The sequence below is a fragment of the Crocodylus siamensis genome, chromosome 4 (assembly GCF_052110815.1).
Source record: "Crocodylus siamensis isolate JL-2025a chromosome 4, ASM5211081v1, whole genome shotgun sequence".
NCBI classification, from domain to species: Eukaryota; Metazoa; Chordata; order Crocodylia; family Crocodylidae; genus Crocodylus; species Crocodylus siamensis.
Window position 1 is genome coordinate 67,730,753 of NC_143398.1, and position 70,530 is coordinate 67,801,282.

At 46.6% G+C, this 70,530-nt stretch overlaps 2 protein-coding genes and 1 long non-coding RNA gene across 3 annotated transcripts; 2 read left to right on the forward strand and 1 right to left on the reverse strand.

Moving 5' to 3' along the window:
- The first annotated feature begins 16,061 nt into the window (after nucleotides 1-16,061).
- Nucleotides 16,062-21,464, forward strand: LOC149865827 (lysozyme C-like). The gene is made up of 4 exons (XM_090042511.1): nucleotides 16,062-16,710; nucleotides 17,896-18,060; nucleotides 19,581-19,659; nucleotides 21,005-21,464. Exons 1-4 carry the CDS (start codon nucleotides 16,575-16,577, stop codon nucleotides 21,069-21,071), a joined length of 447 nt encoding a protein of 148 aa, XP_089898637.1. The 5' UTR covers nucleotides 16,062-16,574; the 3' UTR covers nucleotides 21,072-21,464.
- Nucleotides 21,465-48,175: 26,711 nt separating this feature from the next.
- On the reverse strand, nucleotides 48,176-49,049 carry LOC149865828 (uncharacterized). Its single transcript, XR_016441788.1, has 2 exons — nucleotides 48,951-49,049; nucleotides 48,176-48,852 (listed from the first exon to the last, which is right to left on the reverse strand). It is a non-coding gene; the product is annotated as an uncharacterized LOC149865828 (long non-coding RNA).
- A 34-nt stretch (nucleotides 49,050-49,083) lies between these two features.
- Nucleotides 49,084-57,290, forward strand: YEATS4 (YEATS domain containing 4). The gene is made up of 7 exons (XM_090042510.1): nucleotides 49,084-49,215; nucleotides 50,566-50,685; nucleotides 51,700-51,766; nucleotides 52,094-52,188; nucleotides 54,748-54,840; nucleotides 54,920-55,007; nucleotides 56,782-57,290. The coding sequence occupies exons 1-7, from the start codon at nucleotides 49,165-49,167 to the stop codon at nucleotides 56,949-56,951; spliced, it is 684 nt and encodes a 227-aa protein (XP_089898636.1). The 5' UTR covers nucleotides 49,084-49,164; the 3' UTR covers nucleotides 56,952-57,290.
- Nucleotides 57,291-70,530: the final 13,240 nt, after the last annotated feature.

A 70,530-nucleotide genomic window follows, 5' to 3' on the forward strand; every position in this document is an offset into this window, starting at 1 on the left:
GGGAATTCCATAACTTGTAACCATACTCGCATTCTGCGGAGGGCCTGTGTCTCTCCATGCAAGCATGCCACCTTTACTGGTCCCCCTTGATACTGGTAGCCTGGTGGGAGGAGCTCAGCCCTAATTAGCGACTGAGCGCACCCTGAATCTAATACTGCCAGAACCAGGCGACCCTCCGCTCGGGCCTTTACAATAGGCCGTGCCCATCGGGGTTCGCCCCCCCGTCCCAAAACTGCAATCCATAGGTTGTCCCGGGATCAGGTCTTTGGGGCCTTCCACCAGCCCACACGGGTATCCCTGGGGTTGCCATCTGTCCGTGCTTCATCCTGGACATTCTCGGGCGAAATGCCCTGTCTTGCCGCAATAAAAGCACACCATATCCCTAACTGGGGCCTTCGGGCCAGGTTTACGTCATTCCCCCTCTTTCATGATCACAGGCCCTGGCCCCCGCCTCTCGCATGGATAATGCCATTCGGCGGTCGTGAAAGATTCTGCCAACTTTACAGCTGCCTCGCAGGACTCAGGGGAATGCTGGCAAACCCATCTCTGTGTCCGCTCTTCCAAGTCATTTACAAATTGCTCCATTATAATCTTGTCCACTAGTGCGGCCATAGTGCATGTGGGTAGATTAACCCATTTTCCGAATAGGTCCCTGAGGCTTTGTAATAACAACCGGGACCATCGCTCTTCGGGTCCCTTCGTGGCCCGAAAGAGCTGGCGGTAGTATTCAGGGTTAATCTCAAGGTGATATAAGATGGCGGCTTTAACTGTATCATAGTCACGAGCCTCCTCTCGTGATAAGGCTCTATAGGCCTCCTGAGCCTTACCCACTACCAGCGACCCTAGCTGGCTCACCCAGTAGGCCCTTTCGAGTCCCAGTGTGATGGCCTGCCGCTCGAAAGCCTCCAGGAAGGCCTCCGGGTCATCTGCGATCGTCATTTTTGGCCTCCGGACCATCAGGGGACCCTGCTGTGCCATCATTCTTTGCTGGGCCCCTAATAGCTGGGTCACAGCCTGCAGCATCTGGGCCAGCAAGTCTGTTGTCGTCATCTCCGCTGACTGCATGTCGGCAGCCCTCACCCTGAAAGGGATGAGGTTTCCCGGCCAATGAACCACTTGTGACCGCCGGACTGGTGGGGGGGGGGGGTCCTCCCTGTGGGTAGTCGCCTGTGGAAGAAGGACCATCGCTGGTGCTGCTGGTTGGGCATAGGTGTTATGATGTCCATCCCCCGCCCTAGATCTCGCCCACCACAACTTGTTGTTTATGTTCAGTTAGGGCGGTTCCTGGTTACTCTGCAGCCCATGGTCCTCTCAGCGGTCACGTTGCGGGGCTCCATCACCCCTTTCACCCCGGCCTTATGCCTCCTCTGATGCTCCCTCCTAGTGTGCAACCCGGCTTCCTACGGACGGGCCAATCACCTCACCAGTCTCACCGACCCTAATCCAAGAGTTCCTTGTACCCTGGGTGACCCAGGGCTGGGTCACGGTCAAGGCGGGGGCTTCACTGTGGGGTCCTTAGCCTGAGCTCCCCGGCTATACCCCTCAGCTGGGGTATCCCTTTTAACAGAAAACAAACCTGAAAAACTGAAGTTAGGCCCTCACAGCCCTACTGGCTGGGCCTCTAACCCGGACCTTCCCGGGCCCCTTTGGGCAATCCCTATCCTAGTCTGTGGTCGGAGCCGGCTGGCATCACCCTCCACTTGACAGCACCTCCTTAGCGCTCTTCGGTGGCCTGGCCCTGCCTGGCAACGTCGCATTCCCGCACCGGCACCCCAACCCAGGACCTGCAAGTTCTGCTTGCCTTGGGTTCGCAGTCCCAAAATTCCCCGCCGCTTGATTCCTCGTCCTTGATGCTCATCGGCCGCTCCTTGCTCATCGTCCTGCAGCTGGCCGTGGCTGGTATCGTCCCCTCCGCCTGGGTACGCTGCGGCTCCCTGCTAGGGTTCCCGGTCCTTCCCTCTGGGGACCTTGCCGTTTGCTCCTCCCCGGAGTCCTCGGCTCCTCGAGCGGAGCGTTTGGCAGCTCATCCTGCCCAGGAGCTCCCTATCCCTCCTACTGGAGGGGTCCGTGGCCTGTTCTCCTCTAGGATCTTCTGCCTCGGCTGATGCAAGGCTCCCAGCTCGTTCTTCCCCCCCGTCCCATCTTGGCGGCCGCTTTTATCGCCGGCGTCCGTTTGCCGGCACTGGCACCGACTTCCAGTTGCGTTGGTGTAAACAAGTGGTGGATGTCCCTCTCGGGCTCCGCCACCGGCGTGGGTAAGTCCCGTCCTGGTTCCCTGGGACAGAGTCATAAATCCAATGTCTATATTTAGTCCATGGTTTTTAGTATCCAGGAGGCTGATGAAGTGGAGTTCATAGGCTCATCTCTGGGAAGTGTTTTGTAAGTTTCCTTTAAGGATCAGGACAGGGATTGGAGAGAGAGTGGTTTTCTTGTGAGAATGTGCCCCCACAGGTAATTGGGTAAATTGTGATATACAGTCAAGCCATCAGATACCACCAAATTTGCACTGAAGAAAAAACACCCGGGATTGCCACCTCACCAATCTTAACAAAGCTTTCACCCAACAATGCCACTCCTCCAGAGAGAGAGATTGCACGTTTGAAAGAGCTGTACAGAAAATCCTCAAACAATTGTAACCCATGCTAGAAAGAGACCCTACTCTTAAATAGATCTTCCAAGAGCCACCCATCCTAGCCTTCAAACAAGCACCAAACCTCGCTAACCTCATCACCAGAAGCAAACTTCCTCAAGCCCAGAACACACCAAAAGGATCCCGACCATGCCATGACAAGAAATGCAAAACCTGCCAACACATCTCCACCTCCACCACAATCACTACACTCCACAACAGAGCCATCAGCATTCCCTGATCTTATAGCTGCACCTCCAGAAATGTAATCTCTCTTATCCAATGCACCAAATGCCCTGATGGAAAATACATAGGAGAGACCAAAACAACAACTGCACACCAGAATGAATGCATACCAGATATCTATCAAAGACAGGAATACCCAATTACCTGTGGGGGCACATTTCTCACAAGAAAGCCATTCTCTCCAATCTCTGTCCTGATCCTCAAAGGAAACTTACAAAACACTTCCCGGAGATGAGCTTATAAACTCCACTTCATCAGCCTCCTGGATACTAAAAACCATGGACTAAATTTACCATGGACATTGGATTTATGACACCATTATAACCTGCCTGACATCTGACTCCCTAGGTATCTCTCCACTAGTCATCCCCCTTCTCTCTCTTCGCCCTGCTGTCTCTCACCCATTGACTCCTCAATCTACATTTTCACTGACTGCCTGTCTTGTATGCAGACCAGACCAGCCTCTGGCTCCTTTACTTGTCATTCCATCCAGGAAGAGCAACGCCAACTGCTGAAACTTCCTTAGGCTGACAAAAGGTTTTTGAACCTGAAAGCTTGCTTAATAATCGTTTTCCAACTATTTAAGTTGGTCTAATAAAAGATATCAGATTCACCCAAAGAACCTTGTCTGCCTATGTCCTTAGACCAGCATGGCTACAACCTATACCCCTTTATATGGTTAAGACTGACAAAGGGTAATAGTTCTCCCTCACCCTGGCCATCCCTTGGGGCTGGTGAAAAACTGATGCAAAATACCTGTTGAGCAGGTTGGCTTTTTCCTGAGTATTGGCTGTCAGTTGACCCATATAGTTTAGCAGGGGTCCAATGTTACCCTTGCTTTTCCTCTGGCTGCCCACATATCTAAAAAAGGACTTTTTATTGTCCTTGATATGTGTAGCCAGTTGGAGTTCAGTCACAGCCTTGGCTTTCCTGGTTCACTCCCTACAGGTCCAGACCAGTGCAGAGTACTCCTCCTTGGGGGTGGTTCCAGCCTTTATTCATTATAGGCCTTTCCTGTTAGATGCAGGAGCCAAGGAGGCTGCTGTGCCCTTTTGCTGCCTTTCCTCGGAGACGGGATAGACATTGCTTGTGCTTTCAGGATTGCTTCCTTGAGGAGCAACGACTCTCCTGAACTCCTCTCCCCTTTTGGGTCATGGTCCCTTAGGGCCTCGCCAACAAGCCTCCTGAGCTTGTCAAAGTCAGCTTCCTAAAGTCAAGGACTTCTTCTACTTTGCTGAGTGACTTGCCTGCTTTACAGTGGATGGTGAAGGTGACCAGCTCCTGGTTGCTGTCTCCCAGCTTCCCTTTGATCGTTAGGTCACTGATTAATTGAATGTGCTCCACAAGAGAGCTGACATGGACTGTACTGCACTTCTTGCAGTTTTATAACCAATGAAATGCGTGTCAGCATGCAGAAAATGGTGACGGTGAGCTTTGGAACTAAAGCACCTCCAATGTGTTTTGCTTCAAAAGCATGCCACCACCATTTTCTCAGCACTGACGCACATTTCGCCACTGTGGTGCTCACGTGTATAAAAATGTCCTATATGTCTAGCTGCTAGTTCACCATAGCAGCACACTCTCCCATTTTAGTGTGCTGCTACAGCAAAGTAGCAGTGAAAACTAACCGTGCGCATGGCACAGTACAGGTGGTTATTGTGCTGTGCTTTAGTACTTCCAAAAGTACTTTTTGGAAGTGCTAAAACAGATGTGTAGCTGTGCTCACTTGTGTAAAGATTTTTTCCCCAAACCGTTGTGCTAATAATGTTCACTATTTGTACTGTTACACACAGCATGGTTATCATTACAACTTGGGGGATGCAGTTGCACGCAGCATTTCCAGTCAGGCAGTGCAAAGGGAGTCATTTGACTTTATGGCTCATTATAATCTACCCGATCCCTTCTAAATCCTTTATTCCAAGGTGTTAAAACCCATTTTCTTTTTCCAATGGTCATGAAATTCCACCAGCCAAGTTCTCCTTTGTTCTGCAATTTTTCTGTTATGAATTTCATTACCAGGAGCAGCTATTTCACAGTCCTGAAGAATAGTTTTTAATTCATTCCAATGGACTTGTATTTGTTTTTGCTTTAATCTTAAATTGAATAATGGAGCCCTAGGCACCTAGTATATTAGTAAAGCTGTTGACCTGTGTGCTCAGGTCAACACTCAGGATCTCAATATCGCACTATTAGATAGCAGGGCATGGTGTACAATTGTACATACACAAATCAATTAGATGCACACATGCACACTCCAGGTGCATACACCCCCACCAGGTGCCCATGCACACACTACCAACTCGGGCACATACACATCCAAAATTACTAGCCCACACATGCACACCTATCACCAGTTCAAGCACCTACACACTATACACCAAAAGTTAGACAAAAATCAATTGTCAATACCTACACACCAATACACATACACGGATCACTAATTCATACATCATACACACAATGACGTGTATATTCAGCAGTTCATACACAAACAACTCGCCTACACATACAGTAGTTCCTAACTTGGATGGTACAGTATGTACATGGGTGTTTAGGGTACTTGGGATACCTGGGGGAAGGTTAAGGTGAGAGAGAAAGTGTAAAGAGTGAAAGTTGCCGGAACTGGGGTTAGAACCAGTAGACTGGAGAGAAGCTGGCTGAGGAACTGAGGCTTGGGGTTACTTAAGCTCAAGTGGCCCCAGGGTTACTCAAGGTCAGTGGTGCAAGGGAAAAAGCCCAGTGGCAAGGAGGAGACAGCCAGGAAAAAGGGAGAGGCAGACAGCTGGGACCTTGGGGCTGGAAACTGAGGCAGACAGCTGGGAGATCGGGGCAGATAAATGGTGGCAAGGAGAAAACAGTCAGGAAACAGACAAAAACCCAACTCAGGGTTTCAAAATAACAGGCTTATTAAACAGACAACACACTATACAGCCCCATGAAGTTATTGGTTCCCGCACACATACTCACACACATGCACACTCACAATGACAGCAGGACAAAGAGACTCAGTGGAGTCTCAGTTGGAGTGTAGGTAGGGAAGAGAAATGGAGTCCAAGTGCTTGGTTGAAGAGAGGGTGGGGGTGATAGCTACCTATCCAAGCTGGAAAGGGTCTTTGTCCAGCAGCTGTTGTCTGGGGGGGAAGGGGAAGGTTGCCGGCAGGGCCTCTGGGTGGATAGGTGGTGTGGCATGGTGCTGGTCCAGGTGGAGAAGGTGTCCCAAGGAGTCAGTCTTCACTACCCCTTTTTTATGGGGCAGACTACCTCTGATCTCCTATGGGGAGGGCATGTCCAGGCAATGTCAGACTATTTCAGAGGGTTCCAGGTGTTCTTACTGAGCATGTGCAGCCTTTGCACAATGGTGGGTTGCCTCATCTTTTGTTTCTTGAATGCTGAGGGTGGTTCCAATGGCTGGGTTGCTGGTCCAGGTATTGGTGTTGATGGTTTGGTCATTCAGAGGGAGCTATTTTTAGACCTACTGCCATTGTCTCTCAAGCACCCTCATTCATCCCCAGTCATTCAGGAACCAAGTTACATAGGAGGGGTAGGTATGAGTCATAGGTTACAACATACTTACACAACAGGGCATGGGGACAAGATGGAGACTTGACAAACAAAATGGAAACTTGACGTGACTTATGTCAACCCACATTGCAGGCCTAAATCATACAATGTTAATATGAAACAAAAATCAATGCACAAATGATAAGAACACAATAGAATACAATATAAAACAGTAAAATCAATACAAACATAACAGAACGCTATTTACAATATAAAAAGGGGGCTTATTGTAATAATAGTATACAAGAACTTAGCTTGGCTTACCTAGTACTAGTAATCATGTATAAGGGATAGAGAGGGCAGAGAGAAAGTCAAAAATGGTTAGGGGAAGGGGAGGGCATGTTGTGGGTTTTTTTTGTTTGTTTGGGATTTTTTTAAGAAACTAATTTAAAAAAAAAGGAAAACTGAGGGTTTTGCTACAAAGCTTTGAGTTTATTTTAACTGGAGAAAAAATGTTTCATATATGATAATGCACCTCATCTGCACCCCCTTTTCAGAAGCCTACACCTTCCCATTACTACAACAATACCAACAGTAATGAATCCTTATCTCTATTAGGTAGATAAGATGGAAGATGAAATTTTCACAACACGGTGTCACTAATGCACTTCTCAATCTCGTTTTGATAACAAAAAACAATTTTGTGTTTGTACATTGTATTTATTTTTCATTGTACGAATAATTTTCCACTCCATTAACGCCCTGTGTTGGCTGATTCATACCCTTTTTGTGGCAGCAGACTAGAATGACCTGGCTTGGGTCCAAGGTCAGTGCTAGCACCCGACTGCCTCCACCGCTTCCCTGCCACCCAACATTGGCATGGATGAACCTTCCTACTGCTAGGACATGGCATGCAGTGGGAGAAGCTCCCTGGGCTGATGGGCTCTAGGATGCTATCCCCTATCCAGTGTTGGTGAGTTAAAATGCTTCTGATGTTATATTAGCTGATACATTTCTGTACAGAATCTTGTTTGCTTTGTTTCCTCCTCCTCTGCTACTGAAAGTTCAGTGGCAGATATAAAACATCATTGGGAAAGAGCCTGTGAAATCTTAGATATCTCCAGATCCTGATCTTGCTCCATTATTAGAAATAATTTACTAAACAAACATTTCTCATTTTACAACATTGGCACTGAACTTTGTGAAAGAAGGGGAAGTTTATTTAATGCAGAAAGCAAAGAGAGAAGTTTCTTAAAAGCAGCAAGGAAAACCAAGTGGTAAGGCAGCTGGCTTTTTCTGGAGATGGAGTAAATACAGTTGCATTGTTGATGCTGTTGTTCAGGTGGCTGAATTGCAACAGGAAAGTATTGCAGCAAGTATTTTCTTTTTAAACTTTCTGAAGCTGACTTTGTGGTGAGACCAAAATGTGTCCAACAAGACACTGTCTTGTATGGCATTTCATAGAGAAGTAAGGCTGGAAGGGACTTCAAGCAATTATGTAATCCAACTGGGGATCTAACAAGATGGTAGCAAACCAGTAATGAAATGACATGATCCTTTCTGCTCCTTTTTCATATAAAATACAACTATTTTCAGGCATAATTACACTGGTCTAGATCTGGAATAAATGGTAGAATATGGCCAGTTGCATAATAATGAGTACACAAACAAAGCATGAATTTCTCCTAGTCATTAGAAGTATAAAGTCTCAGGCACATTCTTATGTGCAGTCCAGTTTTAATTCCATTTTGCATAAGGTAGTGCTACTGTGGTGAGTTTCTGCTACCTGCATTAAACATCAGTCCCAGTGCTTTGTGTAGGTTCAAAAGTGACACACTTCCTGGGTTTAACTTAATTGACAAACCCAAGGTAGGGAGTGAGGGGCCCAAAGTGAGTCTCAGGGGGCTCCTTACTCTCCTGTCCCTGGACTGCCTGCCTGCCTCCTCCCAGAACTGTGCACTCTCTAACTTGCCTGTAAAAGCAGCTGAAGATCTGGCTTTGGCAGTGGGGATGGGCAGAGAAGCAGCAGTGGTGCCTGGCTGGTGAGTCACTGCCTGGGGAAATATCATGTCCTTTTTTACTGCTAAGAACTGGTGGGTTTTTGGCCACTTGATATGTATGTTGGTGACAAAAAAAAAAAGGTGACATTCCCCAGCAGTCCCAAACCTCCAGCCACTGCAGTGTGCGTCATTGCTACCCAGGGAACAGTACAGGCCACTTATGTCTGAATGTGACTAACATACTCTTCATGAGCATCAAGCATAGCCAGGGGTTGGTGCTGTTTCAGGTTGTATATATGGCTTGGATAACTGTAGCTGTTATTTCAGGATTTTCTCCAGTGAGGTGTTCTTTTCCCTGGCCCAATGCACCAAGACTAAATTAAGTCAGTGGGCTGAAACCCCAGTTTGACATCAACAGTAAAAATCTTCACGGACTTCAGTAGAACCAGTTTTACTGTGTTGTTAATGGGACAAAACTCAACCTTAACCTGTGTGAAATAGTGACAATGTAAAAAAAATGCTTTAATTCAGGGCTGTCTACCATGTGTTTTCAGTTTTGCTGGAAAACTGGAAAAATAAAGCATTGGTAATTAAAAAAGGAGCAGAAAATATTAGCATTATCAAAGTAAGATACCTAACATAAATATATCTCCCTAAGAAATCCTTCTCTCTGATATTGATCTTTATATTTTTATTTCTCAGGTTATAATATATAAATAAAATACTCTGTTCATATTAATTATGATGCTTATTGTAATAGCATTGGGGAGATGTTGACAGGATTGTATTTCTCAAGTGCCATAACTAAAACTATGGTTGAATTTTCCAACCTTTTCCAACTGCAGGACGTTACTTAACACTGTTATAATGTAGGGAAATGTTGCCTAAAATTCAAGTGCATCTATTTAGATAATAAACTTTTTCTTAGCTTTTTTCACTTTACTTAATTTCAATTGATGTTCATTTTGTAGTATTTTTTATTTCTACTTTTTTGGGAATTATATTGAAATTACAAATCATGCGATGATGACAGTAGTTTTCTCTCCTTTTATTTAGAACAGAACTGATATTACTCTCAGATATATTTCAGATGAAAGAGAACCAGTCCTACTTGCTGTGATATTCTTCAGGATAAACTTTGGAGTATTTTTCTAGTTTGTTTGGATGGTTATCTTAAGCACCTTCTTTTTCATGTGTAGACAATCTCTCCCAGTTATGTATTTCAGAAATGTGTAGAAGAGTGTCTTTCCAGCAAAAATCATTGTAAAACCTATTGCAGGTGACCCTCAATGGCTGCCTGTACATCTTGTTGACTTTGTCTAACTAAATATATTCTTTGGGATTTTTTGCCTCTTGCAATGTACCATGATGATTCCTGTTACTACTTTGCATGTAATAGGTTTAACTTTCAAAATTTGTTAATGTGCTATTACAAGGTAAAGATGCTAGAGGGCACCACATAACTTTACCCTATTGACCTTCTACTACTAAATTGCAGTAGGGGACAGTATTGGAACATAATCTGTGACTGGTTTAGCTTTTGGTTGCTGCACCACATATGCCCCCCTGCACAGCAGCCAGCATATACCCCTACATTCAGCCCTCAGAGTGTGGGGGACTGCCACCCCATAGTCCCTATGGCATGCTTCCACTGTCCCAGTTTTCTGCCAATAGTGATTCATTTTCGGGTGCTCTCCCCAAGAAATGTACTGTCTTGGTCAATTTGAGGGGATAGGGAGGCTTGGGATGAGTCTGGTGTTGCTTTTGGTTGCTGTACCAAATATGCACCCCCTGCACAGTGGCCAGTATACACCCTGACAACCAGCCCTTGGGGTGGGGGGGGCTGGGACCCCATGGTCCCTGTGGCATGCTCCCACCACCCCAATTTTCTGCTGATCAGCAATACATTTTCAGGTGCTCTCCCCAAGAAATGTACTGGCTTAAGATACAACTGCACAGCAGCAATTTTACAACAGTCACTTTTTTGAGGGGGGGGGTGTTTTTTGTGTTTTTTTTTACTTGTTTGTCCAAGCCAGATCAAGTTTATTTTTGCTGTTTTGTTTTCTTTTTTACCTTTGTTTTTTGAGTGAACTGGCACTTTTGTCCACTTAGGGCTAGCATGTTTCTCCATTGTGTACATAGGAATGGTGATTTACCTTCCCCATTAGCATGATAACACACAAGTCACATCCCTGAATGGTAGCATTATAACACTCAGTCTAATGTTAACAGTCAAGTCATATCCTCTGCTACTGTGCTGCCCCCCCCCCGCCCCCTGCAAATTGCTAGTACCCACCCACCACCTCATCCCTGCAAACCCTCCATTTTTGTTTTTCCATATTCTATTATAAAATATAAACCCTGACCATATGCAGTCAACACCCCCTCTACCTCCTCCCCCTACACACACACTCAGATGCTCCAATACAGAAGTATTTAAATATTGGCTGTCTGCTACAGAGTGGTTTTAATAGAGGACAAATATTATTGCCTGAGAAATCTCAAGGTTTTTTTTTTTTAATGCAGTTACTATAAGGAACCATATACTGGAGGTGTTTTTAGAGGAGCTTTAACAGTGTGCATTTGGACATTTTATTTCATATTTAATGAACTGAAGTGAATGTTAGTTCCTTAACTTCTACCTTTATCATTTTCACTTTTATATGACCTTTTCCTCAAGATCACGCACATATTTTCCTTTGTTTTTCCTTTTCTGCTCCTTCATTAGCAGTTCTTATGTATACCTGTACATGCACACCTGTACATGCACACTGTCGCGTCCAAGGACCGGTGTACCCTTGAACTGCTAGCCTGGGTCGGCACGACCGGCTGGATGCGGGTACGATACGGTGGTCATACAGGTGGAAAAGCGAGAGGAGTCAGGTGGTTTAAATGTGTTTTGGTTAAAGATGTATTATTACTTATACTACAGAAGATTTGCAGCGTAGGAAGGAAGTCGTGGTTACACAGTGAGAAAGAAAAAGTTCAGTTCAGCTTGCAGATACTTTTCTGTTGCATGGATCATAAACTGCTTGGTGCAAATTTTCAGCAAAGCATACAGGTAACTTCAGTTCAAAGACGTTCGTGAGCTCTTGGTGAGAACGGACGAGTCGACAAAATCGGATACACCTGAAAATTTTTGCCGCAGGTGGGGAGGGGTCAGCGACTGGCCAGATCGCTGACTATGTCTCCTGGGCGTGTGTGGAGGTCTCCGCAGAAGGCAGAAATCTTTCCAAAATTATAGGTTTTCAGGTAGCCAATCACAACACACCAGGCTTGAATAATTACAGGACTGCCAATTATGACTGTGAACAGACTTTGCGTGTTTCCTACTTCTGCTCAGGTTTCATGCAAGAATGACTGTGCATGTATTTTACATTTAAGCTGGGGGAGGTTTTTGGATATGGAACTATGATGACAAAATACGTTATGTTAACTTTTTGACATTTTTGCCACCGGCAGCTGAAATCAAAGATTTTTCTTTGACGTGCCCCCTTGCCAATGGCAACTTTGGTAACATGCTTAGAATTGGTCGTCCTTCTCGTCAAGTTCATAAACAATTGGCAAGCGTGTATATACAAAAGCAGAAAGCGTGGTTATGCGTTTTTTGATTACACTAAAAAGGCAAGAAAAGATACATAATATTATTATAATAAAAATAAAAGCACTTAAAATAGGTATAAGTATGGGAAAAAACCATTTGAAGATGTCAAAGCTAAACCAATTGAATAGATTGTCTAACCAGCTTTCTTTATTTGTGGTCATTTCTTGAAGTTGGGCGGAAAGCGTTTCAAGACTATTTAAAACTTGGGTTAAATTACCTCCATCCTGGGGAATAAATTCAAGGCAACAATGTAAGTCGTTTTTAAACATGGCACATAAGCCACCATGCTCAAATAAAAGATAATCTAAGCCTAATCAATTATAATATACTGCTGCTTGAACTTTTTTGAATGACTCGTCAATATTTTGGAACCCTTTGGTAACTAGGTTGGTGAGGTTAGCAACAGTTTCAATTAAAAAGACAATTTTGAACGTATTCATTTTTGATCCATACGTCCAGGGAAAATAGATGCCTACTTTGTCCCAAGAATACATTAGAGTCCAGGCATAATCGACTTGTTTGTGTGTGAGGGAGGCTCGCTTCATACGAAAAAGACTGGACTTTGTATGAATAGCAGTGGTGGGTTTTTTCCGACCTACTTGGAGTCCTTTTAGGCTCCATAAGGAGGTTACTGGGGTTAGAGTTTCACCAAAAGTAACAACAGGGTATATACTGGTAGCATTGGTTTTGAGGTTAAACCAAACCCAACCGGGGGGTAAGTGTCCATTTGGCACAGGGTAATTACAAGAGGGTCAGTTTTCTATAACGGGCATTTTAATAAAGTTGTTGGAGTTTTTGAAGTCACTCCAAAGATAAGGGACGGCTAGGTCTATATAAAGGACTCCTGGCCGTGGGATGAGAAACGGGCAAGGTTTAGGTTTAAATTGCTTACATTCACTGTTACGGCGTTGAGCATACTTAAGGTAACTTGGTGTTATTAGCCAAACTGGGGTTGAACTGTTAGTCTTATGACAGTTAGGACGGTTCTTTTCTTTGGGATTTAGCGGGTCATAGGTAAGACATTGAGGCCACAATGCATGAAAAATACTACATAGCATGCGTATATTGTGTTGCATTTTCGGCTCTGTTAAAGAATGGTTTCGGCCAGCAGTCCAATTAACTCGAAAAACATAGATACAATCTGCAATTTGGGAAAGGGACCTATTAGTTAGGGTAACGTTGAGCGCCTCGAGAATTGTCATTCTGGGGGTAGAACAGTTAATGGTGTTGGCAGGACAACACGGTCCAATACAGACATATGGCCATTTAAGTATGGGGATAAACACAGAAACACTAATAGTAAACGGTAATCCCGAAACATCTGCTGAAGGGAGATTACAGCAAAAGAGATTAAGATAGTGAGATATGTTAAAACTAGAAGATGGTCGTCCAAGATGGGTGATAATGCCAGTGTCTGTTGCTGCTGTGAGTTTCGGGAAACAGAGTCGGTAGTCTATCGTTGAGTTTCGGTTTCTTCAAAGTTATGGCATTTGGTGGTAGAAACAGCCAACAGCGTTAAAAATGAGTTGTGTTGAAACATACATGAGACAGAATACACGACGCAGCATATGATGAGGGTCGCAATGGGTCTTATGGTGTTTACCTACAAAAGATAACAAAAACAGCAGTATCGAGAATATTACATAATTCATGTAACTTTTTGCTCAGCGTGCCTAGATAACCAATTGTGATGCGCTAAAAGGTGCGGGGGTCCTGTAGGGCCGTTGACATCTTTGATGACCCGATACGTATTCGAATACTGTCCAGAGCGAACAACTTGGCCTTGGTTTTCTAGGTAATGGTGGGGCCACGCTGTAGCTTGCTGTAATATTAAGTTCAAAGGATTCAGAATTGGATTCCATTGAGCATAGGATACTCCAATCACGGCATGGATCAAATGGACAGCATTAGGTTGTTTGGAACCGCCATCATGCCAGACATGCGTTTTTCTCATAATTGCATCCACTACCAAGGCTGGCGACGCTAGTGGCCAGTGGTCATTTGCTGTTATGGCTTGTGGATCTGTAACTATTCCTCTACTCCAGACTGTGTTTCGAACGAGGTAAATAGCTTCTTCTGCATCGATGAGTTTGTTTGCTGCTTCTATTACAAGGCGGCCCATCCAAACAATGGGGGTTTCATCAGGTTGGATTCCCATTTCCTTGCGAAGATCACTCATTTCTGCTCGAGTTCTGGTGTGGACTGTTATTGTGGCCTGGGGCTGTCCACCCCCTGTTGCAGTATACTTGACTACGCTGACAGGGAGAGCTGAAGTTTACAAGTTCCCTTTCATCAGCTTTACTTCTGCTTTTAATTAACTGCTTACCATCAGGTTCCTCTGGATACGGAGGGGGCGGTGCAGTTGCTAGGGTAGGCGGAGTAGGAGGACGACCTGGCCAAGGTGTAGGCATGATCACATCTGGTGACGTCAGATCGCTCTTCGTCAGTGAGGCGGTGACAGGAGGATAGCCCTGCCCAGAAGTAGGTGTGGCTTTATTCAATGACATCTCGTGGTTCGCCGTCAGTTCCTCCAGGCTTGGGTACAGCTTCTTCTTTGGCTCGGCACCAATTTCAGAGCGTGGCTGTTTACTGTCGACGCCATTTTCGGGCGTTGGCTTCTCCTTTTGTTCAGCGCCATTTTCTGGTTGTGCCTTCTGCTTTTGCTCGGCGCCATCTTTGGGCGGTGGTGAAGTGCTGCCTTTTATCACCATTTCCTCAGCATTTTTACTGGCTGTACTTAGTTGTGAATCAAAGTTTGCAACCTCATGCAACAAAATAGACACAGTACGGAACAAGACATTAATTATTTTCCCTTTGTCCTATTTGGGACCAGCCCACTTTGTCACCGTACGACCCTCTAATTCCAAGGTTTCATGAAGTTGCGTTAACAGTTCGTGTGTGCGTGAATCAGGTGACAAATTTGGACAGTTAAACTTATCAGGCGGGGTGACACACACAAACAGACACACCTGTGCACCCACATGCAAACATATACAGAGCCTCCTAATTCTTGGCTCCCTCCTGCCATGACCGACCAAGCAAACAAACTCCCCCTCTGTTGCTCTCCTACTGATTATTGTGCTAGTTTTTGTCCTTTATTGTTATTCTCTGAGAGTTCATTCTGGAGTATGGTGGCTGTTTAGTTTTACCCACATAGTTTCCATGAAGGCATTTAGTGCATTTAGTGAGGTATATCTCATTCTGTGATCATCACATATAATATCCATGGATTCTGATTGTGGAGTATATAGTAGTCACAGTAGAGATGTGTTGCAAAACCAGATCATAATATCTTGCACAAATTATCCATTTCAACCTCACCCACAGCACTTGCTGTTTAGGCAGGGTTCCTCTTTCGTTTTTTGTTGTTCAGTGGGGAGTTTGCTTCTAATGATGATTTGCATGAGGGTTGGAAGCTGTTTGAAAGCAAAGAGTGGGATGGGGTTTGAAGCAGGGTGGGGAAATGAGGGGCTGCAAACAGGCAAGATTTCTCTCAAGGTATACACTGTAATGGCTTGATGATCTACCTTGGAGTTTCCAGTGCGATGTGTGACAGCTAAAGGTGTGAGGTTTGTGGTGGTTATCTTCTTATTTTGTACAGGGTGCTGGTTTTTTCTCACATACCAAATGAACCTTTCCCCAAAAATAAAACCTCCAAAACTGGAGCGGCATGTCCTAAGTGCGGAAACTGATTTTTCATTGCTGGATTAGAAGCAGGGAGATGCTGTGCTCTAATAGTGACCAGAATTTCTGCCAGTCCTTTCTGGCTCAGCAAGTGGGAGAGGTGAGGTCTAGTGTTAAAGAATTTGCTGTAGCCTTTGGCTGAGCACCATAGCTTCTGCCTGAAAGAGCAGATGAGCTGGCATAGGGCAAGTGAGCTGCTGCATGCAGTATATAGTATCTTGATGAAGCATGTGGTATAGAAATGATAGGAAAACATATGAACTATTTATGTAAAGAAGTAACAGTCTTGCTACTGTCCTTGCAAAAAATATGGAGCCTAGTCTTGTTGCTGTCCTGCCACTCCTGGAAGTTCCTGCTGCTTCACACAGGTTGTCTCCTGAGATGCCACACACTCCCTAGGCCCTCTGCATTTTTAGGAGGACTTACTCCACGTCATATAATCAGCCATGACTAGAAATATGTTTTTTACACATTTCTGCCTTCCAAAAACAAGGTGTATGTCATATTTGGGAGCTGCAAAGGGGCTAGACTAGTGTTGGTGCTGGGTTCTGTGGAATTATGGATAATAATCCACAGGTACTGGACTGGGATCATTGACTCTATGGTCAAAGCCATCAGGTTGTTGTGATGTCTGGGCTTTAGGTTCTGAATCATATTTGAAGTAAGGCTCCAGGAATAAAAGGCTATATCTAGTTGTCAAATGACTGAACCAGCCAGTTCCCACCATAGTAAAATGATCTTAATGTACTGGCACTTACCCTATGTGTATTGGGAAATACCCAGAATATTTTGGTGGTCAATATCTACGTAGCTCCAGATTGGGGGAGGGCAGAAGATATTAAAAGAAGAGACAGATGCCGGTGAGCCGACAGTCTCACCACTTGGAGCTTGGGTGTGTGACACTGTTAACATGAAGGCTCTGATTTTTCTGGAGCTTTTTCTCCTGCCCCTGGCTGCTCATGGGAAGATCTATGAAAGGTGCGAGCTGGCTGCAGCCATGAAAAGGCTTGGGCTGGCTAACATTCCAGGATACACTTTGGGAGATTGTAAGTCTGCTGCCTTGTGATTTTAACATGGTTTATGGGTGGGAGGGTGATGTACCCTTTTCATAAATCCCAGGTAAGGTTATCTAGTCTCTCCCTCTCCCTTCCCCACTTAGCAGACCTAACTCAGTCTGGAAGCTTTTCCCTATACCAGTCTAAATGACTAGTTCTCCCAATTCCACCCCACCCTTCACACTCAGACCCTCTGTTCATCCCTCAGTCATTCCTCTCAAGGCTTGGTGTGCCTGAACCCTTCTCACTTCCTGCTGTATTATGAGCCTTGCTGTAGCAGGACTGAAAGATGGTTCCATAGGAGTAAATAGGACACAGAGTGCAGAGTGTGGCATGAGGCCATGGTGGGAGCCCTGTTAACAGTAGAAGGACAACCAGCAGTGGCTCAAAACCCTCATTTAGAATATGTGTGGTATAAAGAGTATCATTAGACAATGTGGGGTGGAGAAGGAGGTTCACTGGAGACACTAGGTTTGTAGAGAGCAAGAAATGAAGAATATTTGGAGAAAGGAAGCAAAAAGCACCAAAGAGCTGGGAGCATGGTGGGAGGTGGAGGGGAGGAGAACAAATCTAATGGCATTTGCAACGAGTTTGGGTTTCATAAAAGAGAAGGGCCTTTCTTCACTTATTATCAGCAGTGATAAGGAAATCATTAAGAAATCAGTTTTTAAGGGTGATAGATACATGTTCTGATACAGAATTCAAAGAGTTAAACTTGTTTGTTGTCCATACAGCTCTGCACATCTCAAACCCAAAACTACTTCTTATAACCAAACTAATTTAGATATATTTATGCTAAATGGCAAAGGAACTATTGACCCTGTCTGACAGGGAGGACTGACTATAATAAGCTTTGTGCCCATTAAGACAACACAGATAGATCCCAAATGTAGTTTCAGTGATATAGGTCCCACACTCTTCATATGACATTCACATTTTTGGATGTCTAAATTATAAAATGTTTTTTCTTACATTCCTATTTAATAAGATTATGAATTTGATCAGAGGAAAGAACAAACAACATGTGTACACATTCTGTATCAATTATTTGCATAATATAAGGAGAGGAGACACACATTTTTATCCTGGAATCGGCTGCATAACTTGGGAGGAGGTTTAATAAGGTAAATGTAGCAGTCTTTTTACTCATTTTTCTTTCAAATGGAACCTTGCCAGGGGTGTGTACAGCAAAATACGAGAGCAACTTTAACACAGATGCAGTAAACTATAACCCTGGTGACAGAAGCACGGATTATGGGATTTTGCAAATCAACAGCCACTGGTGGTGCGATGATGGCAAGACTCCAGGAGCCAAGAATGTATGCAGAATCCAGTGCAGAGGTGACACTATGAAGGGCATATTCCTTTCTTCTATACTGCGGTTGTCCCCAGGGTTGTAAATGTATAACTGAGGGACAGTTGTGGGAACCTAGCAGCCCTCCCTTAAACACAAAACTAAAACCCTTATTCTTCAGTCAAAAGGGAGGCATGGCAATTTATGGTCATGCACTGGGGCATAAAAAGGAGCACTCCTCAAGGATGTTTTCTATCAGGATTTGTGTTCAATGTTTTTTAGACTTTCTTTTAAGTATCTTTATTAAAAAACATTTGTGCCTCCCTTTCAGAGCAGCAAGGTTTTACTTACCAGGTAGCACTGGCTTGAGCAGAGTTAACTTTGCTCTCAAGAGGGTGAAATTCACTCGTCCACAGTAGTCTACTGCACGTTAAGCATCACACAAAAAGTGTGTAATCACACCAATGCACAGTAAGGCAGCTTACTGTACATTTACTTAGTACTTAACTATACAAGTACTAAATTTGATTCACAGTGGGCACTGTGCATTAATGAACATGTAGACATGTCCAGTTATGGAATAGTTGACTCATAAACTGAAGAGGATTTTGGAATTAGGACTAGATTATGCAACAAAGATGACATTTGCTACCATTATTTATTCTCTGGAGGCATGTCTTCACATGCTATTAATGCACTGTAAGCTGACTGCTCAGTAAAATAAGGTGCAGTTAGCTTCCTCAGGGGGGGCATATGCACGTGTGCCTGACGGAAGCATATTTGCTCACAATGAGAGTACTTCAGTGCAGAGCTACTCTTGCCCTGCTCTGTCTCCTACAGCAGCCAGGCAGAACTCCAGGGTCCCCCAGGTGCCATCCCCAGGCTGGCAAATGGCACAAGGGTCAGGCCTTGGCTCTAGAAGATGTCCCACCTCCAGGACAGCTGCCTCCCAGAACTGCTCACCAATTGGCCAATCTAGGTGTGGGACTGGGAAGCAGCTGCTCAGGGGAAGGGACAGTTTCCCAGCACAATGCCCTGATCAGCTGATTGTCCCCTGCTGCTTGTGCTGACCGGGAACTATTTGCTCCCAGTCAACTATCTACACATGTGCTACTGTGTAGTTAATCTACTACCAGTATCTACAGGTGGTAGCCATCTGTGCAGTAGACTAATTTACTGCACAGTAAAAGCTGTGCATGTGTAGACAGTGCCGCTTTACTGCACAGCCTATTAGTGTGCTGCACAGTAAAGGGTCTTATGTAGATGCACCCTGTGTGTGTTATACCCTTTTTCTCTACTCAGTGTCTGTCTGGTCTGTTTAAATTACAAGCATTCAGGACAAAAACTGTCTGCTACTCTTTCTGTATGGTCTACACCATAATGGGGCTCAAGGTGCAATTTGTCCTCAGATATTACTATAATAAACATAATTAATCAATATGAGCTAATTTGAGGATCATTTTTAAGATTACTGAATCAAAAATGATGGGAAAATGTTGATTTTTTTTTATTTTTATTTTTTATTTCTTCCTGCCACTGTTCTTATTTTGTATATTCATTTTCTTAGAGTTACTGCAACCAGATATTACAGTAGCTGTTAACTGTGCAAAGAGGATTGTCAGAGATCCACAGGGCATGAACGCATGGTATGTTTTCAATTATTGCAAGAACAACAGTTGCTTACAGTGATTGTCTTTGTACAATACAGGGCAGGGGTTGCTAATTAAAAGAATAAGATCTGGTTAGGGGCAAGTTGGGAGAGAAGCAACATGCAGATTTCAAAGATCTCAATGCTTATACTTTAACATTTGAATTCAGAACTTACACAGTTACTAAGAGTCAATATTGCAATAAATTAATGGGTGTGTAAGCGGTCACAGTTGTAACTACAACATACATTAAGACCATCTGAAACTTCAGAAGAGTAGAGAAAAACTCATCTTTCTGCTCCAAAAATCCCTAGTCCACAGAACAAAGAAAAATCTTTTAGTTACAATTTTGTTACACATAGGGTAGCAATACTGTGGTGAGTCTTTACCACCAGCTTTAAACATCAGTCCCAGTGCTGGTGTTCAAAAGCCACTTCCTAGGTTTGACTTCATTGACAAAGTAAGGGTCAGACAGCACAATATCTAGTCCAGTTCAGTCCTATCCAAGCCTGTTCTTTTGACAGATCCTAGATGATCCCACGCCCTAGGTGCTCTCTCCCTCCAATGCAAACTCTCTCTTTTTGGTTAACCCTGAAACTAGCATCCTCCCTTATAATTCCCTCCTGACTTTTTGGAGACAAGTGTTCTAGGATCAACTTCAGCTGCTATCTCCAGGACAGTCAATTGACTCTTCCCAGGTTCAGTGCAGTGTGTGTCCATTGCATCTCAGATACACACACTTCTATTTAGGTAACTAATTTTGGAGCATCTGAGATTCCTGCAGTTCAAATTCCAATGCAACAAATCTATAAACACCAAGAAGTTCAAGGCTGTTGTGATCCTACGTGCCAGAATCTCTTCATACTTCATGGTGGCATTGGGGATAAAACAAAAATATTTGTCCCATAGAAGTTTAGCCTGACTTCTTGAGCTAAAGGTGAACAGCCATTGCTACTTTTTAACAGTAAAGAACTTAAATACAAACAATTTTTATTCCATCTAATAGAGAGTAGTGATACGAAGAACCAAATTTTCTTTACTATGAAGAGCTGCTGGTCAGTGTGCAGGCAATCTTGGACAACTATGGCACAGTCTTTTCAGAGGTGTTGATAATCTCAACCTGTAGTTGACAGGCACAGCTCCAGAGTCCAATTGGCTTGTGCTTTAAGCAGTCTGTGTGCCATAGAGACCTGAAAAGCCAGGATTTGACTGGTGGCAAATGAGTTGTTCTATTAGTTTAGCCCTTGGCAGAACAGCGCTTGCATAAATTTTTCCCCCTTGGGGGCTTTTGACCAAGTGCTGAGTTTGCCATTATCAGTTAACATTATTTTTCCTTCCACAGGGTAGCATGGAAGAACCACTGCAAAGGAACAGATGTTTCCCGGTTCATCAGGGACTGCAAACTGTAGGGAAAAAAAGAGTTAGGGGTATAAGTGAGTTCAGTTATTCAAATAGGCAGCTTTTCACATAAACAAGATGCTCCCTCTCATTTGTTTCCCTTTCTATAATAAAATAAATAAGCAAAATAAAATCAAACGCATGAGAAAAGCTTTAAGATAATTTGAACTGAGTGGCAGAATGCAAGTACTTTACTCTCTGCTGGGAAGACTCTGAATATTTCCACATGACCAGCTGAAGAGACCTATTTTGTGTTCAACACCCTTCAAACGCTCTGATTCTGTCACCTGCACACACAATTTTTCAGCGAAGTTCTGCTTCAATATTATTTTGCTAACCAGTACCAATATATGTTTTGCTTTGACAGCTTAAATTCATTAATCAATAAAATTGCTTAATTTGCATATGGTTTTATGTCTTATTGTTAAATATGCACAAGAGCTTGAAGAGATTCTGAGACAGCACAATATAATAAAGAGTTCAAGAACAGCACTTCCTTAGTGAGCCTTAGATGCCATCTTTCTTGAGCATCTGGCAGTTTTATCTAACTTTGGTAGGCAGTTGTACACTCAGTTAGAAATAGCACAAAAACACAATGTGAGACACGTTAAAACTTATGACTGTGAAGTAAATATATGAATATTATTTTTCACACCATTTATGAAACCCATACATTTAAAAGCTAGAGAATGAACAGACTTCATATGCTTTATACTGCCTATATAATACATGTATGCATTAGTCCTTATTTCACAAAGTACTTATCATGTGAGTAGTTCCACTGAAGTCAATGAGGGAGCAGAGAAGACTGCATTGCACTTTGGCAGTCAATCCTCTGTTTCCAAATGGTCCTGCCGGGGTTTGGTAGCACCTGGTAGAGTTAAACTTCCTAGTGGACCTACGACATAAGAGGCAAGAGAAGCGGAGGGCTGTATTATTAGCAGAGATCCTAAAAAATGACAAATTCTCTGATAAAAATAAAATGAATCCCCACCTCCCAGCCCTGCTGGTGCCCCACACTCCCCTCCCACAGCCTCCCGGGCCTCCACATCCCCCTCACTTTTCTCCCATAGCCCCCCTTGGACTTGCTGGTGCCCCTCACCCCCCCACCCACAGCCCCTGCTCCCCTAGCCCTGCTGGAGGGGGGCCCCAACTACCAGGGCTATGGGGCCAGGGACCTGGGTCCACAGCCCTCTCCAGTCAGGAGGCAGCAGCTGCTGCAGCAGAGTGAAGCCTGGCTCCCAACCTGCAGCCTGCTAGGGGCTTGGGTGGGAGGTGGGGCCTGCTCCCAGGGGCTGCACGCACTCGCAGAGGGTAGGGAGGCTCATGCCCCCCAGATCTGTGCACAGAGTGGAGGCGAGCTGCCCACTGTGGGCTCAGACTCCTGTCTTGCTGCCCTCCCCGAGGCCCTTCGCAGCCCAGAGAGCGTAACCTGGCACTACAGGGCAGATCGGGGCTGCACAGGAAAGCTGCTTGCTGCTGCAAGCTCCACATTACAATGGCAGCACATCCCCTGCAAGCGTGGCTGCAGCAGAGGCAATGGCACAGGGTTGTGCCCCTCACTGCTGCCAGGTAGGCAGGCAGGGGGCACCTCACCAAGGCAGCACAGAGCTTGTAGTGGCAAGCAGCTTTCCTGTGCGGCTCCATTCTGCCCTGCAGCACTGGGTCACATCTGCCGGTGCGGAGGCCCCAGGGGAGGGCAGCGGGTTGGGGAACCTAAGCCCGCAGCAGGCAGCCCACCCCACCCCCACCCCACGTACAGATCTAAGAGGCACAGACCCTCCCCCTACCCTCCCAGGAGTGCACAGCAACAAGGAACAGCTGGGCTGCCTGCAGCCCTGTCCCACTCCCCGCCAAAGCCCTGTGTCCATGCATTGTGGCCCCCAGTCCCACATACCACCCAGCTGGGCAGCAGCTGATCTGCGTAATGGAACCATTGGTGACCGTGCCCAACTCAGCTCTGTTGCCAGGACCAGGCACTCCCATCTGTTGAGTGCCAGTTCTTAGGACTGGACAGCTTGGCTTCTGCTCACTCTTGCTCATAGGGCACACCCTCTGTCTTGCCTTCCACCTCTTGATTTTATTAATAGAAGGGGAGGATCTTTTGGCTGCTTGAGTTCTCCCTCATGAATATCTTGGGTCACTGGTCCTCCAGATCCACCTTGCCTTACACTCTATCCATACACCAAACACATCTTATAGACTAGCCAGGCTGCTGACCATCTGATGGAAGAATGGCACAGTCAGCAGACCACTGAATTAGCTGGGCTTGTGTCCAGCTAGCAGTCTCAATCAGTTAAAGAGTCTTTCCCAACTTTGTCTTGGGTCACTACCCTGCAACCACATGGGTTTCTGTCAACCATGGGTGTCCAAATCCATCATCACTTGCAACACAGTCGGTCCGACCAGCCAAGCCATCCATGTCTGGACTCTCCATGGGGTGTCGGGTCTTCTCCGCTCTGCACAGCCTAGCAATGTCAAGTCCCTTTTCTGGCCCCTAGGCCTGCTGATAAATTCTGTCCCTTTTTCCCTCTACCCTCTAAGGAATTACTGGCCAGGGCTTAATGCTTTAGTCTCCCAACACTGTTCATTGGCCTTCAGCCTCTACACCTGGTGGGGTCAACATGCCTTTAACTGCCGCACTCATAGTAATGACAGGACCCCAGATCCCCTCCTGGAACAGACTCATAGTTGCTACTCTGGCTGTCTCATTAGGGAAGGCGATGTTCCTCTGGAGTTTTACCCATCACCTATTGCTTGTGTGATGGGCTATTGCTCCTCTCCATGGGGAGAGGTCCCCAGGGCTAGAGGCTCATCTGAGCCTCTAGCCTGGCAAGCAGGCTCCAACTCTGCTAATTTCATCCCTACTGGGGCATCTTGAAACCAGGTTCCACACTCTTCCAGCCATGGTCCCAGTCTCTCCGCTTTCTGCCAGCATGGGGCGCATTCTTGTGACATCTTCCCCAATGTGCCGCACCCAGCACAAGCTGGTAAAATGGGGCAGATGTGGTGCCAGGAGCTCTCCTGTCTGTGTCGCCATCTGCCCTGCAGGTAAGTCCCAGGGAGCTTAATGGCATCCACACCCCACTTCTGGGATCTGGCAGTGGTGCCTCTCGGGGCCTTTCCCCTCTGGTATTGCTCAGCAGGGTATTCCCCACTATGACAGGAAACATTAGTCCATCAGCTCAGGAGAAGCCCAGGGATCCATGGAGTGGAGAACCACATGGGCAGCAGGGCAGAGACAAAAGTCCTGTCCTATGTAGATGACCTCAACATCCTATGCAGGGACAAGTGGTCAGTGGAAAGACTGCTGCAACATGCCCAGCTGTACAGAGCAGCAGCAGGGATCAAGCTCAACATGAGCAAAAGCACCTGCCTAGTACTGGGCAAGCTCAGGGACCTGCCCTGGGTGGCTACATCCCCTGTGAGCAGGTAAAGATCATCAGGGTGGAGCTCAACCGAGAGCTAAGAGGCCAGAAAGTGTGGGAGAAGGCTGAGGCCAAGGTAAAACAGAGACTGGGACTATGGAACATGCACTGCCTGTTGATGGGGGAGTGGAGGGAAGGGCAATGGTGTTTCTGATGACAGTGTTGCTCCAGTGCTTCTCTACGCTGTGCTGGTCTTCCCCTGCACAGAGCAACCCACCTGTAGAGTCCCGAGGGTCATGTTCACCTTCTTCTGGGGCTCCAGGTAGGATAAGATTGAGAGAACCATGCTGGATGAAATGAAACAGACCAAGGGATGAGGTATTCTGGCCATCCTGCTGTTCTTCTAGGCTAAGTATATAAGCCAGATATGCAAACTGGCAGTCAGCACAGAATCCAAAATTGCTGGCATGGTGATATCCTTTGTAGGGGACCTACTGCAATACTGGGGGGTGTACATGCTGATCAACTCACACTCATGGACCTTGGAGCCATAGGGCACATCCACACATGCAAGCACATGCACTTGCAGCAGCTCAAATAGAAGCTGTGCAAATTTGAGCCGGGGCTTTTTGCCTCAGCGCACATGCCCAGACATGCACTTTGGTGTGGGGCAAATTGTGCCACTTGGGGCAAAATAACCCTGCCCAAGTCCTCCTGGATCTGCAGCCAGGGGGAGCTAGAGCCCAGGACCAGCACCTGGGCTGTCCACAGCAGTATAAAAAGGTGCCCTGTCCTGGCCCTATCAGTACAAAAAGGTATCCTGTCAAGTAGCTCAGGGCTATTTGCCCTCAGGAGTTTCTGGGGGAGGATTAAGTTGGCCACACCCCTTCCTGTCCCAGGCTTGGTCTCAGGAGCTTCTTGGGAAAAGTTGGCCAGGCCCTTTCCTGCCTCTGGTTACTGCTAGCTGCTGGCTTGGTCTCAGAGATTTTGGGAGTGAGTTGGCTGCATCCCTTCCTGCCTTGGGCTGCTGCTGCTGTTGCTGCCCCCCCTCAGGGAGGGGCCCACTGTACTGTACCACACCCAGCACTGCACCCCAGCTTCTGCACCCCTGTTCCAGCCTGCTGCCCAAACTGCTGCCAATCTGTGGTTGGGGGACAGCCTGGCGAGGGAGCCTGCACTGACTGTAGGCCACCCCCACCTTCACCTACACTTTCACCAGAATCACACCCTGAGTGGCTGAACTGGATGGCTCCCACCATCACTGCTCCTGTTGCTGCAGTTGCTGCCATTGTTTCTGCTGCTGCCCCCTCTCAGGAGACAGAAAGATTCCCTGCTGCACCACCTTGCACCACTCAACACAACACCTGCACTGGATTGCTTCCTACTTAACTGACTGCTCCTGCCCTCCCCAACAGCTACCTCACTGCATCTGATCCTGCTTTGTCTTCCTGCCTACTGTTCTACTGCTGAGTGCCTGCCTGGAGGCCTGAGGGGCTTTTGGACAGATCTTCAACAAACAAAGCCCCTCCACTGCTCCAGTCATCTTTTACATCTGCCTTAGCAGCCTTCCCTGTGTGTTCTTGCCCTTGTGTGGTAAGTCCTGTGGTCCACTCCCCCTGCCTTGGTGTTTGTTGTGTGGCTGAGTAAGCCAACTCAAGTTTCCCCAGCTGTGTGTGTGTGCATGTGTGTGTGTGTCCTCCCTCACATTTTCAAAGCATAGGCCTCCCAGTTTTTTTCCCTTTGGTGCTGTAGCTCAGTGAGCTTCAGCCCCCTTCTTCCCTACCCCCATTCTCCCCCATAACCCCAGCCTGCCCCTACTAGATTCATCAGCCCCACTGGATATTTTGTTTTTCTTTATTCTCTTCTCTCATGTGAAACAATGGCAGGGAGGAACCTTCTGGGGGGCAGAGGGAAGATACCCCCACAGAGCTTCCTTCAGCCCCCACAATGGGGGTGGATCCCTGCCAAGCCCCCAAGGGGATGCATGCCCCTGCAACCTTCACCCCAGAGGCGGAGTCCAACCAATCTCCTCTGGGGGTGGAGAAGCCTGCAATCTCTGCTGCAGGGGCAGGTGGGACTCTGGTAGGGAGCCAATAAGGCCAGGGGCTCTCCCCTGGCCAGTCTGCCCCTGGAGAGGTTCCCAAGCCCCCTCTCCCATCATCAGGGACCAAGGGCAAGGGCAGTGAGAAGGGCTCCTCTTCAGCCTCCTCCACAGCTGGGGGTGGGAAAGGCAAGGGCCTTGCCCCCAAGCCTAGACCACCAGCATCTGAGGGGACCAGGTGCACGACACCAGCCAGCATATCCACTGAGCCTATCTGGGGCCCTAGCCCTGACCCCACCAACATGACTCCCCAGGGGGGTGAACTACAGCTATGCACAGGCAGCTGTGGGGAGACCTGAAGCTGGGGGGCCTGGACGCTCCACCACCAGTCCTTCCAGCTTGGGCGGCAGGGCCCCCTTTCCATCACTCCCCTGCAGGCATGGGGTGAAATGCCAGCTGCCCAAGTGGAAGAACCTACACTTTGAAACCTGGGTGCAGGCCCTGATTTGGGTAGTGGAGGCCTCCAAGATCATGGTGGCCTCCCACTTTCATGGCAAGGGGTTTTTTTTTCTTGCCTTGGAGGCCACCACACAAAAGGTGGTGATGAGGGGGCTCATGGTGGAGGGTGAATACGTCCCCCTTAAGTCTCTAGAAGAGCTGGGAACCAGGGTGGTCCTCAGCTCCATCCTTCTCTATATCCCAGGTGGGCCCTGATCCACTAGCTCCAAGCCCTGGGGAGAGTTATCTCCCTGATGGTGGCCCTCTCACTGGGCCACCCCAGCCTCTGCCATGTGCACTCTTTCTGTTGCCAAGTTATGATCCAGCTGGCAGCGGCAGTACAGCTGGAGACTGAGGGGTGCCTGGCAATTCTTTATCAAGAGACCCTGGTGAGGATTTTCTATACACTGGGGGACCTGCAGTGCTTCTGGTGCCGTGCCCCGGAGCAGTTGCATTATGAGTGACCCATGGGCCAGGCAGGGAGGGCATACATTGGTCCCACTGGCAAGAGGGTGTCCCTACCACTGGCACCGCTTCCCCCTCAGGCCCCTCTGGCACCCCAGCCACAACTATGATTCCTCCGTGAGCTCAAAGAACCCTGCCCCCCCAAACCAAGTTTGGTGGAGTCCTGGGGTAGGCAGCAGTAACCAGGAGGAGAGAGGGAGCAGGGCTCTCCTGCCCCTAGTCATGCTCCCATTGTGGCTGCTCCCCCCCCAACCCTCACCTTCTCTTACTGGAGCCTGTCCACCTGAGGACCACTGCATGGCTGAGTGGGTCCAGGTCCCCTCTGGGCATAAAGGCAAGAGGAAGGGCCAGGTGCAGCCCCCTGATGTGGAGGACTCTTCTCCTTCTCCCAAGACCACCACACAGGGGGAAGGAGTGGCCTAGCCTCTGGGGGCCTCCCCAGCTGCACCTGACACCCCACCCCTGGGAAAGATCAAACGGGTAATCCCCATGGAGAAGGTTTCAGGGCTGCTAGATAGTCCCAAACAGAGGCCCATGGAGGAAGACCCTCATTCTGTTGATCAGGGCCTACCCCCCTGAAACCACAGGCACCAAGGCTGAGGCTGAGGCCTACCCAAAACAAGGCCCAGCAGCAGAGCCTACTTCCTTGGATGATCTGGGGGATGCAGAGGCCCTAGGGCTCACTCCAGTGAGTCCTGAGGGAGGAGGAGGTCCCCTTTCCCAGGACCACAAGGCAGACACCAAAGTCACCCTGGTACCTGATGAGTCTCTTCCTTCCACCTCCCAGAAAAATCTCACCTCCAGCCTGCCCCATAGTCCTGCACCAGAGGGGGTTGCAGTGGGGTCCCCTAATCAACAGGCCAATCTTGTTAGGGACCTTGTACAGACCCCCAAGGGCTCCAGCTCTACCACACCACTTTGTAAAGGAACCCCACCCCAACCCTTACCCACACCCCTGTCCCAAGAGGCTGCAGAGCTCTCCTGATCCCAACCAGAGTCCGGGGTCTTAGCAGACCCGGGGGTTCAAATAATGCCTAAGGAGTCCACTGAGCCACAGGACCAGAACCACCAGGCTCCATACAGCCTGCAGACCTCTCAGTCCCAGTGATCCCCAGGGAAGAGCTATTTCTATTTCTTGACCGTGACTACACCTGCTGTTCTGCCAGCAAGGTACAGCTAGCCTTGGACTGCTGGGGAGATTTTGACAGCATCCTCACCACTACAAGGGCACTGGCAGGGGAAGGGAAGGGGCCCAGAAGCTGCAACACCTGGATTTATAGGTGGGCCTGCAGTTTCATAGACTCCCTCTATATATATGTAAACTGGCAGGCCCCAAGTTGGGCATTGAGATGCACAAGACCATTGCTGAACTGTCTATTCCACCCCCACAGCCATAAGGTCACCCAGAGGGTGGTGGTTGACAGAAGTCAATCATCGTGGTGCCCTGTGACTGGTGGGATCCCTCAAGGCTCTGTCCTTGGGCCAGCACTATTCAACATCTTCATTAATGATGTGGACATTGGTATCAGAAGTGGACTGGCCAAGTTTGCCGACGATACCAAACTCTGGGGTAAAGCATCTGCACCTGAGGCTAGAAGGGTGATCCAGGCTGACCTTGACAGGCTCAGGAAATGGGTAAATGAGAACCTGATGGTGTTTAACACTGAAAAATGCAAGGTACTCCGTCTTGGGAAGAAAAACCTGCAGCATGCTTGTAAGCTTGGCAGTGCTACGCTGGCTAGCACTATGGACGAAAAGGACTTGGGGGTCATGATTGACCACAAGATGAACATGAGCCTTCAGTGTGATGCTGCAGCTAGTAAAGTGAGCAAAACGCTGGCTTGCATCCATAGATGCTTCTCAAGCAAACCCCAGGACGTCATTCTCCCCTTGTACTTGGCCTTGGTGAGGCCGCAGCTGGAGTACGGCATCCGGTTTTGGGCTCCACAATTCAAAAAGGATGTGGAGAAGCTTGAGAGAGTCCAGAGAAGAGCCACGCGTGTGAACAGAGGTCAGGAAAACAGACCTTATGATGAGAGGCTGAGAGCTATGGGACTCTTCAGCCTGGAAAAGTGCAGGCTCAGGGGTGATCTGGCGGCCGCCTATAGGTTTATCGGGGTGCTCCCCAGGGCCTGGGGGAACGTCTGTTAACCAGAGCTCCCCAGGGGATGACAAGGTCAAATGGTCACAAACTCCTTCAGGACCATTTCAGGCTAGACATAAGGAAGAACTTCTTTACAGTCCGAGCCCCCAAGATCTGGAATAGACTCCCGTCAGAGGTGGTTCAAGCACCTACTTTGAACACCTTCAAGAGAAATTTGGATGTTTATCTTGCTGGGATCCTATGACGCCTGCTGACTTTCTGCCCCTGGGGCAGGGGGCTGAGCCCAATGATCTTCTGAGGTTGTTTCGAGCCCTAATGTCTATGAAATTTAAGAAGATCGTGACCCTCAACATCTATGCCTGCAGGATGGGTCTCGGGAAGTGTCGGGTGCTCTCCTTCCTTCAGGAAGGAGGGTACCCCATAGTATTCTTGCAGGAGATCCTGATGACTCCAGCTGATGAGCCTACTTGGTGGCTGGAGTGGGGAGGCAGGGTCTTTTTTAGTCGTCTCTCGGCTACCTCTTGCGGGGTGGTCACCCTGTTCTCCCCAGACCTGCAGCTGGAGGTTCTCCAGGACGTTGAGGTGGTGCTGGGCAGCCTGCTGCACCTCCAGTCCAGGTGCAGGGGCTGGTACTGATCTTTCTGAATGTGTACACCCCTGTGAGGGACCTGGAGTTGGCGGATTTCTTCTGCCAGGTGGCCACATACATCGGTACCCTCAACCCTCCCGAGTGCCTGGTCCTTGGCAGGGACTTTAATGTCACCTGAGATGCGCGAGACCAGTCAGGCAGGGAGTGGAACCAGGCCACCGTGGGCATCCTCAGGGAGATCCTGATAGACTACTCCCTGGTGGATGTCTGGTGTGCCTGTCACCCTACTGACCATCCTGCCTTCACCTATGTGACGGTAGGGGAGGAGCAGGCATGCCACTCCCAGTTGGATTGGGTTTATATCTCTTTGCTGCACTTAGCCTGGGCCCACTTCTCTGGCATCAGGCTGACCCCTTTCAGCAATCACCACCTTATCTGGGCCCAGGCCACACTACGGCCTGGGGGTCCGGGGCTGGCCTAGTGGTATTTCAATCCCAGTCTGCTGGAGGATGTGGGCTTCAGGGAGGCCTTCCAGGAGTTCTGGTTAGCCTGGTGGAAGCAATGGGCAGCTTTCCCCTCAGCTCGGAGATGGTGGGATGTGGGGAAGGTGCACATCTGGCTTTTTTGCCGCGGCTACACTCAGGGGCACACTCAGCAGAGGGAGGCAGTCTGGGAGTGGCTCAAGTGGGAAGTTGCAGCTGTATCTGCATAGGTTGCAGATACAGGCAGACCTGGACAGGCTCAAGAGTTGGGCAGACCGGAACCAGATTAAGTTTAACACTTCCAAGTGTAAGCTGCTCCATCTGGGAGCAAACAACCCTCAGCATACATACAGGCTCGGTGGTGACAGCTTGACTTGCACCATGGCCAAAAGGGACCTAGGGGTAATAACTGGCCATCACATGAATAAGAGCCATTGGTGTGAGGCAACGGTCAGCAGGGCAAATAACACCTTGGCATGCATCAACCGATGCATCTCGTGTAAAAACTAAGGAAGTGATAATCCCACTGTACTTGGCACTGGTGAGACTACGGTTGGGGTTCTGCATCCTGTTCTGGGCACCACACTTTGATAAGGATGTGGAAAAGCTAGAAAGGGGCTAGAGAAGAGCCACACATATGATAAGGAACTTGCAAGGCAAGCCATGCAAGAAAAGGGTGAGGGACCTGGGCCTCTTTAGCCTAAAAAAGAGAAGGTTGAGAGGTGCTTGATAGCTGTTTACTGCTATATCAGAGGAGTGCATCAGGAGCTCGATAAACAACTGTTCACTAGGGCACCCTCTAGGGAAGACCAGGACCAATGGATACAAACTCCTGGAAGGCCACTTCAGGCTTAATATCAGGAAAAACTCCTTCAGTCAGGGTGTCCAGACTGTGGAAGAAACTCCCTCCAGAGGTGGTGCAGTCACCTACCCTGGAGGTTTCAAGAGGAGACTGGACAGTCACCTCACTGGGGTCACCTAAGCCCAGTTATCTTCCTGCCTAGAGCAGGGGGCCAAGAAGTACATCACCTGGCTTCTGGCGGGTGATGGTACTCCCCTCACGGATCCAGGTGAGATGCACTGGTGCGCAGGCCTCCTATGAAGAGCTCTTCTCCCTGGATACAACCGACACCAAAGCCTGTCATACCCTGTGGGAGGGACATTGACAGGACCGGCTGGAGGCTCCTCTCACTTCGGCTGAGTTTTCAGCCCCTCTCTGCCTGATGCCTGGCAATAAGGTGCCAGGCATTGATGGGCTGACCGCAGAGTTCTACCAGGCTTTCTTGGATGTCTTTGGTCTGGACTTTGCTGCAATCTGGACCTAATCTAAGGGAAGTGGGGAACTCCCCCTGTTGCACTGGAGGTCCATGCTGACCCTCCTGCCAAAGAAAGGGAATCCCCACAAACTGAGGAACTGATGTTCTGTTTCCCTTCTCTGCACAGACTACAAGGTGGTAGCAAAGGCCACGTCACTGGGCCTGCGGTCTGTGCTGATGGACATGATCCATCCTGACCAGATGTACAGGGTGCCCGTACGTTCCATCTTCGACAACCTGTACCTGGTTTGGGACCTCCTAGAGCTAGCGCACCAGGAGGGCCTGTTTTTCACCCTCCCGTCCCTGAACCAGGAGAAGGCATTTGATAGAGTGGATCTTGGGTACCTCACAGGCATGCTGCAGGCCTTTGGCTTTGGGACCCACTTTGTGCAGGCTCTCCAGGTGCTGTATGCCTCTGCAGAGTGTTTGGTCAAGCTCAACTGGACCCTGACAGAGCCCATCCCATTCAGGATAGGGGTGCATCAAGGCTGCCTGCTATCAGGCCAGCTGTATGCCTTAGATCTGGAGCCCTTCCTCGTCTTCCTACAGAGGCGAATGGTGGGGTTGATGCTCCAGGAGCTGGTGGTATGGCTGATCCTGTCAGCATGTGCTGACAATGTACTCACAGTCCAGGACTCAGGTGAACTGGTGCAGGTGGAGGCCTGCCAGGCATGGTACTCGGTGGCCTCCTTTGCGTGGGTCAACTGAGTGAAGAGTTTTGGCCTGGTGGTGGGTGATGGGTGGAAGGTGGGCTCACTCCCACCTGTGCTCTGCAGGATCTGCTGGAGCATAGGCTTGCTGCTCTGCTTGCGGGTCTGCCTGACCCCCACAGACCCCTACCCACCGGAGAACTGGCACCACCTGGAGACAAGTGGTGGAGCAGCTCTGGGCATGGGCAAGGCTCCTGAGGTGTCTCTCCCTGTGTGGGAGAGTGCTGGTGCTGAACCAGCTGGTCCTGTCCATGTTCTGGCACTGCTTACACACCCTGCCTGTGCCCCCTGAGGTCCTGGCAGGGCTCCAGAGATGGGTACTGGAGTTTTTATGGCCATCCTGGCACTGGATCGCTGTAGAGGTCCTGAGCTTCCCCTTGTGGGAGGGCAGCCAGGGCCTGGTTTGCCTCCTGACTTTCTGCCTTCAGGCCCTTCAGTGACTGCCCATATCGGAGACTTCCTGAACTACGATAGGGAGGAGTCGGTGGACCCTACTGCCCTGGCCTTGTGCATGGGTCGACCCATGACGTGCAACTTGCCATCTGGTCCAGGAGGTACAATCTGCCCTACCTCCTGACACCTTTTGCCCTTGTCAACCAGGTCCTGTGCAGTGGTGGTCCCCGCCCCCCCAACGTCCTCCAGCCACCGGAGTTTATCGTGGGGCCAGTGCCTCGCCTAGCCTCACGGCACTCCTTGCTCCACCACCTAAGCCAGCTGGAGGACACCAGACTGGTCCACTTTTCCACCATCCATCACTGCCACCTCTACAAGTTTGTGGCCATACAATACATTATGCCACCCTTCTGTCCTGCCCAGACCCCAAATGGTGGGGCTTGCTCAGCAAGGGCATGGCTGGGGCACCCCAGTGGCTGAGTCTGTACTCCACCCTCATCCTATGAGCCACTGGGGACCTCTGCTGATGGCTCTTCCATGGAGCCGTCACCACAGGCATGTATGTGGCAAGCTTCACAGACACGCCAGTCTCTTGCCCCTTCTGCGGGCAGAGGGAGACCCTGGCGCACATGACCCTCGAGTGCGCCAGGCTGCAGCCTCTCCACCTCCAGAACCTCCTCCTGAGGTTCTGTTTGAATTTCACTCCCCACCTTTTTGGTCACCCCATTTGTGACCCCACCAAGTCCCAGGACCTCCTGGTCAACCTTCTGGCCCTGGCCAAGTGGGCCCTGTACCTGACCAGGAAGGAGGGTCTGGCTGGGAAGGTACCCGGAGACTGGGGCCGCTTTCCTCTCACTTGTCTGTACACGTTTCCAGGCAGAACACCAGTGGGTGGCATCCACTGGCTCCCTGGATGCCTTTGAGGACCAGTAGGTGCAGCCCATGGGGCTCTGTTCGGTGTCCCCCTCAGGTACATTCGTAGCAAGAAACCTTTTTTGCCTGCCCCCCACTCCAGTGTGAAGCCTCTCCATATGGCAAAAAGCCCCTTTTGCAGTATTTGCCCCCCTTTTGGGGATGCTTTCTCTCTTCTACTTTTTCTTCTTTCCTCCTTCTTCTTTCATTATTATTATTTATAGAATATAAGGTGTACCTGTAATCTACCAGTTTGTAGATGCTTTTATGAGTATAAAATAGTATTCTGCATTAGTATGTCCTCCCTTCCCCACATTGTATTTGGTCTATTTGTTGTATGTGCCATGACATTTTACCCTTTTATGTGCTAGCTGGACCACCTGAAGCAACCCTGAGAGTTCACAGCACCCACTACTCACTGTAGCAGTCTGGCAGTGGGGACTGCTGCCTGGCTGTGACCTGCTGCACACCTGCCAGACCTGGATAGAGACTGCAAAATCTGCCCCTCTGAGCCAGCTGCCAGTGGGCTATGGCTGCAGGGTTGGTCTTTGTGCAGCACTATTGCCATGTGTGCCCCCTTCCTGGCCATCTGTGCAACTATCACCCAGAAGATGTTCCCAGTATGGTGGCCTGCTCTGAACTGTCAAACCATGTCCTCCTGGCTCCAGCTGGCCAGGAGGTCAGCCACCTCCAGCTGGATCCAGGGTAGCAGCTCTGAACAGGCTCCTCTTCCTGGGTCCTGCCACTTGCCTCCCTAGCAGAAATTCTGGTGTTCCCTATTTGAAACCTGAAAAATCCCTGATTTAAAAAAAAAACCAACAAAACAAAGTCACTCTGTAAAATACCCCAAAATCCATGTTCTTCCACAATTAAAACAAAAGAGCACTCTATATATATAGAGAGAGACAGACAGACAGTGATCAGTTGGGCAATGTTTTATTGATATATCTACAGCAAGAGTCAGCAACCCCCGGCGCACGTGCTGAGCATGGTACACAAGGCCATTTTTCTTGGCACACCACCACCAGCCCGTTCTTTAAGCAGCTGTTGCCAGCCACGGAGCCCAGGCTGCTCCCAGCAGGGAGCTGAGAGGCTGCAAATCCTGTTGCAAGCAAACCAGGCTCCATGGGCCAGCTGCAGCTGGGAGGCTGCAAACAGCTCCTCCGGGCTCCAGCATGTTGGCACTTTAGCGCCTTCCAAGGTAGACACTGTGGTTTTTTTGGCACTCCAGCCAAAAAACGTTGCCTACCCCTATCTACAGTGTAAAAGCTATTTGGAAGCATACCAGTGTCTGTATTAATTATAAAATGAATTCTAAATACCTATAAGTTTTGTTGTTTGCTTTTGGTTTTCTTACCATAGAGCAGTTAGAGCTCCCCGTGAACCCTTCACTAACCAGGATGGGCACCATCATCAGCTGCAGACACAGGTGGCTAGTTCTCGCTGGGGATTGAGATATTCTCCCAAATCCACAGGTAACATTGCTGCATCAGTGTGTCAGTTGTGGTCCCAGGCAGTCACCCTGATCCTCAGCAGGAACCTGCAGGCAGCATCCACAGCCAATGCCAGCATGCACCTGATGCTGCCTCTAGTGTGTGAGACAGGAGCTGGTATAAGCTGTGGATGGGGCCAGGATGTGCCTGTCTGCCCAGCATGATGCAGCAGCCAGAACTGCCAACTCCCTACGGGCTGGATCCTATGATTTTGCAGCTGCTGACCTCTGGGCCAGATACAATCAGATGGCAGGCTGAATCCAGCCCACAGGCCATATTTTGCCCACCCCTGATTTAAACCTCACCTCACCATCTGCACCTCCCTTTTTAAAAGTCTACTTCTGCCCATAACTACAATAGCAACAGTAATTAATCCATATCTCCATGTAGTAGATAAGGTGGAAGATGCAAATTTCACAATACAGTGTCACTAATGTACTTGTTAAAATCTTACTTTGAGGACAAGAAACACTGTTGTGTTACAATAAACGTGTAATTTATTATTGTACACATGATTTTGCCATTCCATGAAGATCCTGTGTTGGTGATTCATAAATTTTTGTGGCAGCAGGCTAGAATGACCTGGCTTGGATCCAAGGTAGGTCAGCGCTAGCCACCAGCTGCTTACACCGCTTCTCTGCCACCTAACCATGGCATGGATGAGGCTCCCTACTACCAGGGCATGGCATGTAGTGGGAGAAGACCCCCAGGTCAGTGGGCTGCGGTTGCAATCCCCTATCCCATGTTGCTATATTAAAACACTTCTGATCCTACTAGCTGATACATTTCTGCACAGAATCTTATTGACTTTGTTTCCTCCACCTCTGCTATTGGAAGTTCAGTGGCAGAATCAAAAAATCATTGGGAAAGAGCCTATACAAGTTTAGAAATCTCCAGATTTAATAAACTAACATTTCTCATATTACAACATTAGCACTGAACTTTGTGAAAGAAAGGGAAGTTTTTTTTAATGCAGAAAACAACAAAAGAAGTTTCTTAAGAGCAGCAAGGAAAACCAAGGAGAAGCATTGTTTCAGTTGGCTTTTTTTGGAGATGAAGTGAATACAGTTGAATTGTTGATGCTGCTGTCCAGATGGCTGAATTGCAACAGGAAAGTATTGCATCACTTATTCTCTTTTTAAACTTTCTGAAAGCTGACTTTGTGGAAAGACCAAAAAGTATGCAACAAGATGTTGTGTATCACATTTCATAGAGAAGTAAGACTGGAAGGGGCCTCAAGCAATCATCTAATCCAGCTGGGCATCAAACAAGATGTTAGCAAACCATTTATGAAATGACATGACCCTTTCTGCTCTTTTTCCATATAAAGCCCATTTCCAGGCACATTGACACTGGTCTAGATCTAGAATAATTGGTGGAATGTGGCCAGTTACATAATGACAGGTAGACAAACAGGGCCTGAATCTCTCTTAGTCATTAGCAGTATAAGGTCTTGGGCACATTTTTATGTGCAGTCCAGCTTTAATTTTATTCTGCCTAGGGTAGTGATATTGTGCCAAGTTTTTTGCTACCTGCATTAAACATCAGCCCCAATGCTCTGTATAGGTTCAAAAGTGGAGTACTTCCTGGGTTTGACTTCATTGACAAACCCAAAGTAGGGAAGCAGGGGGCCAGAATGGAGCTCAGGGGGCACCTTACTCTCCTGTCCCTGCATTACCCTGCCTGCCCCCTCCCTGTCCCAGAACCCTGTACCTTCCCTGCAACAACTGCTAAGGCTGTGGCAGTGGGGTGGGCAGAGAAGCAGCAGCTGTGCATGGTTGGTGATGGACACTGCCTGGACAGACATCGCCTCCTTATTTGCTGCTGAAAACTGGTGGGTTTTTTTGGCTGCTTGACATGTATGAGTGGGAAAACAGGGAGATTATGTTCCCCACCTCCAGCCACTGTAGTGTACGTCACTGCTACCCAGGGAGCAGTGCTGGCCAATTATGTCTCTGAATGTGGCTAACATGACTGCACAAAGCATGGGTTGGTGCTGTTTTAGGTTGTATATGTGCCTTGAATAGCCGTGTAGGTTGTCAATAGCAACATATATTTTCTAAGCCTTTGTAAGAAACACAACTTCATTCCCCAAGGACTAAACATCTACAATCCTCTGACTACTACACACAACTCCAAATATGCTTCACAGCTATGCAGAAGAACTTCAGAGAAAATTAGAAATCATCTACTTCACCTACTCTACTCCAAAAGAGACCAACTCAGGAAGGAAATCATCACATACTACAACAACTTAAAAGACAGAAATCCAACCATCTTCCCTAACAATATACAATGGATACAAAGAGACTACGAAAAACTTTCTACAATATTCATCCTACACAAAAAGAAGAAACGGAACAAATTACTCCAAGAACAAGTTCCCCAGCCACAACACAACCATCAGAGGAACAACACCAACAGCTTACAACATTCCAACCTCAGACTTGATAAAACTGAAAGCAGCAACCAACCCACAAATATTATCAATCTCTCCACACACACACTTACCAAAACTGAAAAAATCTGTCCTTTCTAAAGGCCTAATTTTATTAGGGTAGGAAAATACCCTAATAAAATACTTCAATGTGGAGAACTAGAAGAATTCTTCTGACACCTCCTCCTCTGCCTCAAGGAATATTTCCACAACCAAACCAAACCCACTCCCAACAACTCATCCTCTGACAACATTCAGGAAAAGATCAATGCCAACCCCTCCCCCCCAAAAAACCAGATTGGACACCTCACAGTGGATGAAACCCTAACCTCGACCACTACATTGACTCCTTCAGGGAAAGAATGAACAATGAAATAATCAGCAGCACACACCACCATAACAACCTCTCAACCAGAGAAAAAGGCCATAGAATCTCTAAGATCTAACCACCAAATAGTAATAAAACCAACAGATAAAGGAGGAGCCGTAGTCATCCTAAACCATGAAGACTACATAAAGGAAGCCAACAGACAGCTCTCTGACACCACCTACTACAAAGAACTACAAGAAGATCCTACCCCTCTTTTACCAAGAAACTCAACAATACCATCAAACCATTTCCAGCAAGACTACAAGAAAAACTGCAGACCTTGATCACCCCACTACCTAACCCAGGGACTTTCTACATGTTCCCTAAAATCCACAAAGAAGGGAACCGTGGCAGACCTATCATATCCAACCATGGGACCCTAACTGAGGAAATATCAGGTTTTGCTGAATCAATCCTAAAACTGCTTGTCACCCACGGAGCAAGTTTTGTACAAGACACTACGGACTTTTTATGGAAACTTAAAAACATAGACCACCTTCCCAGCAACACACTCCTAGCCACCATGGACATTACCAGCCTATATACCAACATCCCACACCAGGACGGCATCCAGGCCTGCCTTACACATCTACAGGAACAAGATTACAACTCAGAATACAGACCCAAACATATTACTGACCTTGTACACTTCATCCTCACACACAACAATCTCACTTTTAATAATCAACACTTCCTCCAGATGATGGGAACAGCTATGGGCACCAAAATGGCCCCAACCTTTTTATGAGCCACCTGGAAGAAGACTTCCTCAAGAACTGCACCATCAAACCCTTGTTATACTTAAGATATATCGATGACATCTTCATCATTTGGACTGAAAACCTGCAATCTCTGGTTGAGTTCCATCAGAAATTCAACAATCGCCATCCCTCCATCCAACTTTCTCTAGAATACTCCAGCACCAATATCTCCTTTTTAGACGCAATGATCAGTATCCAGAATGATAAAATACAGACCACGTTAAACAAGAAACCCACAGACCAACATACATATCTGCACAGAACCAGCAATCACCCTAAACACACCTAAAAATCTGTGACATACAGCCAAGCCCTCAGATACCACCGAATTTGCACTAAAGAGAACACCTGGGATTGCCACCTCACCAATCTTAAAAAGGCTTTCACCCAACAAAGACACTCCTCCAGAGAGAGAGATCACACGTTTGAAAGAGCCACCTGGATACCACGTGAAGAACTGCTGCAGTACAGAAGAAAACTCCCCACAAATCACACACGGCTGGTTATGACATATCACCCCTCCCTCAAACCTGTACAGAAAATCCTCAAACAATTGCAACCCATGCTAGAAAGAGACCCTACTCTTAAAAAGATCTTCCCAGAGCCACCCATCCTAGCCTTCAAACAAGCACCAAACCTCGCTAACCTCATCACCAGAAGCAAACTTCCTCAAGCCCAGAACACACTAAAAGGATCCCGACCATGCCACGACAAGAAATGCAAAACCTGCCAACACATCTCCACCTCCACCACAATTACTACACCCCACAACAGAGCCATAAGCATTCCCGGATCTTACAGCTGCACCTCCAGAAATGTAATCTCTCTCATCCAATGCACCAAATGCCCTGATGGAAAATACGTAGGAGAGACCAAACAACAACTGTGCACCGAAATGAATGCACACCGGATATCTATCAAAGACAGGAATACCCAATTACCTGTGGGGGCACATTCTCACAAGAAAACCACTCTCTCTCCTGTCTCTCAGTCCTGATCCTCAAAGGAAACCTACAAAACACTTCCCAGAGACGAGCCTATGAACTCCACTTCATCAACCTCCTGGATACTAAAAACCATGGACTAAATATAGACATTGGATTTACAACACATTGTAACCTGCCTGACATCCGACTCCCTAGGTATCTCTCCACTAGTCATCCCCCTTCTCTCTCTTCCCCCCTGCTCCCCCACCCGGTTGTCTCTCACCCATTGACTCCTCAATCTACATTTTCACTGACTACCTGTCTTGTATGCAGCCCAGCCCAGCCTCTGGCTCCTTTACTTGTCATTCCATCCAGGAAGAGCACACACCAACTGCTGAAACTTCCTCAGCCTGATAAAGGGTTTTTGAACCCGAAAGCTTGCTTAATAATTGTTTTCCAACTATTTAAATTAGTCTAATAAAAGATATCAGATTCACCCAAAGAACCTTGTCTCCTTGGATAGCTGTAACTTTTACCTCAGGATTTTCTCTACTGAGGTTTCCCCTGGCCTACTGTGCCCAGACTGAATTAAGTCAGTGGGTTGAAACCCCAGTTTGACAACAACAATAAAAAGTCTTTACTGACTTCAGCAGAATCCGCTTTTAAAGTGTCAATAATGGGACAAAACTCTCCCTTAACATTGTGTGAAATAGTTACAATGTAATAGAAAAGAAATGGCTTTAATTCAGGGCTGTCTGCAATGTGTTTCAGTTTTGTGGGAAAACCGGAAAAATAAAACATCAGTAATTAAAAATGGAGCAGAAAATGTCAGCATTGTCAAATTAAGATATTTAACCTAAAAAGTCACCCTAAGAAAGCCTTGTCTCTCAGATATTTATCTTTACATTTTTATTTCTCAGGCTATAATATGTAAATAAAATATTCACATTTATTTTGATGCTTATTGTAGTAATACTGGTGAGTATTTGACAGGATTGCATTGTTCGAGTGCCATAAATAAAACTACAGTTGAAACACTGCAACATTTTGCTAAGTGCAGTGTGTTACTTAACTATGTTAAAACGCAGGGAAGTTAATCTAAATGTTGCCTAAAAATCAAGACAATATATATTGATATTAAACTGTTTTAGCATTTCTCCCTTTACTTAATTGCAATTGATGCTCATTTTGAACTGATTAAATCTTCTAGAATTGATATATAGGACATATTAGGTTTAAGATATATTTTTTACTCCTACTTTTAAGTATGATTTCAAAATTGCAAATCATGATGATGATAGTTGTTTTCACTCCTTTATTTAAAGCAGAAGTGGTATCACTCTCAGCTATTTCAGATGAAGGAGAACAAGGCCCAGCCTGCTGTAATTTTCTTTTGGATGAACTTTGGAGTATCTCTAAGAAAAGGACTCCAGTTTGTTTGAACGGTTATCCTGAGCACCCGATTTTTAGTGTGTAGATAATATCTCCCAGTTATCTCTTTCAGAATTGTGTAAAGAAGTATGTATTTCTAGCAAAGAAGTCATTGTAAAACCTTTTGTCAGTGACCCATCAATGGGATATAAATATTGGTTGTCTGTTACAGGCTGGTTTTAATCAGAGGGCACACATTATTGCCTCAGAAATCCCAAGGCTAGTTTAATGCAGTTGTTTTAAGGAAACATTTATTGGGGGTAGTTTTTTAGAGCACCTTTAGCAGTGTGTATATGTACGTTTTCCACATTCAGTTAAGGAGCCAATATTCACTTCAATTTACTTTCTATCTTATCATTCTCACTTTTATATGACCTTTTCCTCAATGTCCTACAAACAATCATCTTCATTTTTTTTATTTTTTGCTCATACAGTCCAGTTCCCCTGAATACACAGACATGAACCCACACAAAATTTATTTAGGCCAAGTGAAAAAGCTAAACTTTTCCTTTAGATGGGGGGTGGGAGAGGTGGAGAGCATACTTAGACCCCAGAGTTCCCAACTCCCCCAATTTTTTTTTTACTGATAATTTACAAATTTTTTACTGATATATATATTTACCTTATGTAAATGGAACTTTAACAGATGTGGCACTTGGTTGCTGTGACCTCCCCCTAATGGTTGCCTCACATCCTACCTGGCTCCCACCCTTGCCTCCCCTTGGTTTTGCCTTGCTTCCCTGTCTGCCATGTCTTGTTGTTGGAAAATGACAAGTGGTGGCTGCCCCCAGAGGCAACTGAGTCTAGATGCTCTCTCTTTCATTCCCACTGGCCCTACATTACCTGTCCCCCTGTCTTTTCTTTCTTGTTGGGAAGGAGAGAAAGGGATCCAGCCACTAATGGCGCCTTGCAATCCCCATACCCCCAAACCAGGTGTGGGTGGTTGGACTCCTACTCTAGCAGCTCTGTTTCAACCAGCCCCTACACAACACATCTTTGGCAGGCTTGGATACTTCTAATAAGTTGGGGTGTTCTGGATCTTACTCACTGAGCCCCAGAGGACTTCTGGATCATCCTCATTTCTTCCCCAACTCAAAGTCCTCCTTCTGAGCTCCACTTAATTTATGGCCCCTAGCACTTTCTGGGGTGAGTCTTCATTTTTACACTTGACAACCCCCACGGCCATTAGGTCTCCCACCAGCATCTTTGTACAGTTTCACAAACTTAACACTTCCAGTTTTCCCTTTTAACTGACTCTTAATAGTCCACCAGTTCGTATTACTGGGGAGAATACTTAAACACTCTTCTACCACTCAGAATCCTTCCAATCTGAGTCTCCAACCTCTTACCTCCAGAGTTAGGGTAGGATTTCTTTCCCACCTTGTACTGGACTAGCTTCTGACTTACTTGTCTCTCTTTCCGTGGGCATTTTCTTGCCCTCCTATTTTCTGTATCCTTGCAGCTAGCCTTCAGAGTGTCACCCCCCTGTCTTTGTCATCACCTCTCTGCTGCTTCTCTGGCTCTTCCAGATGCCAAGGCTGGTTCCCTGTGGTGGCTACCCTCTTGTCTGCCACACTCAAAGTCTCTGCTCACATGGCTTCCAAAATCTGCCTGCTCTGGGATGCAGTGGACCTTCTTCCCTTATTGGACCTCCCTGGATCTTAAGTCGCTCTTTGCCTACAAGGACTAACTGGGCCCCTTGTGCTTCAGGTGGCACTCCCAGTCCCCTGTTAGTTTGGTGAGGCCTCCTCTCTGCCTCACCTCAGCTTGAGTCTTCCCCAAAATAAAAGTCTCTTATTTTCCCCTTAGAAGTCCTACACCCTTTCTTATTTCAAAAGGGGATCCACTTTCCCTGGGAGGAGTCCACATTTCAATCCAGGAACCCTGCATTACGGACCACCCCTAATCCCTCTGGGGGCCTACCTTTTGTCCTTGGGGTTCAGCCACCTGTTTCTTCCTGATCTTCCTCTTCACCTCAGCTGGACTCTTCTTCCTGTCTACAAGGATATGACCTGCCACTACTGATAGCGGGCTCTCTCTCTCACTGTTCCCGCAGTCCCCCTTCCAGTATATCCTTTTCACTAGTGCCACTGGCTGTCAGAGCTCTGCCTAACGCCTCTCCATTTTGGAGCCTATCTCAGTAGCAGCTGAAACCAAGGCTGGAACTCTTGGGCATACGTGGCTCCTGCAGTCAGGGTTACTGTCTCGGCAGCCTGTCCCTCTATCCCTGCAATGTGTGCTGTCAACCCTTGCTCCATTTGTGGCTCCACCATTGGGATGCAGTTCTTGCTAGGAGCTTTCTCACCTTGGCTTTCTCTCTTGATCTGGTCTCCCTCCCCACCCCCTTTAGCATCTCTCTCCTTTCTCCTATCTGGTCTGGTCCTTGTAGAGCTGTGGCTCCACTTCCCTGGATCCTTTCCAGATTTCTCCCAGTTTTTCAACTGTTTGCTCACCACCTCCACCTTCTATGACAAGTGTGAAAGGCTGTATGTAGTTCTGGCATGTGTGTTTCTCTCAGATGATGGGCTTCTGTCTCTACCTTTTGCTATTCCAGCCTTAGCCTCTTGATTAAGTTCCTAGTTCTCCATTGCCAACTTGTCATTATCCTGCACTGGAGTTTAAAGAGTAGTTCCCTCATCTCTTTTGTAAAGGTGTGGGCCTCTGCTAATTCCATCTTACATTGAGGTAGCTCTTCCTTTGGGTTACTGATTCCTTTCTATCTCTGTTCCCACCCTTTGCGATATCGATGTTCTACATTAGCCTGGTCAAGTTGATGGTACATATAACTTATTGGCATCAGTTCTGCTACCGGGGCTTGGGCACTTGCAGCTTCTTCCTGCCATGCTGTGGATAAGCTGTTCACTTTGCACCCGTTTTCCCTGCCAGTCCATTACTACTTCCTGAAGCTTGGCCTAATACTCACTTTGGATTTCTATCTGCTGCTCCAGGATCCCTATGGCTGTCTCCTTCCCCTCATCTGAACAGCTAAGAGTCTCAGTCCTTTTAGCTAGCTCTTTCTCAATTCTGTAAAAAGTGGCATCTGCTACTTCCCTTCAGATCATTTGCAGTTTCGCTTCACATTTCTGCTAGTAATCATTGTTCAGTTCTTTATTTTTCTCTGCAGCTATGAGATGCCTCAACTTGATTATTTGTTTCCTTACTGCCTGTCTGCAAATGCTGTTTTAAGGATGTTTCTGCCTCAGCTTGCTTGCTGTTCTGATGCTCCACTTTAAGATCCCATTTAGCTGGGCTGCTTGTTTGAAAATATCTAGGACTCTAGTAGTTGAACTATAGTCTCTGCCCTGGCATTCATTTTCTCCTTATCCCTGTTGCCCTTTCTTTCCCTTCCTAGGGCAGACAGTTGAGCCTACACTCTCTTGCATTTCCACGTTTTTTATTTTATTTTTTTGTATCCATACTTTGTTGCTATGGCTCTCTAACTGCCTGGTCTAATTGTAATAGTGACCAAACCATCTGATTTAACAAGTTTCAGCTCACCTGAGCCTGATCACAAAATCTTTTGGCCAGTGTCCATTTCAATTTGTATTTGGTTGACTGGTACTTTTTGTTCCCCCTCCACATTTTAAGCCCTCAGTACTTCCTCCCACTGACAACATGTCCCTGAAAATATAATGCTACCTTGTACCTTGCAACCTACACTCCACACTAGGCTAGCAATCCCCTCATTTTCTTCTTTCTTCCTCTGTTGGCCCTAAGGGGTCTCCTCATTCATAGGGAAACTGAGTCCCTCTGGGCACGGACTTCCTGGCTTTACATGCATCAATGTAACAGGTGTGGCACCTGGCGGTTGTCGTGATGCCTCCTAGTGGTTGCCTCAATCCCCCCGGCTCTCACCCTTGCCTCCCATGATCCTGTCCTGCTTCCTTGCCTGCTACATCCTGTACTTGGAAAATGATGTGGGGAGTCTGTCCTCCATGGCAGGTGAATCTAGGTGCTCTCTCTTTTTCTCTCTGTCTTTTGTCTCAGTCTCTCGTTCCCTCTAAACCAGAGGTCAGCAACCCCTGGCACGCATGCTGAGCATGGCGCACAAGGCCATTTTGCTTGGCATGCCACCACCAGGCAGCCACCCAGAGCTGGGGCTGGGTGCAGCAGGCAGTCTGCAAACAGCTGCGCCAGGCTCCCGTGTCAGCTCTGTACCAGTGCGTGCATGCACACCTCAGAGCAGGCGGTGGAGGAGGGGCCAGAGGCAACACAACCCCAGTCTCTCCCCACTGCTGGCACAGAGCTGATGGTAGGGCTCTGGAGCCCGGCACAGCTGTTTGTACGCAGCCTGGGCTCTGGGTCTGCTCCAAGGTGTGCACTCAGTCACTGCCAGCATGGAGCTGATGCCAGAGCTGTGGAGCCCAGCACAGCTGTTTGCAGCCTGCCTGCTGCAGTGGCCCAGAGCCCAGGCGGGCTATAAGCTGCTCCAGGCGCTGGAGCCCAGTCATCAGCTCTGTGCCAGCAGCAGGGGAGAGGCCGGGGTTGTGCTGCCTCAACCCCCCCCACCGTCTACTCCAAGGCACACATGCAGCTGTTTGCAGACTCCTGGATGCAGCCATCCCCAGCTCTGAGTAGCTGCTGCCAACTTTGGAGCCCAGGCTGCTTGCAGCAGGGCTTGCAGCTGAGCCTGCCTGACTCTCACCCGCTCCAAGCCCAGCCTTCCTACTAGGATGAGGCTGGCACTGCCCCTTGCCAGGAGCACTGCACCTTTGCAGGCTTAGCTGTGTGGAGTGGGTGGGTGGGTGGTTGGGCTGATGGGCAGGCTCTGGGTCGGGGCCTTGATAAGCCATGCTGCAGCCCAGGGGCTGGATACCCAGGGAAACACAAGGGCTCCGGCAGGCCCAGGGCATTGTTGGGTCGGACTTTGTCTGGTGACCTAGCAGCCTGGCTCTGTGCACCCAGGCCTCTGGTTGTGTGCGCACATGTGTCTGGTTCTGGATGTGTGCGCATGTGTCTGTTCTGGTTCTCTGTGTTTGTGCTCATGTGGTTTCTGTGTGTACGTGTGTGTGGTTCTCTGTGTGGATGTGTATGGGCCTGGTTCTCTTTCTGCTCTCCTTTCTCTCTCTCTCTCTCTTTCCCTCTTTCTCTCTCTCCTCTTTCTTGTATTTCTCTTTTTTCTCTCTCTTTCTCTCTGTCTCTCTGTAACATGCTTAACAAAAAAAGTACACAACAACAAAGGCAACATTTATGATTATTAAATATACTAATATGCAGTGTGTCCTGCCATGTACCACCCCTCCCCTTCCCCCAATTTTGTTTTTCTGGCATCATGCTGGCACTCCAACACCTTCCAAGGTATGCATTGTGGTATTTTCCAGCACTCCGGCCCACAAAAGTTGTCTACCCTTGCTCCAGCCCTACATGCCTAAAAGACTAAATTCATGGCCCCCTCCTGCCCCTACAGCCATGCCCATGCCTTGCCAAAGTTACTCTGTACCCTGTTCTGTCCCTTGTAGAGTCCTCAGACCTCTTGGCTTTATTCTCTCTTTCCTCTGGCTACAGACTTCCAGTCCTGGCCCGCTGATTTGGGCCCAGCTCTCTGTCTCAACCCTGTCAGTTCTCTAAGTCTCTGGGCCCCTGTGTCTGTCTCCTACTCTGAGCCCCTGGCCCCTGCATTTGTGTCTCCTACTCCCAACCAGCCCTCAGACTTCAGGGTCCTTGACTCTAGGCCAGGCTTACTTTGCCTCTTTCTGGGCCTCTGTCTCTTTTTCTGGGCCAGCCCTCAGGGTCCCTGACTCCAGGCTGGGCTACTTGCCTCTCCAGCCCAGAGTTCTTTGGTTTCCTGATACCAGGCCAGGTTGCCTAATGCTGTGTGCCCTACCAGACACTCCTCCCTAACCTCCAGACTTCCCCCATAGCCACACCCAGTCCTGCAGTATACATCTTAAATTATAACATAAATGCAAGACACCATTTTCCAACTAAGAGCCTACCCAGCTCTGAGTTGTTGTCTCTCTCTGGCAATGGTGGTGGGAGAAAATATTATCTGGGGGGACTGGGCATGCAAGAGGCAGTGCGGGGCTGCTCCTCCCTCCCACAGGGCCATTGTGGGGCCGGCACATGGCAGGGATGTTGGACGCAGTGCTGGGGTGTGGTGGTGACTCTGGAGCAGTGGAGACCATGTGTCTGTGCCACCAGGGGATGCTTCTGAACATCTCTGAACAGAGACTTGACTGGCCCAAAATGCGGTCTAGCCGGACCAGGTTGCCAACTGACACCACCCCCCAGACACAGTGCTAAGTATCTGGACCCGAATAAGGAATTGGATTTTGGGCTGGGCCAGGCAGAATTTCTAGCCATAATCCCATCCTGAAAGCCAGTTCCTTATTCAAGCCATTATACTTAGTATAGTAGGCATGGGGGCTGTTAGTTAGCGGCCTGGCATGGCCAAATCGTATTTTGCCCCATACTCCCATCCTAATTTGGCTTTCATTTAGGGCTCTGTACTTGATTTGGAATATTATTTTACATATTAAGTAGTACATATGCGTAGCTATGAAATTCTCTCTCTTTAGGATGTGGAAGTCATTACTAAATTTTCTTCGGTCTAGATTAGCTTTGAAAAAGGAACTGGAAATAAGGAACTATGAATAAGGAACAAACTTCAGCATCGTCAGGGGGAAGGGGTGAGGAGTAGGGGAGTGGGCTCTGTGCTTTGCTTTGCTGCAACAACTACAGCTTCCTACATGTGGCAGCCGGGACCCAAGCACTGCTGGGTGGGGCAGGGGCGGGGGCAGTGAGGGGCCTGTGGATTGGGAGTGAGGGGCACCTGGGAGTGAGAAGCCATGCTAAGGAAATGAGGTTTCCGTCCGGTAATCACAGCCCAAACTCAGCTTTTTATTTGGTACAACGTACACAGGACCCAGGGCTCTTGGTTGGCAGGCTGGCACGCAAAAACCGAGCTTGGGGTTCAGTAGCACCCTGCCTGTACTTCTTTGGGAGAGTCCCCTGGCGGTAGGTGACTGGGGGTAACCGGAGATCGGTTTTGCCTGGTAATCCCACCCCAAACTCAGTTTTCTATTCAGCGCAACGGACACAGCACACAGGCCTGAGGGGCTGGCAGTGGACAAGCAAAAACCACGCTTCAGATCCGCGCCGGCCCTGCCTTCCTCGGGAGAGTCCGCGGTGGGGGAGGTGTGTGGGTCCGGGTGACGGGAAGCGGATTTTGCTCCATAATCCCTGCTGTCTCAGCTCCTGCTTCAGGTCAGCCTGCCGGCAGTGTGACGAGGCACCACACTTCCATGAGTAAAGCTATTTGTGATGAAATCTTCCCTCCTCAGCCCGCGCCCTCCGGTGCTCGCAGTCGCATCCTCGCGCTGTGTGAAGCGAACCGAGAAGCAGGCGCCGGCTGCAGCCCCCGGGCTCAGTGGGACCCAAAACTAGGCCGGGGAGGCCTTAGCAAGACACTCACGCCTCGGGGCTGAGCAGGGGCTTGGCCCCAAAACAGCCCGCCACATCCGATCCTGGGCAATCACTGGCAACTGCAGACGGTTCTAGAGACCAACCCCAGAGCCCACGCGGGCACCGACCGTTAAACGCGTCATCAGACCCTCCCCACGAGAACGCCACTCTCCAGGCCCCCCCCGCTTACCCTGCTCCAACCTCCACAGTAGCCTCGGGGTGTCCCAGCCCTTTCCGCAAGGACCCGCTCGTTTGCCCCGCAATGGCAGGAGGCGGGGGTAGTGCGTCATCACGCCGCCCGGAAGTGAGGGCTCCCGCTGACGCCCCGGCCCCCCCGAGCTGCGCGTGGCTCTGCTGGCGCGGAGCGGGGGGCTGAGCGCGGGCGGGACCCTCGGCGGAGCAATATGTTCAAGAGAATGGCTGAGTTCGGGCCTGACTCCGGCGGCAGAGTAAAGGTGCCGGGGGGCGGGTCTCGCTGCTCCCGCAGGCAGGAGCCGGCGGGCCGGGCCTTCCCAGCTTGAAGACGAGCCGAAAACTCAGGGCTCCTCGCATTCAGGGCTGTGCCCCAGGCGGGTCTCCCTGAGCAGGGAGCCCCGCGCTTTTCCCGCTCAGACCAACCCCTAGGTCCGTTAGTGGAGGCAGTCCTGGCTTTACTGCCATGTGCCCCGCGATTCCCCAGCGCAGTCTGCGAGAGGAGAGAGAGGTGGCCGGGGTGCCGGATCGCGCCCCTCGAGCCCCAGCAGAGCACACCCTGGTTATTCATGCTGCAGCGCTACAGGCCACGTGGGTTTTGCCCAGTGAAGCAGATGAGCCATGCAGAACACAGCCTCCCAGCACTGCTTATCTGCCACACTTGGTGACACCTGTTTCCAGCCCAAGGTGTAGCTCTTGCATGAGGCTGATCAGGATCAGCTGCAAACCTGAACAGAATACAGGCAGTCCTTGGACTTGCAACACAATTGGTTCCTGAAAACCATGTCTTAAGTCAAAACATTATAACTCAGAACCAATTTTCCCATAGGAACAATGTTATAAATGAGGGATTGGTTCCTGAACCAAGGCCCAATTCCTTATTTTCACCAAAAACACCCCAGAATTTTGTACTCAATCAATCATGCATTAATGTAGCTATGTTACTCATCTCTTTATATTGTAAATAGAAATCATATTGATTTGGAAGGACTTCTTTGAGGTGACTTTGCTGGACTTTTTGAAGGGTTCTTGGCTAGAGTCTTCTCAGGAGTCTTGGCTGCAGGTTTTTCTGGAGTTTTTTCTGATTTCTTAAAGTGTCTAAGGAAGTTTGGACAGATGTTCTCCAGGGAGATGGGTGACGCAGCAAACTTGTTCACTGATATGGCATCGCATCAGATCAAGCGTCGTAAAGTCAAAACTGACATGAGAAAGTCGAAACAGTTTCACTTTATAAATGTCATAAGTGCCGTTCATTGGCTTCTGGTTTGGGTGTGGACAGGCCCATGTTCTAGAGAAACACTTTATACCAGGGTAACTGTAATGCCTGTACCTGGAGTCTGGGCCAGCAGACTGCAAAGTGGGATGTGAAAGGCAAACATTTCTCATCTTTTTTTAACAAGTACCATTAGCTGGTCTACAAAATTCTAATTTATTTGCCTCAAAGTTTTAATGGCTGTAAGTTAAATAATATCTATTTTAAAATTGGAACCCGTGCAAATGTTTAGAATTGTTTCAATGGAACTAAGAACAGCAGTTGTTAAATTTTGGGGCTTCTCAACACCACTTGTTTTTGTCTTTGGTTATGTGAACTCTGATCTTGTTTTATCTTTAAGGGTGTTACTATTGTGAAACCTATAGTATATGGAAATGTTGCGCGATACTTTGGAAAGAAAAGAGAGGAAGATGGTCATACTCATCAGTGGACAGTTTACGTGAAGCCTTACAGAAATGAGGTAGAAAAAATATTGAAATAGTGAGACTTGATTTATGCTATTTGCCTTAAATTGTGACTTGCTTTTGTTAAACTACAAACACTTAGTCGTACTGAATTTTAAGCACACTGAGATGCACTGACGTGTAAGTTAAGCACCTCCATGTTTGCAAGGTGCAGGCCTTACATGAGTAAATATAATAAATGTTATCAAATGTCAACAGAGAGAGGTTCTCAAATTATGATTGTGTAAGAGGAGAATGTGGACAGAATTCTAACAGCTTCATTTTAGTGCTACCTAATAGAGATGCCCACCTAGAAAATATCCTAAGATTAGACCTTATGAATACTTGCCCTTCTGAAAGCCACTTCTGAAATAAGTGAACACCTGATGGCCCATCTTGCAGCTTCTGAAGGAGCTGCAGAAATTGCCTGGAGGTACAGGAGTAGCTATACACACCTGCTGGCTCTGGGAAACAATAGAAACCTTGTTTCACTCTGTAGAAGCGGTTTAACTTTGGTAAGAAAGGGTTCTGTTGTAGGAAAAGAGCTGTGGATGTAAATGTATCCAAGGTTTTGTTTGTTTTACCCAAGCTCTAAGAAATAACCTGGGATTAAGGAAGATAATGGTAGAAGTTTGTTTGCTAAGAAAATATGTAGACTACAGTAAAAAGGAACTAGAACATCCTTAGAGAATTATAAGAACAGGGTTCACCAACTGGTGGCCCACAAGCAATTAATGTAAGACCTGCGGGTGCCGGCAGGTGTAGAGGATCTCAGATGGGCCACCCCTGCAGTGTATGGCCTGTGCATTGTGTGATCTTTGGTTGCATTGAAATTGCAGAGCCCTCTTCTAACAAAAAAAAATTGTCTGGGGTCTTCATAAGGGAAAACGTTGGAAGATTCAATGTGGGGGTTTGGCCCCATTAGGCTACTCGTCTCCATGTTGTGATGTAGGAGCAACATTGAGGAAAAGGGGTCTTCCCAGTGTGCTATGTAAACAGTTGAAAATCATTGACTGCATTTTCCATTTTAGGATATGTCTGCTTATGTGAAGAAAATTCAATTCAAGTTACATGAAAGCTATGGGAATCCTTTAAGAGGTAAGTTTTTTGCCCTCTGTTTACTTAGGATGTTTCCATTAGTTATGTGGAATCTAAGTCCAGGTCTGCACTACAAAATTTTGCCAGCATAACTATTTCAGCTAGGGGTATTTATGATAGCTGTGTTCACACCAAGGGGTTTGCTATGTTAATAGAAAAGAGTTCTTTCAGCTCTATTTATTTAGCTGGGGGAGGTGGTATAACAATTATGGTAGGAAAAAAACCCTCTGTCAGTTTACAATACATCTTCACTAGTTGATTTTCGTGGTATACTTACTGTGAGAGCCCAAAGTCAGTTGTATTCATGATATTGTTTTTCCATTGCAGTTGTTACCAAACCGCCATATGAAATTACTGAAACAGGTTGGGGGGAATTTGAAATCATCATTAAGATATTTTTTATTGATCCCAATGAAAGGCCTGTAAGTATGAGTGTGTGTGTGTGTATATACATATATATTTGGCTTTTCTTAAACTTTATTTTTCTTTTTTCTTGCTTGATTTATATTTATAATACTTCTGGTGTAGGGGACAGCTGATCAAAAAACTTATATTTGTTATGAAATCTCTATAGCTTCACTCTTTTATTGCTATCCTTGACTTTCAACACATCTTGGAGTTACCATGTGCTAAATGTAGCTGGAAAAAGAGCAACCCAAGAATGTCATACTAGATCAAACCATTGATCCATCTAGCTCAGTTGTCTCTGACAGTGGTAATCTTCTGTGTGACATTTTAGGATTACAGTATTTATAGACTAATATCTAAATTTCATAACCATTTGACTGCTTTGGGGGGTTGCTGCATGGATTAATTTTTAGATCACTATTAAATGATCTGTTTGGGCAATTTGTTCACATTGGTGCACCACAATCACTATTGGATGACAGTGGTAGTAATGGATCCTATAGGGAGAGCATATGAAAAGGATGCATCTAGAGCAGCAATTCTTAACTGTGGTGCTGCTCCACTCTGGGTGCCTTAAGACTTAAGACCATTTTAAGAGTTCCATGGAGTGCCATGCAGCGTTAGAACTGTTGTGTGCAGACACGATTCATGGGATAAACCCAGAGGTTTCAAATAGGAATCCATAACATTAAAAACATTCTGATCAATTCCAGTCTCTTTGAATTCCTTGCAACGGAAGAATTGCTCTATTTTTCCATAGTCAAAGAAGTGTGAAAGCTTTGAGGGGGACCTTGAGTATAATAAGGTTGTGAACCACTGATCTAGAGTGATCTATCCCCTGCTATACTTTCTGTGGCATCTACCATGATTAGTTTAGGGATGCATTCCTGACCATTCAGGTACATCTCTGACGGGTTACAGGTAGTTTAAAAAAAAACTTTTTTTGCGAATAGAATGTGGTAAAGATGCTTACTTGTTGAAATATGTTTTAAAATTGATATGCATTTTGGACAAAAGGCCAGGACTGAATGATCTCAGTTTGATCATTCTTTGACCAGACAACTCTTAACGTAGCTTCAGGTTAGAGAGACCTTCTAGAATCAAGCCTAGTTCATTGTTATTGTAGGCTGCCAATGCAAATAACTACAGCCTTAAATTTATCAAATAGTGAGAAAACTAGTTACGTTTTGCCCACACTACTCCTACTGGAAGGCTGTTCCAGAATCTTACTCTTTTAATGGTTAGAAATTGTCTTTGAATTTGTAGCCCAGACTTATTTATAGCCAATTTTCTGCCAAATTGTTCTTATACCAGCACTGTTTCAAGAAGGGTTACAATAGCTTCGCACTTTTTTTTGAAGGATGTTTAAAGAAAGGAACGCTTTAGTGTGGTCAAAGATATAATTGTGAGCAATAGCGTCAGCTTACTTTAATCAGGGGTGTTAAAAGTCTTGTTATGTTGACCCAAATGCTGCCAAACTGGCCACATGCACAGAGCCCAGGATTCGTGCCGCACATAGCAGTGCTTTAGGATCTACACTACTGGTGGCACCTGTTACTGGACCCTTGCTCCATATGGCAGCTGTCCCAGCCCATATCGGCAGATGCCAAAGCAACAAGAATGGGCATCACATGCAGCAACTCCTTAGAAAGGTCACCCCCACTCCCCTCTTACCATGAGAGGGGATGATCTAGTTGATTGCCAGCTGAGAAGCAGAATTATGTAGGTTTGAGAGGAAGGAATAGGAAAGAAGGGGAAGGGGAAAAGAAAAAGATGAAAAAAGAAAAACTGTACGGTATCCCTTATGACATAACAGGCATGTTTACACTGCACTGGTAGTATGCTCCAGCCAGGATGTTCTTCGTCATGCCCTGTCTACTTGGCTCAGTCTGATTGGGGAAAACACAAAAACGTGCCCATGAGGTGGTTGCCAAGACCTCTATCTTTAGTGTGCTAAAGAGAAGCTACTGTGGACAGCCACACATTTCCAGGTTTGGAGCATGCTGTTGAAAGAGGGTGAGCAGGACATGGTCAGGACTGTTCTAATCAGATCACATGATGTGGGTAGAAAGCACCAGTATTCTGTTTTATTATTCAAAGCTTGTGGAGTATGCAGCAGGGATACACAACTCAAAACAGCTTGAGAACTACTGATCTAACCCTTTAGGAAGCTGATCCTATTAGGAAGCATTTTTGTTGCAGGGGTCATGTTCTGCATGAGCTATATGGTCTTTCTGGTCCTTTATCTGTTTGACTAATTTTTAAAAGGAGGTAGCAATTAGAACAGCATTAAGTGTGTTGTTTTACTTTTTAGGGCACTTTGCCTGTTGAGTGAGATTTGATCTCGGGGTAACTTAGTTCAGTAGATTAACTGAATTCAGTATTTAGTGGCTTACTCTGGTTAAAGTTCAAAGTAGGATTAATGTTGTATTCTCATAACTTTAAAAAAATCTACACACTTATGCAACAAGAAGAGCTAGTGACAATTAATTCCATTGTTGATGATAACCTTTGATTGATTTTTCTTGAACTGCTCTTAAGTCTGTTAAAGTTAATAAATTTTCTTTGTGCAGGTAACTTTGTATCATTTGCTGAAGCTATTTCAGTCTGATACCAATGCAATACTGGGGAAGAAGACTGTGGTTTCTGAATTTTATGATGAAATGGTAAGAAAAAAATCACCTTTACATTTTTTTTTAAATTTTGTTTTAGAGTAAGACTAAGAGGTGTCTCTTTCTTCCTTAGATATTTCAAGATCCTACTGCTATGATGCAGCAGCTGTTGACAACTTCTCGTCAGCTGACCCTAGGAGCTTATAAACATGAGACTGAGTGTAAGTGCCAGATAACAATTCCAAGATTACGTATGTGATTTTTTTTCAGAACTTTTATAATTCTTGTTTTTAACATTCCTTAAGAATGCACACAGTAAATTTATCTTGGTCTACTGCTCCTAAGTGGAATTCTATATAGAGATCTATGTGTATCTTTTGAGAAGGGTCCTTGTACACTTGTAGTCCAGTCTATTAACGTGTAGGTATATTGTATGTATTTTAAGTTCTTTAGGGTTTTGGATTGGGGGGGCGGTGTTTAATTGTTTACTTCTAACAAATTTACTCTGAAGATTTATGCAAATATGTATCCCTGGTGTTACTTAATTGGAGTCGAGGAATACATAAAGGATTAATTTGGCTCAACTGATGTGAGAGATTAACTGTTTATCTTAAACAGATAACTTTGTTTTACCTTACACAGCAATAACACTTTAAAACATGGAAATCCATGAGACAGAGCCTTTGTATGAATTGCTTTCCCATCTTGCAGTTCTTTGTTTTCTTTGTAACAACCCTGAAATGAAGGAAATCAAAATGAAGATACTTTTTAATGAGTTTGAATGGTAGTGTCCTGTCTCTTAGATTTTAAATCCTCTCTCTTTTTATTTTCTTCACTTGGGGTCAGTAACTTATGGCCTGTGGGCCAGCTTTGACCTGTGGATCCAGGTGGCTTTGCCTACACTTGTGACCACGTCTATGTCAGGACAGAGCAGCTAGAAGATGTACCAGAGCCAGGCAGCTTCCAGCTGTGCTTGCATCCCCACACCTCTTCTCTCTGTCCAGAAGGCATGGAAAAGTGCCTGACCCCTGTGCAGGTGTAGACAAAGCCCTGCTGCTGACATACCAAAAAAGACACCCTCCCTGGCCTATCATGATGCTATTTTTCTATTTTGCAGTTTTTAATTTAGTTGGATCGTTGTTTTTTCTTTGTTTTTTTTTTTTAAATACGCAACATTTAAGTAAATTATGGAGTTGAGATGGCTATATACTTCTGGTAGACATAGGTATAAATTACTACAATTTTATAGAGGTTTTGCTATGATCAGGGGTATCAAAGATCTGGCCTACAGGGTCTCATTGTGCTCACCCACAAATATACCCATGAAACTAAATACCAAGTAGAAGTTCCTTTGGAGTATGGACTCTTAATTTTAATGTTAACACAAATGGATACATTGGTGGGAGTAGCATGCTTGTACAGTGGTACAGAATGCATGTTATCTGTACATATTTCTGTTGCCGCTACCAGCATAAAAAGAGGAAGAGTGGGGGACGTTTGTGTTTTTCTTACAATCTTGCACATAAGCGGAAAAGATGAGTCAAGCCCCTTCATCAGGTTTCAGTAGGATACTTGTAAAGTCTGCTTCTGTGCCACAGGGCTCCAAAATATGTACAATAATTACTGTGAACAGGGATTGCTTACACCCAAAGAATATAAGTGTTGAAGCATCAGCCTTCAGTACCTCCAGAGTTTCCACTTTCTTATCGGTATCACCTTGATTTATTTAGCTGTATCTCCATATATTGTTTTTACTCTGAAAAGGTATTCGTGAAATACAGTTCTTTAAAACTGGCAGAGCAAATCTGTTCAGTGTACAAGTCAAATTATTTTGGCATCTACCCCTGTGAACTTGAAATGGGATCTGAGAATTCTGTGCTTATACCCAGTCTTCCAGGCGAGAATTGGCTTTGTTACCTTTGTGAATTTTTAAATATTCTGTGTAATATCAGTTTTACAGTATACTACGAGAATTTTCCTTTGTCACCATCCCAGTTGCAGATCTTGAAGTTAAAACCAGAGAAAAGCTGGAAGCTGCCAAAAAGAAAACCAGTTTTGAAATAGCTGAGCTTAAAGAGAGATTAAAAGCAAGCCGTGAAACTATCAACTGTTTGAAGAACGAAATTAGGAAACTTGAAGAAGATGATCAGTCTAAAGATATCTAACAAGCATCAACTTGATAAAGACATTACACTGAAATTTAAGGAACTTTGATTCTGGAATCACATTAACACTTTCTCTCCCTCTTTTGTGGAGGGAACTACATACAGTTTCATTAATGAATTTCATTTGAAAAATGTGGGATTTAGCTTTATACATGAGCAAATAAAATTACACTTTTTTAGCTTAAAATGCTGTGGATATTTTGCAATATTTTAAAGCAAGTTTCTGAGATGAAACTTTTAAAAAAATGTTTAAATTCAGTATGGTAACTTTATAGTAAGACTTGATAGCTTATTGTGGTTTTTTTTCTTTTTACAGTAACATTAAATTATCAAACTGGAGTGGTTTTTTTTCCATATATGATTGAAGACACATACTTAGATATACAAACAGCGTGTTTACTTTTAAGGAATTTAAAATCGTTTTGCCCTATTGTTGGCCTCACAAGAGTAGCATCTTTTGACTCAAAAACAGCAGTTAGAATCTTTGGTATGCATGTGGCTTAAGTATGTCAGTCATAGATTCTAGCACTTCTTTGTTTGGTATTGCTATAGGGAAAAGGCGGACCCTAAAGACTCAGGAAGATGACATTCTTTGAACTAGCTTTTCTATTTTACAAATGGCACAGCAGTCCCACATCTACTTCTTATTTAGAGATATGAGGTTTTTCTGTACATTTATAAGTCAGTTTGCTGTAATTTGTGTTTTGCAGGTGTTAAACACAATAAAATCATGAAGAAGTAGAACTGGACGGGACCTCTAGAGGTCAACTAGTTCAGCCCCCTGCTTCAGGCAAGATCATCCCTATCCAAACCATCCCAGACAACTATAATCTAAGCTCTACATAATACTACTGTCATCCCTGACAACACAGACCTAACACCCTAACTGGTCACAGATCAAGCAGGGGAATTGCAGCAGCTGATGTTCTGCTTCTATGAAATATCAATATATGCTCAAGAGATCCCAGATAGAGGGCCATCCCCCTGCTACAGAAGAAGGAAAAAAACCCAAGTCTCTACCAATCTGACCGTGGGGTAAAATTCCTTCCTGACCCCAAATATGGTGATCAGTTTGACCCTGATAGAAGGGACAAGACCCTTTAGCCAGAACCTCTGGCTTTGGTCCAGCAGGAGCATTGACACACCTCAGTTAAAGTCTACAACCTTGGCTATAGCCAATACCCAATACCTCTGGGCAAGGCTTAAAAACACGCTGACATAGCAGAAAAGGTGGGGGTGGAGGTAGCAACCAGCAAAGCCCAGAAGCATAGGAGATGTCATAGTAGAACATAAGCATTGCTGGGCCTAGATCATCCCTGACCAGCGGCTGTGCAGCCTCTTCTTGAATACCTGGCCATGTGCTACTTGGATTGGGGGAAATGAGGTGGGGAGGCCAGGCAGGGATGGCCTCAAGTTCACTGCACAAGGATGGCAAAGTGCAGTGTCCCAAAGCAGAGCGATAGGTGCTTGCTGCCTGGTACATTGCAGCAGTGGGCCTAGAGCAGGGGCATTGAGGCAGTAAATGGTAGTAAAATAGCTGCCTCCACAGCTGCATAATCTTGTTGGCAGCCTGATAGTAGCCAGATGGCATCTCTGCCCTGGATCTTGGCAGACCTGTTACGCCTCTGGCATCATGGAGTGCTGATGCAAAGTGACGAGGTGAGTATCAACAGTATTGAAGATCGGCAAGGTCGGAACTTGTTGAGTCTGTCTTTGCACAATGCAAGCCAGAGGAAGGCATGAACGCAGTCCCCCACTACCACAAATTATGCAGTTGAATTTTTTGCATTTGGGAAAATAGCAGTGGTCAGCACACCTAGAATACAAGGGATGAGCCTCACCCTGAGAGAACCTTTTTTTTTTTCAATTTTATTTCAAAGGCCAAATCAGTTCCAAATTCTATTGGGCAAAGTCCAAGTAGTCAAGTTCCAAATTTTGACTGAGCAGAGAGATCAGTCATTCAAGTTTGTGTGTGTGGCTCTACCACCAGGCAAGTATCCTCCCACCCAAACCCACCAGTCTCAGGCTTTGGATGCTCCCCAGATCCATGGCATCCTACGTACAAGCAACAAGGATGGATGCCCTGGGGGTTCAAATGCTTCTTAGGCTCACTCCTAGCCAGAAGGCTGAGGAGTAAGCTAGGGGGGAAACGAAAATTCAATCCCCCATTGGCACAAAACTACAGTCAAGGTTTCCACATTTGGGGAGATGTTTACTGATGTGTGCTTTTTGAGCTGGATTGCCATGAGAACTTGGAATTTGGTTCACCAAAAATGATTGCTAATGAATAATGCTGTCCTGGATTCATCACAGAGGATGATGTGCCAGCAGAAGATACCTCTGGAATGCAGGAATGTTGTAAACAGTTTCAAGGGTGCATGAATGGGGTATACAAAAAGTGGTCATTCCTCAAGGACACGATCCTTGAAGCACAAAAGAAAACCATTCCCATGAAGAGGAAAGGTAGCAGAAGGGCTGGCAAGCCCTCCTGGCTCAATAGGGACATCACGGTCCTCTTGAAAAAGAAAAGAGGCATACACACAGTGGAAGCTAGGGACAGTCCTCAAGGAAAACTATGCAACAGTGATCCGCACTTGTAGGGAAATGATTAGGAAAGCTAAGGTGGCGACTGACTTTAAGTTAGCTGAGGGAATCAAGGACAATAAGAAGTCCTTTAGGTATGTAGGGAGCAGAAGGGAAACTAATACAAATGTGAGCCCTCAAGACAACTGGTAACAGACACTCAGGAAAAAACTGAACTCCTGAATGCCCACTTTGCTTTAATATTTCACTGGACCAAGGGGAAAGACAAGCAAGATAAGGATCACAGGGGGTATGGTGGGAATGATAGCCTTCCCACTGTGGATTCTGAGCTGGTACAAAACCAACTAGCAAAGCTAGACATTTATAAGTCAGCAGGACCAGGTGGACTTCACCCAAGCTGGCTGAGGTTATTCTGGAACCCCTGGGAAAACTCTTTCAGAAACTGTTGCACACAGGGGAGATCCCTGAGGGTTGGAAGAGGGCCAACATTGTGCCCGTCTTCAAGAACGGGAAGAGGGAGGACCTGGACAACTATAGGCCAATCAGCCTAACCTCCATCCCAGGGAAGATCCTGGAAAAACTCATTAAAGAATTTATGTGTGATATGCTCGTCGAGGGTAAGATTCTGAACAACAGCCAGCATAGCTTTGTCACAGGTAGGTCTTGTTTTACCAATCTCATCTCTTTCTATGAACAAGTCTCTCGCCACCTGGATATAGAAGAGAAGGTTGACGTTATAAACCTAGGCTTCCAAAAGTCTTTTGATCTAGTATCCCATGATATCCTTGTGGAAAAATAGGAAGATTGTGGGTTTAACTGCCCAACAGTTCAGTGGTTGCATGGTAGGACCCAGACAGTTTTCATGAACAGATCTGTGTTGTCCTGGTGAGAAGTGGCCAGTGGTGTCCCTCAGGGGTTCATGCTTAGACCAGTAGTTTTCAACATCTTTATCAATGATTGGATGTGGGGGTGAAAAGCTCGCTGGCCATGTTTGCAGATGACACCAAGTTATGAAGCAGTGTGGTCATGTCAGAAGATAGGTTGCAGATATAGGTGGACCTGATCAGACTGGAGAGTTGGGCAGACTAGAACCAGATGAAGTTCAACACTCAGAAGTGTAAGGTGCTCCATCTGGGGGCAAACAATCCACAACATACCTATAGGCTTGGTGGCAACAATTTGACTTGCACCGTGGCCAAAGGGAACCTAGGAGTAGGATCAACCATCTCATGAACATGAGCCGGCAGTGCGATGCTGTGGCCAACAGGGCAGACAATACACTGGCATGCATTAACTGTTGCATCTCATGCAAAACTAAGGAAGTAATACTCCTACTGTACTTGGCACTGGTGAGACCACAGTTGGAGTACTGCGTCCAGTTCTGGGCGCTACACTGCAACAAGGATGTGGAAAATCTTGAGAGAGTCCAGAGAAGAGTCACCTGTATGATCAGGGACTTGCAAGACAAGCCAGAGGAGGAGAGGCTGAGGGACTTGGGCCTCTTCAGCCTACAGAAGAGAAGGCTGAGAGGGGACTTGGTAGCGGCTTACTGCTACATCAGGGGAGTACATCAAGAACTCAGTGAACAGCTGTTCACCAGGGCGCCCCTGGGGAAGACCAGGAGCAATGGATACAAACTCCCGGAAGGCTGCTTTAGGCTCAATTCCAGGAAAAAATCCTTCACAGTCAGGGTGTCCAGACTGTGGAATAAACTCCCTCCACTGGTGATGCAGTCACTTAACCTGGAAATCTTCAAAAGGAGACTGGACAGTCACCTCACTGGGGTCACTTTACCCCAATTGTCTTCTCCTGCCTAGTGCGGAGTACTGGACCTTATGATCTACAAATCCCTTCCAGGCCCTAACAATCTATGAATCTATAAGGTGTAGGCATCTAGCCATCACCTCTTATACCAAGTGATATCAATTTTGATGCATCTCTGTCAGGACACCTTGCCTTGCTGCAGCGATATTCATGCCACCACAAAGCAAAAGAGATGATGACAGTAATTAGGAGCTCCAAATGTCCTCCTTTGCACCTGTCGGGCCTTCTGATGCTCCCAAAACATTGGATACCCTTCAGCTTTTCTTGGCTTAACAAGGTGTAGTTGATTACTTAGTCATTCCATTTTGCAGAATTTTTAATAGTGAATGTATATAAGGGCACCATACAAAATCTTTATTTTAGTCCTTTTGTAATCACGTTTCATTTATAGCAAGCACTCAGATGTTTTTCCTGTAGAAAAATAAACAGTAAATGAACATTAAACACAATATACTGTGGGCATTCTTCTTCATAGTAAGTATCAAAAATCATTCTTTTTTGTCTCTGACATGTAAAATGTATGTAAGGAAATAGTGAATGACTTTCCATGAGTGACTGACTTATCTCATCAGAACAAGAAAATATGGCTAATGACTGATGATTTGTAACACATTGATATTTAATTGTCATTAGAGAGGAATTGGCCTTATGTACTTACTGAAGTTTTAGTTACCTATGAACTATAGGCTTAAACAAAGGCAGAGCCATATTAAAGGGCCAGGTTCGAACTATAGTTTTAGATTCAAACTTAGGTAGCACCAGAACTCTGGATCTAAAGAGCCCTGGTTTCAAAATCCAAAAGCTGCTAATATTTTTGAGGGAAGAAACTAGTAGATGGGGTTTGGAATTTTTTTGACTCTTCTTGGAAAATGCTCAGTTGTTGAATCCAGATTGTTTCACTATTAGTGTTGACCAGCTTCCAGTGAAACACAGGCTGGATTCCAAGAGAACTTCTGAAGGGTTTCCAGCTTCCTCACCTTGTGGGCTATTTCCTGGCTCTAGGCTTCTGTGGTGAACTGCTACATGCACTGTTCCAGAGCTGGGGAACCACAGCTTTCCTGTTCCCTGCTTCCTGCACTGGAGCCAGGGCTGTGGAAGCCACAACACAGAATGTTTGGGGTTTCTGAGCAATTACCCTCCTGAGTATTAATGCCTGCTTCTGTGTTCCCTCCTTCCCCACCACCCCAGCAGGGCAATCAGATCAGGGAGATCTTTGTAACTGTGCAGGGTGGTGACCCAGCTGTTGTGGACCTTCTCTGTGCACCCTTAAGAGTGGGGCCATTGTGGATGCTATTGTGGATCATCTGCTCCATGCGCTTGTACCATGGCCTTCCAATTATAATTTGGCCTCTTTTATAAGTATAGGGTCATTCTTGTTGAGGTGGGGAAAAGATCCCAATGTAATTGGAACAATATTGTATTTCTCTCCTATACTAATACCACAATTATTGCACCAGTAGAAAACTAAGCCTTAAACATGGAGGCAGGCGTTAGTATCCCCATAATCTGAGGCTTGTAGCTTGATCTCTCTTTTTTTTTTACTTCTAAGGTGATCAGCACTTCTTGTCCCTTTGTTTTTCTACTTTTTAAATTTCCTTTCTGCTTTCTTATAAGAAAAAATGGATATAACACAGTCTTTACTGTGGGTCACTCAATCAACACTAAACAAGAAAAAATACTTGTGGTAAGAATCTGTTCTGAGCAGCTGTTAACTCTGAAGAGACCTAGAATGAGAAGCTTTCATATTGCACAGTTTTGTCTCTTTCTTCCTTACCAGAAAATACTTCTGCACATAAATAAAGCAATGCTTGAGTTCAGCTGTATTAGGAACAGTCACTGTGCTCAAAATAAGCGATAACATTTCTCTATGGCTAGAAACAGATGTTGCCAAATACAGCGATTCAGCTGTTCTGTAATGTGTCATGGCACACCTGATTCACTTCATTGGGCCAAATACACATATCCCCCTGTCCCAACTTTGATGATGTGGGACAAGGAGCAACATGATCTCCCCACTTTCCCTGCCCCAGATCTGTACCATGGATCTAGGGCAGTGAGGAAAAGGAGGTTTTCTCCTTTCCAGCCAGCCCTATGGACCTGACTAAGTGAAGAAACACTTTTGCCCAGACCCATGGCCCAGGTCTGGAGCAGCAAGGAAAGCACCATGAGGTAATAGACATCCACTGCAATAAAGCAGCAGAGTTTATGGCTACCTTTAATTATGCCATAGATTTTCCTGTCACCTGGTGCAACAAAGCATATGGGCAGGATATCTGTTAGGTCTGCATTTGTGCCACCTTAAAAATTTTTAAGGCAGCAGAAATGAGAAATTAGATGGCATCTGTTTCCACCCTATGAGAATCAAAGGAACCAAGCATGATGACTTTTGCTAGATCGTTAAAGCAAACTGTCTTTCAAAAGTGTCAGCAATTGTATAAGTTCATATCTACCTTATCTACACACCGTTGCAAGCCAAAATACAAATTGCTGTGCAGTTTGCCATTAACAATATATGCCTATATATCCCTAATATAGGATCTACACGGAGTGGACATGCAATAGCATGGACAAAATATTTAATGAAAACCAGCTTCTTAAAAACCAAGATGTTTGGATCAGGGTGGAGCAGGGCATACTGGGACATGCAGACTGCCTGACCTGCATTGCCTCAAGAAAGCAGCTGTGGATTATATTGCCAGAGACTGTATTTTGGCCACCCCTGAGTAAGATGTTTTTCATGTTATTCCAGACAAACAGTTATGGTTCACGATTGCTGGGGATTTAAGTAGTAGCTATTTATATGATTTAGTCTGACTTTCTATCTTCAGACAGTGCTTGCACCCTGAATTATACTGATGAGACAGATTGATTTAATGTCTTGAGAAGGAGGGGGAAGTTATGCTACAGGTTGAATTTCATCTCATTGAGATGCACAGTAATTTAGTCTAGGTAACTGTCTAGCACAGAAGCTTCAGGCTGCATTTAAATTAATCCTTTGGTGGGCCGGATGAAGTGGTTAATCTTAGCTATATTCATAGGCAAAATATGTAGGACTGAGATAAACAGGCACTGTAAATGTTACCAGTTTAACCCAGTCTACTGTTTTACCTGTTTATCAACCATTGCTTTACAGCAAAGGGCAATTTGCCATTTCTATCACAAACCTCATTTTTTAAGAGTTAAGTCAGGATTTTTAATTCACATCACACCTCCTTGGATGTGCATTGCTCTACCATTTACTACTTTGGACCATTTATCACCATCCCCTTCAGATCCACTTTAAGCCTGAGATGTAACTTCCATCACCATTTCCTCACTAAGTATAACAAGGTTCAAAAAAGGTATTAGACAAATTCTTGGAGTACTGGTCCAGTGACAGATCTTAATTAGTCAAGGATGTGTATCCGCTGACATTTTTAAACCAATGGTGGCTGATACCAGAGAGGATATGTCAGAGGTGGATGGTATTAGAAATGCTCTGTGCACATACTTTCCTTCTAAAGCAGCTACCCTCTAAAGCAGTGACTATTTGCCGCTGTCAGAGATAGGATACTGAGCTAGATGCTGTTTAATGTGCTTTGTCTATTTAGCCGTTGTATGGCAATACTAAGCTATCTACAGCAGTTTCCTTTGGAGCTTTCTCTTCAGGTTGCCATGAGCTTCCCTGAAAACTGCATGGATGTTTAATTTAAAGGTTTACTCAAAGAATTTTTCGGTTGCAAGTGGAAACGGGGATGGATTGATTATTAGGTCATTCTCTATTGACTTACAATCTTCAGTCTAAAAAACCTGAAGTCCCTTTTGTTTTCATATATTTATGGGTAGAAGCCATTTTAGAATAATGGTCCCCAGTTCCTCAAATGGGAATACAATTTCAGCAGTGCTTGGGGGGTTGTTCTTTCAACAGCAGGTGGCAGCTGTGTGATACATTTCTCTTAGCCTAAATAGTGAGTTAATAGTTGGGTTTTGAGGAGAGAGGATTTTACAATGAAAGTGGTTCGTGCATGTTTTGTTTTGGGGAAAAAAGGGTAATAAGCAGTGATGAGTATCTAAGAGTCTGTGTCGGTACAAAAAACCCCCAAAACAATACTCTTGATTCAAATTGTTTATGATTAATTCTCTCAGCGTTCTCTTTTGGACAATTTGCCATAATCTTCATGCCTTGACAACATTTTATTGTTGTTACCTTTTACATTAGTTCATATTTCTATGCAATTAATATATGCATATACTGTTCAAATCTTTATCCTTCAGCATCTTGAAGGTATGATCATCAGCATCTGCTTGATTGGGGTGGATAACTGAACTAAACTGTACACTCATATGTGATAACATAGTGTAGTTTGTTCTTCCTTCCACAGATAATATAAATTATGTTTTTAGAATATTTATAAAATTGTTAAGTAGCCCTGTAATCAGGTTTTAACCGTAGATGTCTTCCGTGACTGTAGGGCTCAGCCAGTGGGGAACATGTTAGCTCCCAAAAGGAGATAATTGCGCTCAGAAGTACTGATCACCTGCACTCAGGTTGCTGTCTCCCATTTATCTGGTAAGGACTAGTTTCTAAAATGTGTTTTTTCCTATCTACTCCTGGAGGGTGAAATTATGGTTTTGCACTTATGTGTGTACTGTGGGTGTCTAAGTAACTGTCTACATGGTACAGATATTGCACAATGAACCAGTTAGTTGTGCAGTTACCTGGAGACCAGCTATACGTGCAAAGTAGCTATTATATAATAACAAGCTCCAACCAACTATAAAGTTAGACCTCAAAAATGTGTACTAACTTTAGAACTGGTTGCTACTGAGCTTTAATTTGCACTTGGAGCAGGGTCTCCCCTGTGACTGGGAGACCCATCAGGTGACAGGGATCCCAACTGGAGGGGGGCACCATGCCCAGCATGAAATCCCCAGGCCCTGGCTCTTTAGCCTGGAAAAGCGTAGGCTCAGGGGTGATCTGATGGCCACCTATAAGTTTATCAGGGGTGACCACCAGGATCTGGGGGAACGTTTGTTCACCAGAGCGCCCCAAGGGATGACGAGGTCGAACGGTCACAAACTCCTGCAAGACTGTTTCAGGCTGGACATTATGAAGAATTTCTTTACTGTCCGAGCCCCCAAGGTCTGGAACAGTCTGCCAGCGGAGGTGGTTCAAGCACCTACATTGAACACCTTCAAGAGTAAATTGGATGCTTATCTTGCTGGGATCCTATGACCCCAGCAGACTTCCTGCCCTTTGGGCAGGGGGCTGGACTCGATGATCTCCCGAGGTCCCTTCCAGCCCTAATGTCTATGAAATCTATGAAATCTATGAAATTATGGCTGCTACGATCCCTAGGACTCTAGGGTGTAGGAAACTGGGATGCATGGGGCTTCCAACCACAGGAGCTTGCTTCTTGCCAGAGCAGGGGGAGTCCAGGGTTGGGCTCCCTCTGTACTGGCAATAAGGTGTGATGGACTCTCATGCATGATCTCCCAATTGCACCTCCTGTCATGCACATGTGGTATGACAGGAGATGTGACTGAATCACTCATTAGAGCCCATTGCACCTTTACTTGCACATGTAGAAGGAGTCTAACTGAATGACATATTCTGTTCTTCATGCAGTTGTAGCTACAGAATTTTGGCTGCAGTTGTTTTCACTGTGAAAGAAAACCAAGTGTTAAAACTGTTAATTTTTAACAGTCAATTGCTGGCCACTGTGAACTTACCTAATTATTTATTTAGCACTGTTAGATGTGCATCTGTGCATGATTCACAAGATAAACCCAGAGATTTCAAATTAGCAGGGGCGACACACATGCACATGCACCACCCAAGTGAGGCAGAGCATCCCCTACAAAAAGGTGCCATCAGCCGGCAAGCAGTCACAGTTCACCACCCCTCCTCCCTTCCCCCCACCTGCCAACACTGCCGGTGGCATCTGCAGGTGGTCAGTGATTGCCTCTGGCTGCCACTGCAACTGCCTTGGCATCTGCAGGTGGTTGCCGACCCTTGGATGGCTCTCGCCTCCCCTCCCCGCCCCTCCCCGCCCCCAACAGCACTGGCAGCATCCGCAGGAGCTCCCACTTACTGCTGCTGTGCTCCTGCCACTGCCATGCCCCCCTTAGCCGCTGGGGGCATGCGTCATTCATTCAAATTAGGAATTCATAGCGTCAAAAACTCTAACCTGTTGTGGTCTTTCTGAATTCTTTGCAACAGAAACATTGCTCTGTTATGTTATTTTTCCATAGTCAAAACCAAGTACAAAGTAAAAGCTTAAATTTTCTGAGAGGGCCCTTGAGTCTAAAACTATGGTATTCAACCAGGGGCTGCATCATCCTGGAGTGCCACAACACAGGCTTTGTCACTGCAGCAGCGGCCAGGTAAAACTGCCTTGTGTATACTCCTGTTCCTTTAGGGCTGTGATCAGCCAAAACCAGGCAGAAGCTGGCTGGACTGTAGTCCTTTCCTATCTGAACCCTCTCATGCTCCTCCCAAGGAACAGAAGCATACAGGATAGTTTCACTGATTCCAGGAGGACTGCTGGGGACAGGGAAAGGCTACACAGTATCATAGAATCATAGAAGTCAGGTCGGAAGGGACCTTATAGATCTTCAAGTCCGACCCCCTGCCAGGGCAGGAGAAAAAAAAAACTGGGCTCAAATGATCCCAGCTAGGTAGGCATCAAGCCTCCTCTTAAAGACCCCCAGGGTAGGAGCCAGCACCACTTCCTTGGAAGTTGGTTCCAGATCCTAGCCGCCCTAACTGTGAAGTAGTTCTTACGGATGTCTAAACTAAACCTCCTCTCCAACAACTTGTGGCCGTTATTCCTTGTTATGCCAGGGGGTGCCAGGGGAAACAAGGTCTCTCCCAAACCCTTCTGGTCCCCTCCTAGCGAGTTTATAGACTGTCACCAGGTCCCCCCTCAGCCTTCTCTTGTGAAGGCTGAACAGGTTCAGGTCCCGCAGTCTCTCATTGTAGGGTCTGCCCTGTAGTCCCCGGATCATGCGGGTGGCCCTCCTCTGGACCCTCTCAATGTTGTCCATATCCCTCCTGAAGTGCGGTGCACAGAACTGGACACAGTACTCTAGCTGTGGCCTGACCACTGTTGCGTGGAGGGGGAGGATCACCTCCTTGGCTTGGCTAGGTATCAGGCAGCTCCTGCCTGCTTTAGGCTGATCAGAGCCCTAGTGCAAGAGGAGCATGCGCAGGTGCTACAGCTCTTCCCAGGTTGGTTTTGTGGCAGGTACGGGGCAGTTTTACCTGGAGGCAGCAGAACCCAGTGAGAAGCACTGAGATAAGCTGAAGCAGCACCACCAGTGCATCTCAATCACTGGTGCAGCAACATTCAGAAAGGTAGTGGAGGGTGTGCTGATTGAGTCAGAAATGGTTAAGAATGAAGTAGTGCGACTAAGAAGGTCAGGGGACTGGAGTAGCAGTCACAGGTGTCACCTCTGTGTATGTATTCATTGTGGCTGCCAAGCTGCACCTCTGTGAGAACTACTGTGTTAACTAAAACTAGAACTACTAGTTAATCAAAACATATTAATACATTAAAAATAACAAGTTAGCATATAAATTATATACAACAGATGGGTAAAAACAGTTTCTAGTGAAATAAATTCTAGCATTTTTTATGAGCTCAGAAAGCAAGACAGACAGAATGTGAGGCCTAAAGGTAGGTAAAAAAAAGAGGCGGTTTTCAACTGATCTATGAAGCAGAATGGAAACATAGCTAGGCAAAACTATTATTACTATTGCTACTACTTATGCATGATTTCAGGGCCCAGGGGTTGCAGAGCACCTCACAGATATAGGGATAATTCTTAAGTATGCATCTTTAGTCTGTATCACGGTGGTTCATTTTCCTAGTTTGGCAGCATAATGCTCAAATACAAAATAAACTCTATGGGCGTCGATACACATACATTTTTGCCCAGGGATGTGCCAGAGATCTGGTGCATCAGAGCAGACTTAGTCAGAAGTGCGCCACCTCCATTTTCTCAGCGCTAATGCTCATTTTGTTGATTATACAACTGCACCTGCCGCTGCAGAGCATGCATGTGTACAAATGTCCTACGGCAGGGGTTTTCAACCTTTTTTAACAAGTGTACACCTTCTGCCTCAACATTTCTGCTCATGTACCCCTTTATATTTTTTCTTGTTTTTAAGGGTGGGGGGGTACAGATTGAGGCCACTGTGGTGAGGAAGGGACTGGGGCTGGGGCAGGGGAAGGTGCTGCACAGCCGGGGCAGAGTGTGGGACGGAGCAGTGAAAGTGGTTCATCCAGGGACGGTGGGAAGGGGAGGGTGATTCCCACCCCTGTGTGCACCCCAGTGGAGGCCCGGGAGGCATATGCCCCCTAGATCCATGTGTGGAGTGAAGGGAGCTGCTGCTGCAGGCTGGACTCTGCACCTCGCTGCTGCTACCCCAAGAGCTGCACGATGCCATGTGTCTGCTACTGCCAGGTGGGCAGGGGACAGACACAGACACACGCAGTTGCAGACACACACACAGACACCCCTCCCCCAGCAGGTAAGTGTGTGTGGGGCGGGAAGGAATGGGGGGGGACGAGATCAAGAATGGTGGGCGGGAGTGTGTTTCTGTGGGGCGGGAAGAGCAGGGCTGGGGTGGGGGCGAGGGCAGCAGTGCCCCTCTGAGGGCCACACAGGCACTGAGACTTACATGCAGCACCCGCTGCTGCCACCACACCATGCACCGCCACCACCACTGCTGCCACATCCTGACAACTTTCCCATGGCTGGTCACACGTGCAGCTCTGCAGGCTGCTGACGGGCCTTGTGTGTGGCCAATCACACACTGCCCATCACCAGCCGACAGAGCTGCACATGTGACTGGCTGTAGGAAAGGGGCAGTGGGTGGTGGCGGTGGCAGTGGCCACTGCGTGTGAGTCCTCCGCTCCCCTGCATCCAGCCAGGTGGCACATGTGTCTGTGTGGAGGCCCACAGAGGGGCACCGCTATCCTCCCCCCCTCCTACCCCTCCCCACTCTGCTTCTGGAAGCGGGCACAGAGAGTGAACTGAGGTGGGGGACAGGGATACGCTATGGTGTGCTCCTTGGGGCCAGTGACATCCAGTGCGCCCGTCCCTGTCCCCCTAAGAAGCAAAGTATGGGTATGTGCTGGGGCAGACGCTGCCGCCATGCCCCAGGGCATGCTCTGTCCCTACCTGCTCACTCATGTGTACCCCCTGCAACCTTTCTAAGTAC

What these genes read in the sequence shown, in the direction of transcription:
- LOC149865827 (XM_090042511.1), top strand. Translation starts at nt 16,575, where the DNA reads ATGAAGGCTCTGATTTTTCTGGAGCTTTTTCTCCTGCCCCTGGCTGCT. An exon ending in AGGATACACTTTGGGAGATT is followed by an intron (nt 16,711 to 17,895) that starts GTAAGTCTGCTG and finishes GAACCTTGCCAG; the next exon opens with GGGTGTGTACAGCAAAATAC. An exon ending in ATGCAGAATCCAGTGCAGAG is followed by an intron (nt 18,061 to 19,580) that starts GTGACACTATGA and finishes TCATTTTCTTAG; the next exon opens with AGTTACTGCAACCAGATATT.
- YEATS4 (XM_090042510.1), top strand. Translation starts at nt 49,165, where the DNA reads ATGTTCAAGAGAATGGCTGAGTTCGGGCCTGACTCCGGCGGCAGAGTA. An exon ending in TGAAGCCTTACAGAAATGAG is followed by an intron (nt 50,686 to 51,699) that starts GTAGAAAAAATA and finishes TTTCCATTTTAG; the next exon opens with GATATGTCTGCTTATGTGAA. An exon ending in CTGAATTTTATGATGAAATG is followed by an intron (nt 54,841 to 54,919) that starts GTAAGAAAAAAA and finishes TTTCTTCCTTAG; the next exon opens with ATATTTCAAGATCCTACTGC.